The sequence below is a fragment of the Ziziphus jujuba genome, chromosome 7 (assembly GCF_031755915.1).
Source record: "Ziziphus jujuba cultivar Dongzao chromosome 7, ASM3175591v1".
Lineage (NCBI taxonomy): Eukaryota > Viridiplantae > Streptophyta > Magnoliopsida > Rosales > Rhamnaceae > Ziziphus > Ziziphus jujuba.
The window spans coordinates 15001-81160 of NC_083385.1; the positions used below are offsets into that span (position 1 = coordinate 15001).

General features: G+C 35.4%; 2 non-coding genes and 1 pseudogene across 2 annotated transcripts; 2 read left to right on the top strand and 1 right to left on the bottom strand.

Annotated features, from left to right (window-relative positions):
- Positions 1–12526: 12526 nt before the first annotated feature.
- Positions 12527–12598, bottom strand: TRNAN-GUU (transfer RNA asparagine (anticodon GUU)). Its single transcript has one exon. It is a non-coding gene; the product is annotated as a tRNA-Asn (tRNA).
- A 3158-nt stretch (positions 12599–15756) lies between these two features.
- TRNAT-UGU (transfer RNA threonine (anticodon UGU)) lies at positions 15757–15829 on the top strand. The gene has a single exon. It is a non-coding gene; the product is annotated as a tRNA-Thr (tRNA).
- Positions 15830–39841: 24012 nt separating this feature from the next.
- On the top strand, positions 39842–40781 carry LOC125423872 (cytochrome f-like; annotated as a pseudogene).
- Positions 40782–66160: the final 25379 nt, after the last annotated feature.

The following is a 66160-nucleotide window of genomic DNA, read 5'->3' on the forward strand; positions in this document are numbered from 1 at the left end:
AACCCTAAACCCTAAACCCTAAACCCTAAACCCTAAACCCTAAACCCTAAACCCTAAACCCTAAACCCTAAACCCTAAACCCTAAACCCTAAACCCTAAACCCTAAACCCTAAACCCTAAACCCTAAACCCTAAACCCTAAACCCTAAACCCTAAACCCTAAACCCTAAACCCTAAACCCTAAACCCTAAACCCTAAACCCTAAACCCTAAACCCTAAACCCTAAACCCTAAACCCTAAACCCTAAACCCTAAACCCTAAACCCTAAACCCTAAACCCTAAACCCTAAACCCTAAACCCTAAACCCTAAACCCTAAACCCTAAACCCTAAACCCTAAACCCTAAACCCTAAACCCTAAACCCTAAACCCTAAACCCTAAACCCTAAACCCTAAACCCTAAACCCTAAACCCTAAACCCTAAACCCTAAACCCTAAACCCTAAACCCTAAACCCTAAACCCTAAACCCTAAACCCTAAACCCTAAACCCTAAACCCTAAACCCTAAACCCTAAACCCTAAACCCTAAACCCTAAACCCTAAACCCTAAACCCTAAACCCTAAACCCTAAACCCTAAACCCTAAACCCTAAACCCTAAACCCTAAACCCTAAACCCTAAACCCTAAACCCTAAACCCTAAACCCTAAACCCTAAACCCTAAACCCTAAACCCTAAACCCTAAACCCTAAACCCTAAACCCTAAACCCTAAACCCTAAACCCTAAACCCTAAACCCTAAACCCTAAACCCTAAACCCTAAACCCTAAACCCTAAACCCTAAACCCTAAACCCTAAACCCTAAACCCTAAACCCTAAACCCTAAACCCTAAACCCTAAACCCTAAACCCTAAACCCTAAACCCTAAACCCTAAACCCTAAACCCTAAACCCTAAACCCTAAACCCTAAACCCTAAACCCTAAACCCTAAACCCTAAACCCTAAACCCTAAACCCTAAACCCTAAACCCTAAACCCTAAACCCTAAACCCTAAACCCTAAACCCTAAACCCTAAACCCTAAACCCTAAACCCTAAACCCTAAACCCTAAACCCTAAACCCTAAACCCTAAACCCTAAACCCTAAACCCTAAACCCTAAACCCTAAACCCTAAACCCTAAACCCTAAACCCTAAACCCTAAACCCTAAACCCTAAACCCTAAACCCTAAACCCTAAACCCTAAACCCTAAACCCTAAACCCTAAACCCTAAACCCTAAACCCTAAACCCTAAACCCTAAACCCTAAACCCTAAACCCTAAACCCTAAACCCTAAACCCTAAACCCTAAACCCTAAACCCTAAACCCTAAACCCTAAACCCTAAACCCTAAACCCTAAACCCTAAACCCTAAACCCTAAACCCTAAACCCTAAACCCTAAACCCTAAACCCTAAACCCTAAACCCTAAACCCTAAACCCTAAACCCTAAACCCTAAACCCTAAACCCTAAACCCTAAACCCTAAACCCTAAACCCTAAACCCTAAACCCTAAACCCTAAACCCTAAACCCTAAACCCTAAACCCTAAACCCTAAACCCTAAACCCTAAACCCTAAACCCTAAACCCTAAACCCTAAACCCTAAACCCTAAACCCTAAACCCTAAACCCTAAACCCTAAACCCTAAACCCTAAACCCTAAACCCTAAACCCTAAACCCTAAACCCTAAACCCTAAACCCTAAACCCTAAACCCTAAACCCTAAACCCTAAACCCTAAACCCTAAACCCTAAACCCTAAACCCTAAACCCTAAACCCTAAACCCTAAACCCTAAACCCTAAACCCTAAACCCTAAACCCTAAACCCTAAACCCTAAACCCTAAACCCTAAACCCTAAACCCTAAACCCTAAACCCTAAACCCTAAACCCTAAACCCTAAACCCTAAACCCTAAACCCTAAACCCTAAACCCTAAACCCTAAACCCTAAACCCTAAACCCTAAACCCTAAACCCTAAACCCTAAACCCTAAACCCTAAACCCTAAACCCTAAACCCTAAACCCTAAACCCTAAACCCTAAACCCTAAACCCTAAACCCTAAACCCTAAACCCTAAACCCTAAACCCTAAACCCTAAACCCTAAACCCTAAACCCTAAACCCTAAACCCTAAACCCTAAACCCTAAACCCTAAACCCTAAACCCTAAACCCTAAACCCTAAACCCTAAACCCTAAACCCTAAACCCTAAACCCTAAACCCTAAACCCTAAACCCTAAACCCTAAACCCTAAACCCTAAACCCTAAACCCTAAACCCTAAACCCTAAACCCTAAACCCTAAACCCTAAACCCTAAACCCTAAACCCTAAACCCTAAACCCTAAACCCTAAACCCTAAACCCTAAACCCTAAACCCTAAACCCTAAACCCTAAACCCTAAACCCTAAACCCTAAACCCTAAACCCTAAACCCTAAACCCTAAACCCTAAACCCTAAACCCTAAACCCTAAACCCTAAACCCTAAACCCTAAACCCTAAACCCTAAACCCTAAACCCTAAACCCTAAACCCTAAACCCTAAACCCTAAACCCTAAACCCTAAACCCTAAACCCTAAACCCTAAACCCTAAACCCTAAACCCTAAACCCTAAACCCTAAACCCTAAACCCTAAACCCTAAACCCTAAACCCTAAACCCTAAACCCTAAACCCTAAACCCTAAACCCTAAACCCTAAACCCTAAACCCTAAACCCTAAACCCTAAACCCTAAACCCTAAACCCTAAACCCTAAACCCTAAACCCTAAACCCTAAACCCTAAACCCTAAACCCTAAACCCTAAACCCTAAACCCTAAACCCTAAACCCTAAACCCTAAACCCTAAACCCTAAACCCTAAACCCTAAACCCTAAACCCTAAACCCTAAACCCTAAACCCTAAACCCTAAACCCTAAACCCTAAACCCTAAACCCTAAACCCTAAACCCTAAACCCTAAACCCTAAACCCTAAACCCTAAACCCTAAACCCTAAACCCTAAACCCTAAACCCTAAACCCTAAACCCTAAACCCTAAACCCTAAACCCTAAACCCTAAACCCTAAACCCTAAACCCTAAACCCTAAACCCTAAACCCTAAACCCTAAACCCTAAACCCTAAACCCTAAACCCTAAACCCTAAACCCTAAACCCTAAACCCTAAACCCTAAACCCTAAACCCTAAACCCTAAACCCTAAACCCTAAACCCTAAACCCTAAACCCTAAACCCTAAACCCTAAACCCTAAACCCTAAACCCTAAACCCTAAACCCTAAACCCTAAACCCTAAACCCTAAACCCTAAACCCTAAACCCTAAACCCTAAACCCTAAACCCTAAACCCTAAACCCTAAACCCTAAACCCTAAACCCTAAACCCTAAACCCTAAACCCTAAACCCTAAACCCTAAACCCTAAACCCTAAACCCTAAACCCTAAACCCTAAACCCTAAACCCTAAACCCTAAACCCTAAACCCTAAACCCTAAACCCTAAACCCTAAACCCTAAACCCTAAACCCTAAACCCTAAACCCTAAACCCTAAACCCTAAACCCTAAACCCTAAACCCTAAACCCTAAACCCTAAACCCTAAACCCTAAACCCTAAACCCTAAACCCTAAACCCTAAACCCTAAACCCTAAACCCTAAACCCTAAACCCTAAACCCTAAACCCTAAACCCTAAACCCTAAACCCTAAACCCTAAACCCTAAACCCTAAACCCTAAACCCTAAACCCTAAACCCTAAACCCTAAACCCTAAACCCTAAACCCTAAACCCTAAACCCTAAACCCTAAACCCTAAACCCTAAACCCTAAACCCTAAACCCTAAACCCTAAACCCTAAACCCTAAACCCTAAACCCTAAACCCTAAACCCTAAACCCTAAACCCTAAACCCTAAACCCTAAACCCTAAACCCTAAACCCTAAACCCTAAACCCTAAACCCTAAACCCTAAACCCTAAACCCTAAACCCTAAACCCTAAACCCTAAACCCTAAACCCTAAACCCTAAACCCTAAACCCTAAACCCTAAACCCTAAACCCTAAACCCTAAACCCTAAACCCTAAACCCTAAACCCTAAACCCTAAACCCTAAACCCTAAACCCTAAACCCTAAACCCTAAACCCTAAACCCTAAACCCTAAACCCTAAACCCTAAACCCTAAACCCTAAACCCTAAACCCTAAACCCTAAACCCTAAACCCTAAACCCTAAACCCTAAACCCTAAACCCTAAACCCTAAACCCTAAACCCTAAACCCTAAACCCTAAACCCTAAACCCTAAACCCTAAACCCTAAACCCTAAACCCTAAACCCTAAACCCTAAACCCTAAACCCTAAACCCTAAACCCTAAACCCTAAACCCGGTATAATCCATGGAATCATAGAAATTATCGAAATGGAAAAACTGACAATAATAAGTATACGAAAGATAAAGACCCCTGTTTTTGTAATTCCATGATGCAATTGGAGCTTATTGGCAGAAAATAATCCATTTAGATAGTCCTTTGTGGCTCCGGTGGCTACTAGATCAACACATTATTACTTCAAGAGAAGCTCCCCTCGAAGTTCACTATGAACCTTTTAGTACCTATCATGAGATTTATGGGCCCTATCTAATAGTGAGAAGCATAAAAAAATAAATTTTTTGTATATACGTTTGAGACACTGTTGGTCATATTTCTCTTTATTGAGAAATCGAAGAAGCTATACAAGGATTTTGTCTAGCCTGCTCATATGATACACAATAATATGGTATCCAAGCTAAGTAATTCTATGGCACCAGTGTGAATTTAGGTCTCTCTAGTTCAAGTAGGACCATAGTTCCTGAATTTCTATGCGAACCAAGATCGAGAAAAGGAAGTTTTCCAATCATTGACTCAAACCCATTGGCGAACCCCACTCAGCGGAATATGGAGGTACTTACGGCAGAATGGGCTAATCTGGCCTTTCACAATAAAGTGATAGATGGAACTGCCATTAAAAAGCTTACTAGTAGATTGATAGACCACTTTGGAATGGCATATACATCACACATTCTGGATCAAGTAAAGACTCTAGGGTTCTGACAAGCCACCGCTACATCCATTTCGTTAGGAATTGATGATCTTTTAACAATACCTTCTAAGGGATGGCTAGCATAAGATGATGAACAACAAGGTTTGATTTTGGAAAAACACCATCATTATGGGAATGTACACACGGTAGAAAAATTACAACAACTTATTGAGATATGGTATGCTAGCGACAATAAATGAATCCTAATTTTAGAATGATTGACCTTTTTAATCCAGTCCATATAATGTCCTTTTCAGGAGCTAGAGGAAATGCATCTCAAGTACACCAATTAATAGGTATGAGAGGGTTAATGTTGAATCCACAAGGACAAATAATTGATTTACCTATTCAAAGCAATTTACGTGAAGGACTGTCTTTAACATAATATATCATTTCTTGTTATGGAGCCTGCAAAGGAGTTGTGGATACTGCTGTACGAACATCGAATGCTGGATATCTTAGCAGACGATATATATATATATAGGCCCTCGATGTATTGCCATCTGAAATCAAGATATTGGGATTGGACTTGTCAATCGATTCATAACCTTTCAAACACAACCAATATCTATCCGAACTCCCTTTACTTGTAAGAGCACGTCTTGGATCTGCAGATTATGTTATGGTTGGAGCCCTACTCATGGCAACCTGGTCGAATTGGGAGAAGCTATAGGCATTATTGCGGGTCAATCTATTGGGGAACTAGGCACTCAACTGACATTAAGAACTTTTCATACTGGTGGGGTATTCACAGGGGGTACTGCAGAACATGTACGAGCCTCTTCTAATGGAAAAATAAAATTCAATGAGGATTTGGTTCATCCTACATGCACACATCATGGGCATCTCGATTTTAGTTCAAAATGATCAATATGTAGAATTTAAACAAGTTGTTGTTGAAATTTGCACGGGAACATACACTTTAAATTTTAAAGAAAATGTTCGAAAACATATTTATTCCGACTCAGAGGGAAAAATGTACTGGAGTACTGATGTATACCATGCACTAAAATTTACATATGGTAATATTCATCTCTTACCAAAAACAAGTCATTTATGGATATTGTCAGGAGGTTCGTGCCGATCCAATGCCGTCCCCCTTTCACTCCATAAATATCAAGATCAAACGAACGTTCATTTTATTTCTGCCGAAGGAAAAATGTTTTCTAGCCTTTCAGAAAATCCAATAAATAATGATCAAGTAAAACACAAATGCTTTAGTTTGGGTCTTTCTAGTAAAAAAGAAAGTATCATTTTGGATTATTCTGAATTTAATCGAATCATATATAAAGGTCATTATAATTTCATATTTCCTTCTATTCTACATGGGAATTCTGATTTATTTTTATTGGCAAAGAGACGATGAAATAGATTCATTTTCCCATAACAGTGGATTCAAAAAGAGAGAGAAATAACTAATGCCTCATCCCACTATTTCGATTGAAATATCGATAAATGGTATTTTTCGTAGAAATATTATTTTTCCTTAATTTGGTGATCCTTAATACAGAAAAAAAAGTTCAGGAATTACTAAATATGGGACGATAGGGTTGTATCTAATCCTACAAAAAAAGGATTTGCTTGAGTATTGAGAAGCTAAAGAATTTAAGCCAAAATACCAAATGAAAGTAGATCGATTTTTTTTCATTCCCGAGGATGTGCATATTTGACCCAAATCTTCTTCCATAATGGTATAGAACAATAGTACCATTTGAGTAGATACATAAATCACTTTAACTATAAGAAGTCAAGCAGGTGGATTGGTACGAGTGGAGAGAAAAAAAAAAAAAGAATTGAACTTAAGATATTTCAACACAGCGGCATCTTGATACAGCCGGGAACAGTAAAAAAAAATGTAAGGAATCAAAAAAATTGAAAAACTGGATCTATGTCCAATGGATGACACCTACCAAGAAAAAATATTTTGTTTTGGTTCCGCCCATAACCATATATGAAATAGTGAATGGTTTAAATTTAGGAACACTTTTCCTCGGGACCCATTGCAGGAAAGTGATAATCTAGAACTTAGAGTTGTAAATTATATTCTTTATGGAAACAGCAAACCAATCCGGGGAATTTCTGGCCGTAAATGATGGATACTAGGTGTTGTGCGTATTGACCCGTGCAGTGCTGTAGCTAACACATTAAGTATCCTACTTGGGGAGTACGTTCGCAAGAATGAAACTCAAAGGAATTGACAAGGGCCCGTACAAGTGGTGGAGCATGTGGTTTAATTCTATGTAAAGCAAATAACCTTACCAGGGCTTGACATGCCGTGAATCCTCTTGAAAGAGAAGGGTGCCTTTGGGAACACGGACATAAGTGGTGCATGGTTGTTGTCAGCTCGTGCCATTAAGGTGTTGGGTTAAGTCCTGCAACGAGCGTAACCCTCATGTTTAGTGGCCACCGTTGAGTTTGGAACCCTGAGCAGATTGCCGGTGATAAGCCAGAGGAAGGTGAGGATGACGTCAAGTCATCATGCCCCTTATTCCATGGGCGACACATGTGCTACAATGGCTGGGACAAAGGGTTGCGATCTCACAAGGGTGAGCTAACTCCAAAAACCCATCCTCAGCTCAGGTTGTAGGGTACAACTCGCCTACATGAAGCCAGAATCGCTAGTAATCGTCAGTCAGCCATATGGCGGTGAATTCGTTAAGGCCTTGTACACGCCGCCCGTCACACTATGGGAGCTGGCCATACCAGAAATCGTTACCTTAACCGTAAAGAGGGGGATACCGAAGGCAAGGCTAGTGGTTAGAGTGAAGTCGTAACAAGGTAGCCATACTAGAAGGTGCGGCTAGATCACCTTCTTTTCAGGGAGAGCTAATATTGGTTGGGTATTTTGGTTTTACATTACTGCACACCAAAAAAGAAGCGAGTAGCATCTGAGTGAAAGTTGGAGGTGGAAGCCTTCTTTCGTTTCTCGATAGTAAAGTAAGACTAAACTCATGAGCTTATTATCCTAGGTCAGAACAAGTTGATAGGATCCCCTTTTTAGGTACCCATGTCCATCCCGTATGGTGATGTGGGGGTGTAAAAAGGGAAAGAGACGGATCAAGTTTCTCTCGCTTTTGGCATAGCGGGCTCCCAACAAAAGGCCTGCATGACGAGCTATTAGCTCAGTGGTAGGGCACACCCCTGATAATTGCGTCATTGTTCTTGAGCTGTGAAGGCTCTCAGCCACATGGATAGTTCAATGTACTCATCAGCACCTGACCCTAAGATGTGGATCATCCAAGGCACACTAGCATGGCGTACTTCTCCTGTTTGAACTGGGGTTTGAAACCGAACTTCTCCTCAGAAGGATAGATGTGGCGATTTAGGTGAGATCCAATGTAGATCTAACTTTCTATTCACTCGCGAGATTCAAACGTCTAGGAGGGACAACCATGGCTCCTCTCTTCTCTGGAATCCATACATCCCTTATCAATATATGGACAGTTATCTCTCGAGCACAGGTTTAGGCTCGGCCACAATGGGAAAATAAAACGGAGCACCTAACAATGTATCTTCATAGACCAAGAACTACGAGATTGCCCCTTTCATTATGGGGTGACAAATGGATCCTACCATTCGAGCCTTTTTTTCATGCTTTTCCTGGTGGTCTAGACAAAGCTGCAATCAATAGGATTTTCCAAATCCTCCCTTCTCGAAAGGAAGAACATGAATTTTTTATCTCTTCAATGGGATGTGTCTATTTATTTATCTCTTGACTCAAAATGGGAGCAAGTTTGTATTTATTTATCTATTGACTCAAAATGTGAGCAAGTTTGAAAAAGGATCTTAGAGTGTCTAGGGTTGGGCAGGAGGGTCTCTTAACGCCTTCTTTTTTCTTCTCATAATAGTTATTTCAGAATGACTTGCCATGGTAAGGAAAAAGCAAGGAACAAGCATACTTGGATAGCGTAGTATAATAGAGAGTTGTATACTGCGTTCGAGAAGGATGAATCACTTCCCAAAAGGAATCTATTGATTCTATTCCAATTGGTTTAACCATAGGTGTGATGATTTACTTCATGGGTGAGGTCTCTGGTTCAAGTCCAGAGCTAGCTGGTTCTCCCCGAAATGCTTTGAGGCTCAGCAATGAACTGGACATCTAGGGGTAAAGCACTGTTTCGGTGCGGCCAAGAGCGATACCAAATCGGGGCAAACTTTGAATACTATATATGACCTCAAAATAATAGGAGTTAAGGTTGGCCAGTGAGATGATGGGGGATAAGCTTTATCATCGAGAAGGAAACAGCCTGAATCACCAGCTAAGGTCCGTAAATGACCGCTCAGTGATAAAGGAGGTAGGGGTGCAGAGACAGCCAGGAGGTTTGCCTAGAAACAGCCACCCTTGAAAGGGTGCATAATAGCTCACTGATCGAGTGCTCTTGCATAGAAGATGAATAGGGCTAAGCAATCTGCCAAGGCTGTGGGGTGTAAAAATGCATCGGTAGGGGAGTTTTCCACCTAGAGGGAAGCACCCGTGCAAGCAGTAGTAGACGAAGCAGAAGCAAGAATCTCAGTTTGAGTAACACAAACATTGGTGAGAATCCAATGCCCCAAAAACCTAAGGGTTCCTTCGCAAGGTTCTTCTACGGAGGGTGAGTTGGGGCCTAAGATTAGGCCAGAAGGCATATTCGATGGACAACAGGTGAATATTTCTGTACTACCCCTTGTTGGTCATAAGGGATACCTAGTCGAAAGATGGTTATCAGTTCAAGGACGTAAGGTGCCCCTACTTTTTTAGGGTAAAAAAGGGTAGAGAAAATGCCCCAAGTCAATGTTCGAGTACCAGGCACTACAGTGCTGAAGTAACCCATGCCATACTCCCAGGAAAAGCTCAAACGACCTTCAACAAAAGGGTACCTATACCTAAAACCGACACAGGGTGGGTAGGTAGAGACTACCTAGGGGCGCGAGACAATTTTCTCTAAGGAACTCAGCAAAATAACCCTGTAACTTTGGGAGAAAGGGTGCCTCCTTGCAAAGGAGATCACAATGACCAAGCCCAGACAACTGTTTACCAAAAACATAGGTCTTCGCAAAGTCGCAAGACAATGTATGGGGGCTGACGCCTGCCCAGTGCTTGAAGCTCAAGGAAGTTGGTGACCTGATAACAGGGGAGCCGACGACTAAAGCCCCGATGAAAAGTGGCAGTAACTATAACGGTCTTAAGGTAGTGAAATTCCTTGTCAGGTAAGTTCCGACCCACACGAAAGGCGTAATTATCTGGGCACTATCTTAGAAAGAGGCTTGGTGAAATAGACATGTCTGTGAAGTTGTGGACTACCTGTACCTAGACAAAAAGACCCCATGAAGCTTCACTATTCCCTGGGATTGGCTTTGGGCCTTTCCTGTGCAGTTTAGGTTGAGGGCGAAGAAGGCCTCCTTCTGGGGGGGCCCGAGCTATCAATGAGATACCACTCTGGAAGAGCTAGAATTCTAACCTTATGTCAAGACCTATGGGCCAAGGGACAGTCTCAGGTAGACAGTTTCTATGGGGCATAGGCTTCCCAAAAGGTAACGGAGGCATGCAAAGGTTTCCTTGGGCCACATGGAGATTGGCCCTCGAGTGCAAAGGCAGAAAGGAGCTTGACTACAAGACCTACCTGTCGAGCATGGATGAAAGTCAGCTTTAGTGATCCGACAGTGCGAGTGGAAGGGCCGTCGCTCAATGGATAAAAGTTACTCTAAGGATAACAAGCTGATATTCCCCAAAAGCTCACATCAATGGGAAAGTTTGGCTCCTCGATGTCGGCTCTTTGTCACATGGGGCTGTAGTATGTTCCAAGGGTTGGTCTATTATCCCATTAAAGCAATACGTGAGCTAGGTTCAGAACGTCATGAGACAGTTTGGTCCATATCTGGTGTGGGCGTTAGAGCATTAAAAGGACCTTCCCTTAGTACGAGAGGACCGAGAAGGATGCACCTCTAGTGTACCAGCTATCATGCCCACAGTAAACACTGGGTAGCCAAGTGCCGAGCAAATAACTGCTGAAAGCATCTAAGTAGTAAGCCCACCCCAAGATGAGTGCTTTCCTATTGTGACTTCCCAGAGCTCCCGGTAGCATAGCCAAGACAACAATGAGTTTTCTGCCCCGTGGGGGTGGAGCAACAGAAGTTTTGAGAATTTAAGAGAAGGCCATGGCGAGACGAGCCGTTTATCAATACGATAAGTGTCAAATGGAAGTGTAGTGATGTATGGAGCTGGGGCATCGTAACAAACCGGTAGACTTAAACCTTATTCCTACATGACCCGATCAATTTGATCAGGCACTACCATCTATTTTTATTGTTCAACTCTTTGACAACACGAAAAAACCATAGTTTAACTCTTTGACAACATGAAAAAACCAAAAGCTCTGCCCTCCCTCTCTATCTATCTAAGGGATGGAAGGGCAGAGGCCTTTGGTGTCCCTTCCAGTCAAGAATTGGGGCCTCACACTCACTAGCCAATATGCTTTTCTCTCACACCTTTCTTTGTTCATGGTTCGATTTTCTTGTGTCCTTGGCGTAGAGGAACCACACCAATCCATCCCAAACTTCGTGGTTAAACTCTACTATGGTGACGATACTATAGGGGAGGTTCTGCCGAAAAAAAGCTTGATGCCAAGATGATAAAAAGCTTAACACCTCTCATTTTTATTACTTTATTTTTTCAATATGAAAAAAAAAAGAAAAATGAAAAAGTCGTCTTATTCAAAACCCCAATTATGAAATCCCTTCTCTCCTACTTCGCACATCGGAACGTACCATTCTTATATAGAGATAGGTGCTTTCACATCTTCTTAACCCAAAACGATTAGGGATAGGAAAGGTTCTTTTTTTCCAGGGCACTCCAAGGAACAAATCCAGTGAAGATGGGGTGGGGCCTGTAGCTCAAAGGATTAGAGCACGTGGCTCGCCCACAACCGGCCAAAAAAGGAAGGACCTTTCCCTTTGAGGGTAGGAAAATCATGATCGGGATTGTGGACCTCAAGCTATGGAATTTGGGCATGGGTCTTTCGTCAAAATTGAACGGCCTTACCCTTTCTTTTTTCTTTCTTTTTATTTATCGTCAATGGTGGATAAATTAAATATAGTATGCTTGACCCGAAGCCTGAATTAGCATATTTTTTTGTTTTATGCCCTGTAGTTCTTTGTCGGCCAGTATGGGGCAGAATAGCGTAGCAAGTACAAGTATTAGTAGCATAGCAAAAATGTGTTCCTCATCATTAATATGCTTGCTTGTGGTAATTGTGGCCTATTAGGTGAATCAATGACTGCATCTTTGATGCACTTGCTAGTACATCTAAGAATTCTTAATTGGATAGTTGTAAATAACCCCAGACTATGGAACAAATGATTATCCTGGACCTACGCCGAGGTATTAACGGTGATTCTCAAATATCGCAAAACAGAATGTGATGCGATGAGATAGAATGCAATAGAAACAAAGACATAGGGAATGAGTTACCTAATCTTAATGATTAAAGCGAATCCTTTCATTCCAAATTCTTTAATTCAGAATGAATCAAATCTCCCCAAGTAGGGTTCGAACCTACGACCAGTCAGTTAACAGCCGACTGCTTTACCACTGAGCTACTGAGGAACAATAGGAGATTAGATTTCATAGAGTTCAATTCCCGTTCTCAACCAATGACCAATATGAGCTCGAAGTTTCCTTTGTAACTCCTGAAACTTCTTTGTAGTGGCTCTGTTCCATGCCTCATTTCATAGGGAACCCAAAAGTGGCTCTATTTCATTATATTCCATCCATATCCCAATTCCATTCATTTAATATCCCTTTGGCGTCATTAAGATAAGAGATGTCACTTCTAGTCTATTTTTTTTGTATTTCTATATATCTATGGAAAGTTTAAAAATCATTATATAATAATCCAGAAATTGCAATAGAAAAAAAAAGAAAAAAAAAAAGAAAAGAGGTTTGTGATGATTTTTAAATATTTTATACTAGGTAATCAAGATCCTTATGCATGAAGATAATCAATTCGGTCATTGGGTCAGACTCTATTATGGATTTTTGACCACATTCTCCATAAGGCCCCCTTATCTCTTCCTTCTCGAGTTCGTGTTATGGAAGAAAGGGAAAAAGGAACCGAGAAGAAAGTATCAGCAACAACCAGTTTTATTACAGGACAGCTCATGATGTTCATATCAATCTATTATGTGCCTCTGCATCTAGCATTGGATAGACCTCGTAAAATAACTGTCTTAGCTTTACCGTTTGTTTCATTTTTTATGGAACAATTGCAAACACTTTTTGATTATGGATCTACTAACAGAAATTCAATTCGTAATCTTAGCATCCAATGTGTATTCGTGAATAATCTCATTTTTCAATTATTCAACCATTTCATTTTACCAAGTTCAATGTTAGTCAGATTAGTTAACATTTGTATGTTTCGATGCAACATTAAGATGTTATTTGTAACAAGTAGTTTTGTTGGTTGGTTAATTGCTCACATTCTATTCATGAAATGGGTTTGATTGGTATTAGTCGGGATATAGAAAAATAATTCTATTAGATCCATTGTACTTATTAGATCTGATAAGTACCTTGTGTTAGAATTGAGAAATTCTATGGCTCGAATCTTTAGTATTCTCTTATTTATTACTTGTGTCTACTATTTAAGCAGAATGTCGTCACCCATTGTTACTAAGAAACTAAAAGAAACCTAAAAAACGGAAGAAAGTGGGGAAAGTGAGGAAGAAACAGATGTAGAAATCGAAACAACTTCAGAAACGAAGGGGACTAAATAGGAACAAAAGAGATCCACCGAATAAGATCCTTCTCCTTCCCTTTTTTTGGAAGAAAAGGAGGATCTGGAAAAAATCGATGAAATAGATGAGATACGAGTGAATGGAAAGGAAAAAAACAAAGGATGAATTCCACTTTAAAGAGACAAGCTACAAAAATAGACCCGTTTATAAAACTTATTATATGGATGTGGATGAATATTAAGAAAATTCAAAGTTAGAAATATTTACAAACAAAAAAGATCTACTCTGGGTTGGAAAACCTTTTGTTAATATTCTTTTTGACTAAAAGTTTAATTTTAATCTATAAGTTAAATAATTAATTGAGTTAACTTGAGTTAACTTAAGTTGAGTTATGTCTTTTTTTTATAAATTTTTTATAAATAAAAAGTAAATTAATAAAAAGATTAATACATAAGATGTATAGACAAAGAGATAGGAAGAAATTCGACTGCCCCCACATATTTGATACCTTCTCCTACGAAAAAACACACAATACCGACACCATTCGTAATTCCATCAATTATTCGTTTATCAAAAAAATTAGTTAGTTGAGCCAATCCTCTTATACCTTTAGTTAAGCATATTGCATAAAAACCATCTATGTAACCACGATTATATGACCAATCATATATCCCATTTAATAGTTTTTCCCCAAGAATTTTTCTTTTTTTAGGAATAATTTTAACAAATGAATTAAAGAAATTCAAATTTTGTAAAGAGGAATAAACCGGCACATATAAAAAAAAATGCTATAAGGATTCCAAAAAAAGCTATACTGAATGAAAAAGTTGCGTTTGAAATAAATTCATACAAATCCACAGAAGTATTTGGATTTGGATGTAAAAGGTTTATTGCTGGGTTTAACAATTTTGATAATATATCCTAATCCACAGCTTCTTGATTCAATTGATTGAAGAAAGAAATTCCTATGAATCCAATGAACAAAGTAAATAGTACTAATACAAGCACAGGAAATAGCATAGTATTGTCCGATTCCTATGAATATGAGAAAGTGTTCTTAGTTCCAAAATGGCTAATAGTAATAAAAGGGCACATCATGCTTCTCAGATTACTATCAATTTGATATGCCTTTTTAGAAAAAAAAAAGAAAAAGAAGCCCTTTCATTATTATTCATTGTTAATAAAGTTAATAAAGTAGCATTTTTTTTAATAACTTTTTGCCCTTCTTTACCCCATGGAGATATTAAATAGAACGAGCTATTTTTTTTTCCACTGTAAGTTTGAAATTGAAGGTTTAAATGTCCTTCAAAAGTAAGTAAATAGATCTGAGACATATAAAATGCAATTAAGCTAGCTGTGGAACAAGCGATTACTGCAATAATCGGTGAATATAACCAATTATCACTAAGCGTGTAATTTTGAATACTTAAACAGTCAATTCTTCTTCTTTTTTCATTTTAGCTTTCACCTTTCCAAATGAAAACACCAGAATGTTTCATTATGATCTGGATTGCATTTATAGAGATTGGATTGCACTTTTCTTTTCCATTTTTTTCTTCCTCTTCCCCTTTTCTTAGGGCAGACCTTCTATAACAATAACATAAATAACATAAAAAAAAAGAACTAAAAAGGAAATTTTTTATTATAATATTTTTATAACATTAATTCTTTATTATAATAATTAAAATATTTTTAATCTTTTTTATATTATAAACATTAATATTAAAATATTCAAAAATAATAACATAGTCATTTTTTAATTCACAAAAAAAAAATATAATCTTACCATCTAATCAAGATATTGATTATTGACAAACATATAGTTGATAAAAAAATTTGAAATTATATAGCGCTATATTAATTGTTATGTTAATTGCTATGTTTTATAATATTCAAATATCCAATATTTCTTTGAACTTCTGTTCTAGATTCTTCTCTCCAGTCATATGAATTATGGACAGTTAATGGCGCTAAGATCCTAGTAGTTTACTAAATTCCTATGCATGTACAAAATATGTTATGAGAGCCCGCTTAGCTCAGAGGTTAGAGCATCGCATTTGTAATGCAATGGTCATCGGTTCGATTCCAATAGCTGGCTTTTCTCCATCTGTTTAATTTTTTATTTTTATTTTACAAAATTGATAATAAAAGTATTGAGATAGTAAGAATATTGAAATGGCTCGATCCAAATTTTAATAGCTGGCTTTTCTCATCAGACTTAAACCGAACTAAAATAACAAGAAATGGGTTTATCCATATTTCTCGAGGCTATACAAAAATTTCAATATTGGAATCGAGAGTTTATACTCTAAAACCTATCTAATCTCATCAAGTGTTACGTTAGAATTTTTTTTTTTTTTTTCCGAATCAATCATGAATTTGGCTAGGACGTATTAAAGATCTCATCGAAAACTTACAGCAGGTTGCCAAACAAACGCTGAGAGAAAAAATAGCACAGGTATTACTGGCATAGCATCTACGATTGGATTCAAAGAAGCGTAGGCCTCTGGTAATTTGGGGACCAAAAAACTGTTTGAATAAAGGGCAGATTAAGACATATCTAGATCAAACTAAATATATTAAGCATAACAAATATTTTGTTATTTTGGTTATTGAAGATAATTGTATTATTGTGATTGAGTTATTAATAAGTTGAGTTATTGATAGAAGGCAAAATGAATAAAATTAAATAGGATAGACTCCAAAAACCCTCTTTGATTTGAACTCCCCCAATAAAAAATCCTTCAATTCTCAAATCGAAAGAGAATATAATAAATCATACTTTCATACAATATCTTAATTGAATTCTATGTAATGATCAATAAATTCAATTTAATTCTATATCAACACATATTAAAATTCTAGCAACAATCTATATATTTTATAGATATTTATACTAGAGTTGATGAATAACCAACACCTATATTAGTGTTTATTAGGGTCGAATAGACATGGGGTGTGTCTAAGTGGTAAGGCAATGGGTTTTGGTCCCGCTATTTGGAGGTTTGAAGCCTTCCATCCCATAACATGCCCAAACCATTATAGCATTATAATATATATAATGCTATATATCAGAAAAAAGATTGCCTTTTAAAATAAAACACCTTTCTGTTTAAGAGTATAATAATATGAGTATAATATTGGTTTGGAAACATTTTATTGGTATTCTTAATAATTCTTCTCTGAATCATATATTTTTCACAAATTGAATCGCGTTCAAATAACACACAGATATAATTGGATTCATTTGTGATCCCTAAATGTTAAAAATTTAACATATAATATCTATAATTTCTTTCAAAAACAATTTTTTACTATATAGGGGTCCCATATTATTGTTATTTCGATTCCAATTTTAGAAATCAGTATGAAAAAACAAAAACCTTACCTTACACCAATCTTTGTCTGCTAGTTCACTAAAAAAATAAATTGGATTTTTTAGCTATCTAGTTTTTTAATCATTGATGGTTTAATACAAATATGGATTTCTCTTAGGATGCTAAAATGTAGTCCTTACTTTAAAATGTTATTCAAATAATGATCTCGAGTTCGGAGATTTTTCAATCACTTAAATCTTTTTGATGATTTCTTATGAGTTCGTAGTACTCAAAGATGTGTGAAATTGGTAAATTTATCCTATCACTATCAAGTTACTTGAAGGTGCAGATTCAAAAAGAAATTTTTTATTTTCTTCTTGGTATTCGTGGTATTTATATTTTATTATATTAAATAAATAAAAAATGAAATAAAAAACATGTTAAAATAAATATATGTATTGGGTGTTGGGGATTAAATTGAATTCGTTCTGAGACTTCTTTAGAACCTAGCCATTCATATTTCATATAGAAAGAAAAAGTATAGATTACTATGTATCGACCGAACCAATGACTATTCATGATTCCACAATTGAATCATTACATATTGGTTCCAAACTAAAGGAATGTTATGGTAAAACTTCATTTAAAACAATGTGGTAGAAAGCAATGCGCGACTTGAAGGACACGATCCATTTTGGATTCTTCCATCTGCCATTTTTTATTATATAGGAATTATAGAGGAATGAAAATGCTCTTGACTCGACATTGTTTCTTTTGTTTCAATAGAAATCTCATTTTTTTTTTTTAGGGAGTGATGTAAATTGTACATGATGGAGCTCGAGTAAAAAGTATTTATTCATTTCTCAGAGGCAAGAATCTAGGGTTAGTAGTAATCAATAAATTGGGACAACTTTGGAAATATATTTGTAAATATATTTTCCATATATAAATTGAAAGGAACCAATTCAAGCAGGTTTCAAATTCAAAAGTCAAATTTTTTGGAATTCGTACAACTTTTTCGATCAAATTAGAAGTGTATTACACAAGAATCACTTAGTCATATGATTTTTTGATAGAAAGAAATCATAAAAAAAGGGTATGTTGCTGCCTTTTTGAAATGATTCAAAATCACTGAAGTAATGTCTAAACCCAATGATTCAAGGCAAAGATAAAGGATCCTGGAACAAAGAAATATCATTTTTGATTTTCTCAACAACTAGATCAGAGTGCAGAATCAAAAGAGATTCTAAAAGTGACAGGCAAAAGGGGGGTTAGAGACCACTCAATAAATGAAATGCTTAAAAGGTTTCCTTAAGTTATTTGAGAGTCATCCAACTTGAGTTATGGGGGTGTAAATTGTAAATACGAATAACTTTTTTGGTGGGGGAAAGAATAAGTATTTAAATCATAGTCTAGTTGATTTGATGATTTTAAGGATATATTTGACCTTATCATTCTATACATAGATATAATTTCCAATTTTCTTGAGCTGCACAAGGAGAAAACTTCTTATACGTTTCTAGGGGGGTATTGTTCATCTATCCCAATGAGCCATTTATCGAATCATTGCATTTGATGTTCGATCCATAAGTGAAGGAAGAGATCTTCAGAAAGTGGGTCTTTATGATCCGATAAAGAATCAAACCTGCTATTCTATATTTCCTTGAAGAAGGCACTCAGCCTACAAGAATTGTTCATGATATTTCAAAGAAAGTGGGGTTTTTTATGGAACTTACCCTTAATCACCAAACAATAGTCAATTAATGAAAAATTAATGAAATGTATCAAAATGAAATATATAAATAAAGGAGGTGAAGATCACTTGTCGAGAGCTCTGTATAGTCTCTTCTCTACTATTCTCTATTCATTTGTTATTCCTACTTTCGATTTTGGGTATTACCATTAATGGTAATGAGGGTTAGTTGGATTTCTACGAACAAATAAAAAGGGGGATTAAGCCTTTTTCTTTCACTTATATTGATTGATTGATTAAATTTAAACTTTTTTCTACTTCTTCTTTTTTTTTTTCTTTATTACTTTTTTTTTACGTCTACATCCCTTATTTGTCTATACGTCAATTAGCAAGGTAGAGCCAATCCAAAGCAAGTCCTTATTTTTTTATTTAAATTTACAATATTTTTTTTTCTAGTTCTCCATTGTATTCTTTTCTCAAATATAATTTGATCATGGATAAATGGATCTATTTTCTCCGTGCCATAGATTTGATTTCACACAAGGAACGGGTTCATTGGATTTTCTGTAATACAAGAAGTTTTTTTTTGCATGATACAATTTTTTTGGCCATTTCAAATTCAATGTTGTGATTATGCTGTGCAATTCAACCTCTTTATTTATTTTATTGGGATTCCGATCGTATCTACACATTATAATTCTTTTATTCAGGTTGCTAACTCAATGGTAGAGTACTCGGCTTTTAAGTGCAGCTAGCATCTTTAACACATTTGTATGAAGCAACGGATTCGTCTGTACCAATGGTAGAGTTTGTAAGACCACGACTGATCCTGCAAGGAATGAATGGAAAAAGTAGCATGTCGTATCAATGGAGAATTCTGAGAATATTTCATTCTTTTTGGACATGTCCAAAACCTTGTTTAAATTGTTTGAATTATGGGTGTGGCAGGAAAAAAGAAATTGGAAAATCAATTTCAAGTTGAGTCAGGTGAATAAATGGACGGAGCCCAACTGTGGCCCCAATTATAGGGAAACAAAGAGTAACGAGCTTTTGGTCTTCATTTTTGAATGATTATCCGAATGATTACCCAAACTAATTAGACATTAAAAATATATTAATGCTTGACATGGGAAAGGCTTTTCCATGAGGGATTATCCATTTGTTATGAGTCCTACCTATTAGGTTATTCTCCATTATGAGGTGGAGATAAATGTGTAGAAGAAGGCAGTATATTGATAAAGATTTTTTTTTTTTCACAATCAAAAGAGTGATTGGATTGCAAAAATAAAGGATTTCTAACCATCTTGTTATCTTAGACTGAACATAAACCACTTAGATGAAAAAAGAGTGGATAGAGAGTCTACCGATGGTGTTACCTTTTTTCGATGTATCTATTTTTTTCGTACTATAATACCTTGTTTTAACTGTATTGTACTATGTATCATTTGATAATCCAATAAACCCCTTATCTCTGGTTCAAATCGAATTTCAAATGGAAGAATTTCAAGGATATTTTGAACTAGATAGATCTCAGCAACATGATCTCCTATACCCATTTATCTTTCGGGAGTATATTTATGCATTTGCTCATGATCATGGTTTAAATGGATCAAGTTTGCTAGAAAATGTAGGCTATGACAACAAATCTAGTTTAATTGTAAAATGTTTAATTAATCGAATGTAATACCAGAATCATTTGATTACCCCTAATGATTCTGACCAATATAAATGTTTTGGGTACAACAAGAATTTGTATTCTTAAATGATATCCGAGGGATTTGCAGTCATTGTGCAAATTCCATTTTCCTTATGATTCCTACAATTAGTATCTTCGAAGCTAGAAATCATAAAATATTCTAATTTACAAGCAATTCATTCAATTTTTCCCTTTTTAAAGGATAAATTCCCACATTTATATTATGTATCAAATGTACGAATACTCTACCCCATTCATCTGGAAATCTTGATTCAAACCCTTTGCTATTGGGTGAAAGATGCCCCCTTTTTTGCATTTGTTACGACTTTTTCTTCACGATTATTATAATTGGAATAGTTTTATTACTCCAAAAAAATCTATTTCTTGTTTTTTTTTTTGAAAAGTAATTCAAGATTTTTCTTGTTCCTATATAATTCTCATGTTTATGAATACGAATCCATCTTACTTTTTCTCCATAACCGATCTTCTCAGTTACGATGTCAGGACCCGTCCAGAATTCCTCCCCGGAACCCTAGACAAGCCCTGATCCTAGGGAAATACCACCGAACCTTCCAACAGAAAATCCGGCAGCACCTCCACTAAGGGTAGGACTAACCAAAAATTACCTGCACTGAAAACACACTTCTATAAACATCCCCTTATTTCTCCCACAATACTACAAATTGATTCCACAAATTTCAGCACTTCAAATAATAACAGCAGCAACCCACTGCATAAATAATAACTACACGTCCAATAGAGTATACTGAGCATTATACAGATAATGTGGAATTTATGCAATGACAGATAAAGAAGTAATACAAGATGAAGAGGAAAAGGGAAGAAATACTTCTTGGACTTCGGCAACGAAATGAGACGTCGGGCTCGCCCCGGACGATCAACGTCTCTTAACCTGAACCTAGGGGAACGGAATTTAAAAACGTGAGATGCTAATCATCTCAGTGAGTGACCCTATCTACTGTACACCTTTGATATTAATAATATAAAAATAAAGGAATTTAATTAATCTATACGGAACAATTACATAAATAAATAAATAAACAATTGAGGTAACAATTTCTCTCAAAATCCTCACTATTCAATCCGTTGGAAATGTTCCCCTTTTAAAACATTTTCACAAAACCCGATATTCGTACTTCCCGAAAACCAAGGGACCAAATAATTTAATAAACAACAAATAAATAAATAAATACCCCAAATATAAATAAACTGTAATAAATTATAATAAATAATTTTGTACTCTTTGGGGTTTGAAATTTCTATCCGAAAAATTTATACTTGACGCACCACACCATATACCAGTGATGCCCTCCGATACCCAGCGTCCTGAGCACCGACTGGCGGGGAGATTAAAGAGAGAAACTTGCAAACGGCACTTCGGCGTCCCGACAGTACCGCTGCTGAAACCATCATCTCGGCCAAGGAGGGGGGCGGCTGTGGCCAATAACAAACTTGCCTGCCCACTGTCCAATGGCAACTCACGGGTGAAATAATAATACTTGCGCGCTGAACCACATATACATATACCAGAACACCAATACTGTGTGAATGCGTCTAAAATAATTATTAAACCAACCGTACCGTTTTCCAAAATTACTGTGGGAAATATACCAAATTTTCACACTTACCATCCCACATATTTTTATTTAACAAATCGATACGAAACATCGATAACAAATAAACCACAATTTTCTCGAAATACGAGGTTCAACAATAAAAATACCGCGGGCATAATTTATAAAATTTAAACAAATATTTTTATAAAATATTTAACCCAATTCTGCCTGAAAATAATACTTAAAACCACGTACGATTATTACCGAAATATACTTTGCTCATGCATAATAAATAAATTAAATCACAGTAAAACCATAACTAAATTGTACCACATGAGCATAATTTAAATACCAATTAAACATAATTAATTGCCCAAAATATTTTTTGAAGGTGGGTCACTCACCTGGAGCACGCAATTAAACCATGATCCACCATGGGATCAATTCCACGACTCACCGGTGCTCCTAGAACACAATTCACACACAGTCAAATAAATTAATATTTTAATCAGGTAAATAATACCCGGTACCCGGGGGGTCAAACACAAACGTTATCCAAAATAGTCGAATAATATACCAAATCGAAGCTTGAGCGACGAGGATTACAAATCCGGTCTCCATCGACCCCAATTCCGCCGGAGGTGGCTGGAAAGCTTCGGTCGGATTTCAATTCCTCGTATCTCGCAAACCGCTTCGCATTTTTGAGATTGGAGGCCATATTTGAACTCAGAAGACCCAAAATAAGGGGAGGGGAGGTTCAATTTGGACTGGGCTGGCCGGAAAACACAAGAAAAGAGGAGAGAGAAAATTTTCCAGCCGGCGGCTTCTCCGGCCCGATCGGGGCGCGTCCGGCTGCTGGTGACCGTGAAAATTGGCGGCCGAGCTCGCCTCCCCCCTCCGCTCATCATTGGCTGGCGCGTGTGGACTATGGGTGGCCGAAATTTGAAAAATACGGTGAGGCCGAGAGGGAGGAAGGAAGGGAAAGGAAGAAGAAAAGAAGAAGAAGAATAGAAACGGGGCTGGGTCCCCTTTTTTTCCATGTGGGGGAAAAAAAATGAAAAAGAAAAAGAAAGAAAAAAAATAAAAATAAAAATAAAAATAAAATAAAATAAAAATAATTAAATAATTAAATAATAATATTATTATTTAAAAAATAATATTAAAATAATACAGTGTTTAAAAAAAACTCTACAGGTCCATAACTTTCAAACCACATGTCCAAATTGGACGTGCCGCTAGTCTACGGACTCGTATCGACGAGCACTTCACAACCATGCATAAGTCAAAGCTCAACTTTACATGAATAAAAAGTCAACTCCGGCACCCCTTGGACAGTTTGGACCTCAACTTGTTTTGCTCATAACTTTCAAACCATAGCTCCGTTTTCAATGTGCTACTCGTCTACGAACTCATGCCAACGTGTACTTCGTAACGGTACCTCAGTCAACCTAGAATTCCAATCGGATCAAAAAGTCAACTTTTGACCCCTTCGATCAACGGTCAACAGTCAACCTCGGTCAACGTGCGAAAATTCCGACATGGTTCGGGACGGGGTGTTACATACGATTAACATCTTCTGGGGTTTTTGTTTGAGCGAATTTATTTCTATAGAAAAATAAAACATCCTGTACAAGAAGTCTTTTCTAATGATTTTTCGGCGGTCTTATGGTTCTTCGTGGAGCCTTTCATGCATTATGTTAGATATCAAGGAAAATCGATTTTGGTTTCAAAAGATATGCCTCTTCTAATGAATAAATGGAAATATTTTCTTGTTCTTTTGTGGTATTGTCTTTCTTATGTGTGGGTCAACCAGGAAGGATCTATATAAACCAATTAGCCAACCATTCTTTGGGCTTTTTCGGCTATGTTTTAAGTGTGCGGCTAAATCTTTCAGTGGTACAGAGTCAAATGCTAGAAAATTCATTTATAATGGAAAATGCTTTAAAGAAGCTTGATACATTCATTCCAATAAGCCGAATGATTGGATCATTGGCTAAAATGAAATTTTGTAATGCATTAGGACATCCTGTTACTAAGTCAACCTTGGAAAATTCATTAGATTTTGAGATTATCGACCGATTTGCCCGTATATGCACTTATCTTTCTCATTATTTCAGCGAATCCTCAAAAAAAAAAAAAAAAAAAAAGAGTTTGTATCGAATAAAATATATACTTCGACTTTCTTGTCTTAAAACTTTGGCTCGTAAACACAAAAGTATTGTACGGGTTTTTTGAAAAGATTAGGTTCGGAATTATTGGAAGAGTTCTTTATGCAGGAAAAAGGGGTTCTTTCTTTGATTTTTCCAAGAACTTATTCGACTTTTTGAAGGTTATATAGAGGGCGAATTTGGTATTTGGATGTTGTTTGCATCAATGATCTGGTCAATCATGAACGATTGGTTGTTCGACTATGGAAATGGAAATTATCCTTAAATGCTGAAGAGATAACAAAAAAATCATTTAGTCGTCTATTATGAATTGTTCATGCAGTAAGAGTAAGAGTTGATCAACTGAATATTTAACTTTCATAGAGGCTTGTCTAGGGAAGGAGCTGGATTTTAGATGTATACATAGGGAAAGCCATATGCAATGAAAAATGCAAGCACGGTTCGGGGAGAGATTTTTACCTATTTTTTATTTTCTAATTCTACAAAGTAAATTATCTACTCCATCTGACTAGTTCTGGGTTCGAGTCCTGGGCAACCCATTCTAATTATTCTATCAAAATCTAAATTATATCTGAATTTTAACCCAAATTTTGTAACTTAGTTATTTTTATTTTATTTTTATTCAATTTATTTATTCAGTTTATTTAAAAAAAAAAAGGATGAATCTAGATAGATAAAAACCTTGATATATCTATGGATGTTGAATATTGGTTGACATGGATGTATAAGTCATGTTATACTGTTGAATAACAAGCCTGAATTATCTATTTATAGAAAATTTCATGTGCTTGGGAGTCCCTGATGATTAATAATTAAGTAAACCAAGATTTTACCATGAAATTTTAGAGAGACACAAAAGCGAAAGCCTATGGGGTCGCTTTTGTAACTGGATAACCAGCACTGAAAATAAGTATCTATATTCACTTTTTGTAGTTGTTAAAAAATTATTAATGATAAGATCTATTATCACTTTTTGCATGTCCGTGGAAACTTAGAGTATGTGAAAATTCTCCGAATTTATGTCCTACCATACGATCTATTATATAAATTGGCAAATGATCCTTTCCATTATGGATAGCAATAGTATGCCCAATCATTGTCGGTATAATGGTTGATGCTCAGGACCAAGTGACTATTATTTCTTTTTTCGCTTTTGTGTTAAGCGTATTTGTTTTTCTTAATAAATGATTCGCTACAAAAGGAATTTTTTTTTTTTAGTGAACATGTCACAATTAATTACTCCTATGTTTTTTTTTTTTTTTTGGTTTGTAAAGATGAAGAAACAAATTCCATTTACTACGGTGATGAAGAATCAAATTATCACTATATTTATTCCTTTTTCTACTTCTTCTTTCAAGTGCAGGATAACCCCAAGGGGTTGCGGGTTTTTTTCTACCAATTGGGGCCCTCCCTTCACCACCCCCATGGGGATGGTCTACAGGGTTCATAACTACTCCTCTTACTACAGGACGCTTACCTTGCCAACATTTCGATCCAGCTCTACCCAAACTTTTATGGTTCACCCTAACATTCCCCACTTGTCCGACTGTTGCTGAGTAGTTTTTGGGTATCAAACGGACCTCCCCAGAAGATAATTTTAATGTGGCTGATTCCCCCTCTTTTGCAATCAGTGGCTGATTTCCCCTCTTTTGCAATCAGTTTCACTACCACACCTGCTGCTTTGTATGGCCGTGCCTAAGGGCATATTGGTTGAAGTAGATTTTTCTTTTTGATCAATCAAAATTGCTTCCTAAATTGTACAAGCTTTTTCCAAAGCATATGGATTTCTAGATGTAGATGATGATATCTATACAGATGGATCTTATATATATCGTATAATTCTTCTATATATCATATAATGAAGTACCACATTGTGGATATATAGGAATCAAAATCTACCGAATCACTCATGTTATGATTGTTTACATCCTAGGTCTTCTCATTCCTTCATCTAGCTTATATTCTTCATGTAGCATTCAGACTGAATGACTCTATGTACTTACATCGATACTTCCACATATTATGGGTAACGTAGGAGACATCTCTATTTTTCTCCCTGGAAATCCTTAAAATTAACACTGCTTAGCTTTCAATTTGCCTCTGATCATCAAATGAAATGTTAATGACCTATCCTCCTCTCTATGAGAGAGGTGGTGGAGGAACTGGATCGGAAAAAAGAGGGATTCTAGTTGTAAGATATCTAATGAAATCGTCACTAGAATTGAGATCTCATTCAAAGAGAAAGATATCAAATATTTAGAGTTTCTGTTTGTATATTATATGGATGACCTAATCCGCAAGGACCATGATTGGGAATTGTTTGATCGTCTTTCTCCGAGGAAGAGGCAAAACATAATCAACTTGAATTCAGGACAGCTATCAAAATCTTCGTGAAAGACTGGATTTGTTATCTGATGTTTGGTTTTTATGAAAAAATACTAATTAAAGCAGAGGGTTTCTTCAAACAACAAGGAGTTGGGTCAACTATTCAATCAAATGATATTGAGCATGTTTCCCGTCTCTTCTCAAGAAACAAGTGGGCTATTTCTTTGCAAAATTATGCTCAATTTCATATGTGGCAATTCTACCAAGATCTCTTCTTTAGTTGGGGGAAGAATCCACATGAATCAGATTTTTTGAGGAACATATCGAGAGAGAATTGGATTTGGTTAAAAAATGAGTGGTTGGTAAACAAGGATCGATTTTTTAGCAAGGTACGAAATGTATAGTCAAATATTCAATATGATTCCACAAGATCTAGTTTTGTTCAAGTAACAAATTCTAGCCAATTGAAAGAATCTTCTAATCGATCTAGAGATCATTTCAATTCCATTAATAACGAGAATTCAGAATATCACACATTGATCAATCAAAGAGAGATTCAACAACTTGATTCTTTGGGATCCTTCCTTTCTTCAAACGAAACAAACAGAGATAGAATCAGACCGATTCCCTAAATGCCTTTCTGGATATTCCTCAATGTCCCAGATATTCACGGAACATGAGAAGCAGATGAATAATCATCTGCTTCCAGAAGAAATTGAAGAATTTTTTTGGGAATCCTATAAGATCCATTCATTCTTTTTTCTTTGACAGATGGTCAGAACTTCATTTGGGTTCGAATCCTACTGAGAGGTCCACTAGAGATCTGAAATTGTTGAAGAAAGAACAAGATGTTTCTTTTGTCCTTTCCAGGCAATCGGAAAATAAAGAAATAGTTAATATATTCAAGATAATTACGATTGACAAAATACCATCTTAAGTCATCCTATTTCATCAGATTTGGGATGTGATATGGTTTCAAAGGATGAACTAGATAGTTCTAATGAGATTTCATTCTTGAACAAAAAACCATTTTTTGATTTATTTCATCTATTCCATGATAGGAACAGGGGGGATACATGTTACACCACGATTTTGAATCCGAAGTTCAACAAATGGTAGATCTATTCACTTTATCAATAACCAAGCCGGATATGGTGTATCATAACGGATTTGCCTTTCCTCTTGATTCCTACAGATTGGATCAAAAACAATTCTTGAATGAGATATTCAACTCCAGGGATGAATTGAAAAAGAAATCTTTATTGGTTCTACCTCCTATTTTTTATGAAGAAAATGAATCTTTTTTATCGAAGGATCAGAAAAAAATGGGTCCGGGCCTCCTGCGGGAATGATTTGGAAGATACAAAACCAAAAATAGTGGCATTAGCTAGCATCAACATAATGGAGGCAATCAATCAATATAGATTGATCCGAAATCTGATTCAAATCCAATATAGCTCCTATGGGTACATAAGAAATGTACTGAGAAATGTATTGAATTGATTCTTTTTAATGAATAGATCCAATCATAACTTCAAATATGGAATTCAAAGGGATCAAATGGAAAATGATACTCTGAATTCTTGAAGTATAATGAAATATACGATCAACCAACATTTATCAAATTTGAAAAAGAGTTAGAAGAAATGGTTTGATCCTATTATTTTTATTTTTCAAACCGAGAGATCCATGAATCGGGATCCTAATGCATATAGATACAAATGGTCCAATGGGACCAACAATTTATTGGAACATTTAGAACATTTCATTTCTAAGCAGAAGAGCCATTTTCATTTTCAAGTAGTGTTCGATCGATTACGTATTAATCAATATTCGATCGATTACGTATTAATGATTAGTCTGAGGTTATCGGCAAAAAAGATTTGTCTACCTTTCTTTTTGTCCAAGTTCCTTCTCTTTTTGTCTAACTCACTTCCTTTTTTCTTTATGAGTTTCGGGAGTATCCCCATTCATAGGTCCGAGATCCACATCTATGAATTGAAAGGTCCAAATGATCAACTCTGCAATCAGTTATTAGAATCAATAGGTCTTCAAATCGTTCACTTGAAAAAATGGAAACCTTTCTTATTGGATGATCATGATACTTCCCAAAAAGCAAAATTCTTGATCAATGGAGGAACAATATCACATTTTTGTTCAATAAGATACCAAAGTAGATGATTAACTCATTCCATACTAGAAATAATCACAGGAAATCTTTTGACAACATGGATTCCTATTTCTCAATGATATCCCACGATCAAGACAATTGTCTAAATCCCATGAAACTATTTCATAGAAATTCATTCATTTCTTCTTTTTATAAAGCAAATCGACTTCGATTCTTGAATAATCCACATCGCTTATGCTTTTATTGTAACAAAGGATTCCCTTTTTATGTGGAAAAGGCCCATATCAATAATTATGATTTTACGCATGGAAAATTCCTCTATATCTTATTCATTCGCAACAAAATTTTTTCTTTGCACGACGGTAAAAAAAAAAAAAGAAAATATGTTTTTTTGGAGAGAGATACTATTTCACCAATCGAGTTATAGGTGTCTAACATATTCATACCTAATGATTTTCCATAAAATGGTGACAAAAAGTATAACTTGTACAAATCTTTCCATTTTCCAATTTGATCCAATCCATTCGTTCGTAGAGCTATTTACTCAATCACAAACATTTTTTGGACACTTACTCAATCACAATTTTGAAAGAATTTATTGTCAACCTCTTTCATATATGAATTTATCTGATTCAAAAGGGAAGAACTTGCATCTATATCTCAATTTCAATTCAAACATGGGTTTGATTCACACTCCATGTTCTGAGAAATATTTACCATCCGAAAAGAGGAAAAAAGGGGTCTTTGTCTAAAGAAATGCCTTGAGGAAGGGCGATTGTATAGAACCTTTCAAAGAGATAGTGCTTTTTCAACTCTTTCAAAAAGGAATATATTCCAAACATATATGCCATGGTTCCTTACTTCGACAGTATACAAATATCTAAATTTGATAGTTTTAGGTACTTTTTCATACCATTATTGCTGAGATAATGGTCTACTTCTTCACATCCTCCTTACAATGCATGCAGTTATTCATAAACAGAAAAATCATGGATGCACTTTCGTGTACTAGCTAAAGCGTTACGTCTGTCTAGTGGAGATCATATTCACACTGGTACTGTAGTATGTAAACTTGAAGGGGAAAGACATATCGCTTTAGGCTTTGTTGATTTACTACATGATGATTTTATTGAAAAAGATCAAAGCCACGGTATTTATTTCACGCAAGATTTCGTCTCTCTACTAGGTGTTATCCCTGTGGCTTCAGGGGGTATTCATGTTTGGCATATGCCCACTCTGACTGAGATCTTTGGAGCTGGTTCCGTACTACAGTTCGGCGGAGGAACTTTAGGACACCCTTGGGGAAACGCTCGGTGCCATAGCTAATCCAGTAGCTCTAGAAGCATGTGTACAAGCTCGTAATAAGGGACATGATCTTGCTCGTGAGGGTAATGAAATTATCCGTGAGGCTAGTAAATGGAGTCTTGAACTAGCTGCTGCTTATGAAGTATGGAAGGATGTCAAATTTGAATTCGAAGCAATGGATACTTTGTAATCCAGGAATTACTTACTATTCATTCTAATAATTATTATTGAAATTAAACTCGACCCAATCTTTTAGTAAAAGGATTGAACCGAATACAAAGATTTTATCAATTTTTGATAGATACAGACCTATCTAGATATACAAGATCTTAAATACAAAATATATGGTGAAACAACTTAAACGTTTCTATTGTTATGTTGGATCCACAATTAATCCTGTGGATCTTTAGGATTGGTGTATTTTTTTATTTTTTATATTATATATTTTAATTATCATTGTTATAATTTTATTTTTATTTTATATATTATTATATCTTGTTTATATATTATTATATCTTGCCGTTTCGGATCATGGATCGAGTTGAGTATCACAATTTCTTCCACTCATCCTATATATTTTCCTTTTCATTATGTGTTGGAATCGAAACTAATTAGTAGGCGAGATTTTACGAAAAAAGGTTCTTCATATTCATACGAGAAGACAACTTTTTCTTTTTTCGATGTGAACCTGACACAACAGGGAGGAACCCGTTATTTGCTCTTTATAAATGAAAAAAAAAACCTTTTTCAATTATTTTGAATTGGAAAAAGATTTCATCCTATTTGTGGTGAAAGTGATAAGAGTATAAAAGCAAAAGTTCCAATATACGAACTAGTACCGATGATAGTGCAAAAACTCTAAGAAAAAGAAAAAGGGATTTAGAGAGACCTCTAACTCAACTAAAGAAAACTAATTAAAATTAAATAAAAATTTTAAAAGAAAACAAATTAAAGAAAGCTCTAGCTTAAATAAGAGAAAGAAAAAATGATTTCGCGTTTACTCTAAATGAAATACAAAAAAGAGACAGAAAAAGTGATTTAGAGATAACTAAAAAATACAAATATTTGTGGGTGTAATGCGAAAATTGTTATGGATTAAATTATAAGAATTTTTTTTAATTTCAAATGAATATTTGTGAACATTGTGGATGTCATTTGAAAATGACTCATTCAAATAGAATTCAAAGTTTGGTTGATCCAGGTACTTGGGAACCTCCTGATGAAGACATGGTCTCTAGGGATCCCATAAAATTTCATTCGTGGGAGGAACCTTATAAAGATCGTATTGATTTTAATCAAAGAATGATAGTATTAATTGATACTGTTCAAACAGGCATAGGTCGACTAAATGGTATTCTTAGAGCAATCGGGGTTATGGATTTTTAGTTTATAGGGGGTAGTATGGGATTCGTAGTGGGCGAGAAAATCACACGTTTGATCGAACATGCCACCAATAAATTTATACCTCTTATTCTAGTGTGTGCTTCTGGAGGAGCATGTATGCAAGAAGGAAGTTTGAACCTTATGCAAATGGCTAAAATATCTTTTGCTTTATATTATTATCAATCAAATAATAAGCTATTCTATGTATCAATCCTTTCATCTCCTCCTACGAGTGGGGTGACAGCTAGTTTTGGTATGTTAGGAGATATCATTATTGCCAAGACAAATGCCTACATTGCTTTTGTGGGTAAAAGAGTAATTGAACAAACATTGAATAAGATAGTACCCGACGGTGCACAAGCAGCTGAATATTTATTCCATAAGGGCTTATTCGATCCAATCGTGCCACATAATCGTTTAAAAGGCATTCTGAATGAGTTATTTCAGCTCCATGCTTTCTTTCCTTTGAATCGAAAAATGAAATCAAAAATAAAATTAAGGAGAGCCATACAACCTTATCCTTAATTTAATCCTTAAGTTAATATTTAATGAATTATTAAATTTAATAAATTCAAAAATTTATTACTTGTTTTGTGGTAACCAAATAGTTATTTAGTTTATAGGAAGCAAAGTCAAAATTCCAAGAAGGGATTTGATACGAACCTAGGACGACCTGCTCCTAAACTCGTATTATATTAGCCCGGATCTTAATTAAGTTCAAGTTCTAATGGAATTGACCTCAACCCCTAACCAACCTGTGGTTAGAAACCTTGGTATAATGTAGACGCCACAATAGGGGATGGAAAACCTATTGATAAGTCAAGCTAAAACAACCAATTCTCTAACGGTGTTTTAGGTGTTCTCAAAGAACAAAGAGATAATTAATCTCACAAGTATTTTCTTAATCAAATCAAAGTTGTATTCATCTTGAAAAATAAGCCTTTAAATAGGCTACAAAGCCACGAAATAAAACCCTAGAACATAAAGAAAACCAGCCACCACACATAAAGAAACCTAGTTGGCTGAAACTATACTTCCTTTCCTAATCTAAGTTTGATTAATTAATTCCTTTATATTAAATTAGGAATTAATTAATTTACAATGGAAAGAATAAAATAAAAACCTTCCTAAAGTTATTTGTCCAGAAAATAAATAAATAAAAGCCAAAAAGTAATGGTAGTTTCCTAAAACAAAAAGTAAAAACAAATTAGGAAACTAAAAATGCTAGCCTTTTTGATCAAGTTGACTTTGATCAATCTTTGACCTCTTTGAGCTTCAAATCAGCTTCTAGATGATTTTTGGGATGCCAAATAAGCTGAATATGAAGTCCCACACGTTGCCCATGCTTGGAAAAATAAGAAAAGGCTAATACAGTAAAATACAGTAAAGCCAGCAAGCAATACAGCAAATTCGGCCAAATTGTTGAGGCTGTCCGTACAAGCCCTTTTTGATTGCATTTGAGGCTGCTTTAACTTGATTCCATGACCTCTTAGGCATATGTATTGAACCCATAAAGCATTGGAACCATTTCATGCTTCCCGGACTCCAAAAATGTACCAAAACCGTCACCCGGGTCCGTATCGGCTTCCACCACTTGGATGCTTAGAATAGGCTTTGTATCTTCAAGTATGGACAAGCTCTGTTGAGATTGATTACCCCCTATATAAATACTCCCACGTTGTCCTTAAATCTCTTAATTTGAGCTCTTGTGATTGGCCTAGTCTTCATCCGTGTCGAGTCAGCACCCCAGCGGGTTATCGGTTGAGCGGGCTCGGGCGGAATCACATCATTCCCCTCCTCTTGAAAAGGATTTGTCCTCAAATCAAGATCATCACCTGCAGCAAAAGGAGATAAATCAGCAACATTAAATGCAGCACTCATGTTATACTCACCCGGTAAATCAAGCTTGTAGGCATTCTTGTTATTCGACTCCAAAACTTGAAAAAGTCCATCCATAGGTGGCATGAGCTTTGACTTTCTTTGTTTAGGAAACCTTTCCTTTCGTAAGTGTAACCAAACTAATTTTCCTGGGTCAAACACTATTACAACAAAATCTAGAAATACATGCTCATTATGGTAAAAATTACACTTTTTTAAAGTTAGCAAACAATATTTTCCAAATTATCAAATTGCCACTAAGTAAAGCTCTCAACAATGCAGATAAAGTTCTATGCAATAAAGATATCTTTAAATAAGTATCTTTAAAATTCATGGTCAGCAATGATTTCTTATTCATAATTACTTTATTAACATCACCAAAGCTAAGATAAAAATTTATATTTTTCCTTTCTTGTCTTCCTTTTCCTTTCTCACTCACGGCCATCTCACCTTCCTCACTTTCGGCTTTTGCACCAAATTTCTCACTCTTGGTTTTATTAAAATTTTTCCACACAACCTGAGTATTAGAAGACTTACCTTGGACAGCAAGCTTACCTTTTCCCTCTTGATTGGATGGTAGTCCACTTGGAATTTCATTTGGGAAGGAATCTCCAAATTCCTTCAAAATAGAAATCATTGAACTTGGCAATTCAAGTTCTTCAAAGTTAGTTTGATCATTAAAATAATTTTCCTTATAAATCATGACCAGCAAAGGTTTCTTACACTCAATAACCTTATTAATATCCCCTAAACTCAAATAAAAGTTGCTACTTGACCTTTCTTTTCTTTCTTTTTCTTTTTCCCCTTTGGATTGGCGCAAACCTTCAGATTTCCCTTCCTTCTCCAAGCTCTCGGGTTTGCCACTTTCTTTCCCCTTTCTTTCGGTTTTTCCTTGATCTTTCCACTCAATATGAGTCTTAAAAACCTTACCTTGATCAACAACCTCATTCTTACCTCCTTGAAAGGATGGTGAAGCCGTTGGTGCCATACTTGCTTTTTCCTTGAGCTTTTCGGCTTCTCTCCTTTGTTGCATTTGTAATTGGTCTTTGTAAACCTCTTTAGGAGATAATGGTTCCAACTTGATCTTCTTCCCTTTAAACCTGAAAACAATACTATTTTATCGGCCAAAATGAGTAGTATCTTTATCAAATTGCCGTGGTCTACCTAATAGTATATGTCCAGCAATCATGGGTACAATATCACATAAAACTACATCCTCATATCTACCTATATTAAATTTTACTTTGGCTTGTTTATTCACTTTTATTTCACCACTATCATTAAGCCATTGTAATCTATAAGGTTCTGAATGTTTAATAGTTATTAAGCCTAATTTATCAACTACAATGTTACTAATTACATTTGTACAACTTTCACTATCAATAATCATACTACAAATCTTACCTTGAATTTCACATCGGGTGTGGAAGATGTTCTCTCTTTGAATTTCATCCTTATCTTTGTATGCAGCAAGTACTCTCCTAGAAAGCAAGTTTAATTCAGCATTGGATGCTTGCAAGGTTTCGGGTTCATCCTCCAAGTCCTCCTCCTCTTGCTTGGCTTCATCCTCACTTTCTTCACTTTTCGATTCTAGCTCGTCATTGCCCTTTAACACCATGATTCTTCTATTCGGGCATTGGCTAGCAATTTGTCCTCCTCCCTGGCACTTAAAACACACAACATCATGAGTTCTAAAAGGTTTAGGATCTAATTTTACCTCATTCTTTGGTGCTTGGACAGATTCGGTTCTAGTCTCCTTCCTTGGCCAGTTTGAACTTTCTTCTTTGACTTTCGGCTTTAGCTTGCTTTCATAGATGGGATTGTTCCTCCAGCCACTTGAATTGGACCTTCCACTGTTGGAAACACCTCCAAACCATGATCTTACACCCCTCCTCTTGAATTGATGCTCTAATTTAATAGCCACATGCAACATCTCTTCCAATTCCACATATTGTTGTAATTCTAGTTGATTGGCTATTTCACAATTCAAACCACCAAGAAACCTTGCCATGGTTGCTTCCCTATCTTCATTCAAGTTCAATCTCATCATAAGCATCTCCATCTCCTTGTAATAATCCTCCACGGATCCATGTCCTTGAGATAAAGATTGAAGTCTTTGATGCAGCAACCTATGATAGTGTGATAATACGAATCGCTTCCGCATGGCTCCTTTCATTTGTCGCCATGTAGTAATCAAGTCATCACCAACTCTCCTTCGGGTGTTTTGCTCATTGGTCCACCATTGGAGTGCATAATGGCCAAACTCCATTGCTGCCAATTTCACCTTCTTAGCCTCCGAATAATTATGGCGGTCAAATATCATCTCCATCTTTTCTTCCCACTCCAAATATGCTTCGGGGTCACTTTTTCCCATGAATGGTGGGATGTTGATCTTGATATTGCTAAGATTGTTATCTGTTTCTTCCCTCCTATATCTTCCATGGCCAGCTCTATCCTGGACAGCAAAAGTTTCATCCATACCTTCCTCAAAGTCTCCACCGAATGGCTCCTCATCAAATTCCTCTCTCGATCTTTCGCGACCTCCTCGTCCTCGGCCTCGTCCTCCATGGAATTCTTGCCTATTTCTTGTGTTCGGAATTCCTTGGGAAACTTCTAGCCTTCCCATCCTTTGATTCACATGCTCAACTTGAGCACTAACCCGCTGTATTGACTCCAAAACAGCTCTCATGTCCACTTGGTCTCCACTCCCGGTAGCTCGGGCATCGCCATGGAATGCTACGGATTCCTCCTCATTGATCCTCAAAGGTGGATCTCCTCTCCTCATTCTTGATTCTATCATGTTAGTATAATAATGCAATAGAAATAAAATAGGCCTTACCAATTTCACTCCCTTACGTGTTTCACTCAAATGAAGACTCGACACTCGTGTTTGCACACTTGTTTCGGCTTTTGACCCTCTTTTAAGCTCACACACTCTTGCCTTTTTCCACTCAATGAATTATCTCAAAGTTCTAATTAAAACACCCACAAAACAGCAATTAGATCACTAATATGTTTTAATTAAACTTATCAACAAAACAGTAGCAAAAAGTAGGCAATACCCAAAGAATCCAACAAATCCTAATTTTTCGGCTTTCCAGACAAGAAAACACAAAATAATGGGAAAACGTTGGAATTTTTGAAAACTGCACCAGATGGTAGTAGATTATGAGTTCAAGAATAAAATTCCAGAAAAAGAAATTCAAATACGAACAAGAATCAAAGAGAACAAAAATGTAGAAAAGTGTTGGTTGTTGTTCTTGTAATTCAAGTTTTGTATCAATTCCTTTAACTAATTTTAATCCAAAAAATTTAAACACCCAAAATCCAAATATCCAGCAGCAAAAATAATTTCCCAGAAACTCAAATATTGGATAAATAATCAAAAAACCCAGCAGCTCCAACAAATTTCCAGCAAAAAAATCAAACTCCAACAAACCGAAATATTTTTTTTTTTATTCGGCTTTACCTCTTCCTTTTTTTTTTGTTTTTTTTTTTTTTCACTCACAGAACATAAACAACTGCAGTAGCAAGAATAATTACCAAAATTGCAATTCCAATTCCAAAACAAACACCAAACCCATGACCTCCAAATAAACACAAATGTGCAGGTTTTTTTTTTTTTTTTTTTTCAAATGTTGCCGCAAACTCTTTTTTTTTTCTTTTTTTTTTTGAATATATGAATGAAAATATCTAAGACTAAAACAGCAAAGAAAAATCAACAAAAACCAAATTAACAAGAACAATGATAAAAGACAACCAACAAACTAGGAAACAAAAATACAATAAAACTAGGAAATCCTAATTCAACTAGGAATGAATTTATTTATTTATTTATTTTTTAAGATGCTGAATGTGTATAGGATGGATGCAACCTTAACCTAATGCTAAAATTGCAGAATAACACAAAAACAAATAAAGCAAATAAAGATAGATCAAACCTGAACAAAATTTAGCTCTGATACCAAATGATACGAACCTAGGACGACCTGCTCCTAAACCCGTATTATATTAGCCCGGATCTTAATTAAGTTCAAGTTCTAATGGAATTGACCTCAACCCCTAACCAACCTGTGGTTAGAAACCTTGGTATAATGTAGACGCCACAATAGGGGATGGAAAACCTATTGATAAGTCAAGCTAAAACAACCAATTCTCTAATGGTGTTTTAGGTGTTCTCAAAGAACAAAGAGATCATTAATCTCACAAGTATTTTCTTAATCAAATCAAAGTTGTATTCATCTTGAAAAATAAGCCTTTAAATAGGCTACAAAGCCACGAAATAAAACCCTAGAACATAAAGAAAACCAGCCACCACACATAAAGAAACCTAGTTGGCTGAAACTATACTTCCTTTCCTAATCTAAGTTTGATTAATTAATTCCTTTATATTAAATTAGGAATTAATTAATTTACAATGGAAAGAATAAAATAAAAACCTTCCTAAAGTTATTTGTCCAGAAAATAAATAAATAAAAGACAAAAAGTAATGGTAGTTTCCTAAAACAAAAAGTAAAAACAAATTAGGAAACTAAAAATGCTAGCCTTTTTGATCAAGTTGACTTTGATCAATCTTTGACCTCTTTGAGCTTCAAATCAGCTTCTAGATGATTTTTGGGATGCCAAATAAGCTGAATATGAAGTCCCACACGTTGCCCATGCGTGGAAAAATAAGAAAAGGCTAATACAGTAAAATACAGTAAAGTCAGCAAGCAATACAGCAAATTCGGCCAAATTGTTGAGGCTGTCCGTACAAGCCCTTTTTGATTGCATTTAAGGCTGCTTTAACTTGATTCCATGACCTCTTAGGCATATGTATTGAACCCATAAAGCATTGGAACCATTTCATGCTTCCCGGACTCCAAAAATGTACCAAAACTGTCACCCGGGTCCGTATCGGCTTCCACCACTTGGATGCTTAGAATAGGCTTTGTATCTTCAAGTATGGACAAGCTCTGTTGAGATTGATTACCCCCTATATAAATACTCCCAGGTTTTCCTTAAATCTCTTAATTTGAGCTCTTGTGATTGGCCTAGTCTTCATCCGTGTCGAGTCAGCACCCCAGCGGGTTATCGGTTGAGCGGGCTCGGGCGGAATCACATCAGGATTTTTCTTTGGTAACATATGTATGTGGATATCTATAAGATATCATATGAAAGAGATGTTCATATTTTAGTTTAGACCTAGGCAATTCGATGAATTACTACTAAAAGTTCACATCATAACAGTGCTAGTTGATGAGAATTACTTCAGACACAAAAAAATGAAAGTAAATTTTTTTTTGTTGTTCCCTAATTCCAATAAAATGTAACTAGATCTAGTATAGTATGATTTGGTGATCAGATCATATATGGATAGAACTTATAGCGGGGTCTCGAAAAATGAGTAATTTCTGCTGGGCCTTTATCCTTTTTTTAGGTTCATTAGGATTTTTATTGGTTGAAACTTCCAATTATTTTGGTAGGAATTTTATATCTTTAGTTCCCTCTTAGCAAATAATTTTATTTTCCACAAGGGATTGTGATGTCTTTCTACTGAATCCCAGGTCTTTTTATTAGTTCCTATTTATGGTGCACAATTTTGTGGAGTGTAGGCAGTGGTTATGATCTATTCGATATAAAAGAAGGAGCAGTGTGTATTTTTTGTTGGGGACTTCCTAGAAAAAATTGTCACTTCTTCCTCCGATTCGTTATGAAAGACATTCAGTCCATCAGAATAGAAGTTAAAGAGGGTATTTATGGTCGTCGTGCCCTTTATATGGAAATTAAAGGGCAGGGGTCCATTCCCTTTACTCGTACTCATGAGAATTTGACTTTACGAGAAATGGAGCAAAAAGCTGCCGAATTGGCCTATTTCTTGTGTGTACCAATTGAAGTATTTTGAAACAGGAACTAAAGAATGATAGCTTTGTTAGCAAGAGGGAAAAAATGAAAACTCAAGAATCCTCTTTTTCATGTAGCATAACTTAACTGAAGTTTCTTCAGAACGCTCATTCGAGCTAAACGCGAACGAACAAGGAACAATCATAAAACAATCATGAAAATCGTATGATTAAGTTTTTTCATTTCTCGACAAATATAATCTCTTTCCTTATTCTAAATGGTTATTCTATTATAGGTAATGACGAACTTGTTATTCTTAACTCTTGGGTTCAAGAATTCCTATATAACTTAAGCAACAAAATAAAAGTGTTTTCTATTCTTTTATTAACTGATTTATGTATAGGATTCCATTAGCCACACAATTGGGAACTAATGATTGGCTCTGTCTACAAAGATTTTGGATTTGCTCATAATGATCAAATTATATAAGGTATTGTTTCTACTTTTCCAGTCATTTTAGATACCATTTTTAAATATCTGATCTTTTGTTATTTAAATCGCGTATCTCTGTCATTTGTAGTCATTTATCATTCAATGAATGATTGAAAAATGATAAATCAATTCAATTATAATGCTTGTTACTTTGTACATAAACAATCCATTCAAAATTGTACTTATTCTTTCTGCCCATATGGGGGCTTCCTTTAATATTCCAATAAAATTATTTCAGTAAATAGCATAATCATAGATAGGGAAATATACTAGCAACTTATATGATTTTATCGTAGAAATTTTCAGGATCAATGATTGGACCATGCAAACTAGAAATACCTTTTCTTGGATAAAGGAAGAGATTACTTGATCTATTTCTGTCTTTGGGCACCCATTTTAAATGCATATCCCATTTTTGCACAACAGGTTTATGAAAAACCACGAGAAATGACAGGGCGTATTGTATGTGCCAATAGCCATTTAGCCAATAAGCCTGTGGATATGAAGGTTCCACAAGTGGTACTTCCTGATACTGTATTTAAAGCAGTCGTTCAAATTCCTTATGATCTGCAACTGAAACAAGTTCTTGCTAATGGTAAAAAAGGAGCTTTGAAAGTAGGGGCTATTCTTATTTTACCTGAGGGGTTTGAATTAGCCCCTCCTGATCGTATTTTGCCCAAGATTAAAGAAAAGATAGGCAATCTATCTTTTCAAAGCTATCATCCCACTAAAAAAAATATTCTTATGATAGGTCCTGTTCCTGGTAAGAAATATAGTGAAATCACCTTTCCTATTCTTTCTCCGGACCCTACTACTAAGAAAGATGTGCACTTCTTAAAATATCCCATTTACGTAGGCGACAACTGGGGATGAGGTCAGATTTATCCCAACGGAAGCAAGAGTAACAATAACATTTATAATGCTACAGTGTCGGGTATAGTAAGCAAAATCATACAAAAATAAAAAAGGGGTATGAAATAACCATGGTGGATGCATCGGATGGATGTCAAGTGGTTGATATTATCCCTCTAAGACCATAACTTCTTGTTTCTGAGGGAGATTCCATCAAACTTAATCAACCAATAACGAGCAATCCTAATGTGGGTGGATTTTGTCAAGGGGATGGGGAAATAGAACTTCAAGATCCATTACGTGTCTAAGGACTTTTGCTCTTCTTGGCATCTATTATTTTGGCACAAATACTTTTTGTTCTAAAAAAGAAACAGTTTGAGAAGGTTCAATTGTCTGAAGTGAATTTCTAGATCTGTAGGTCTATCCACACCAAGCTCTAAAAAGAATCCAACTTTTGTCGCCAATTATGTTACGTAATTATGGATGATCAAAAAAGTTATGAAAAGCTTCTTGTTTTTTTATATTTTTTCTACCCTAGTTCGGGAATTGGATTACTTGGACCGCACTCTTAGTATGTATACTGTAAAGAAGACTATTTGAGTTTACTCTCCTCTTCTTTATTTCTTTGTTTTTTCAATTCAAATTGAAGCGGTATGATTATGTCAATATTATCAGATTTCAATGTTATAGAATGAACCAATAGTTTTCTATTCGATTGGATACTAAAAATTAAGCGATAAATAAGCGTAGAATATTAACCAACGTATTGAAGAAATGAGAGGAACATAAGTAGTGATAGTAAACAAACAAAAAATATAGGAAACTTTACTGAGCAAATAGAACTTTTTCAATGAACTTAGAAAACTTATTAAAAAAAAAGATATAATTGTGGTTGTGTCATCCAAAAACAGGAAATAGCATGATTCCTTTGTGATTTTTGAAAGTATCGCCGGATACTATCGAGGAATAGATGTTCTGAATCAAGTAATAAAGTGAGTTTTCCAAAAACATCATAAAAAAATTGAAATGGAGTTTTTTGAAATATCGGAAAAAGTGATCCATTTTTTTTACCATTTAGACAAATAAACTATTATGATTATTCAAAACTCAATGGGCCCACCCCCTCTTTCTTTGTCTGATTCGAGGCGCCACCGTCGACTTCTTATGCTTTCATGTCATGTCTACAACTCGGGTCATCTGATTACTAAAGGGATGAACCTAATCTAGAATATGAACCATAAAAGAAAATACCGATTAACCCGATCACAAGAATACCAGTTATAGTACCTATTTGCCAAAGAGGAATCCTTCCAGTAGTATCAGCCATTTTTCCTACTTTCCTCCACATTTCATCGGGGGGTCATGCTAGAGACATAAACAGCCATAGATAATTGGGTTTGATTGTGTTGTACAAAAATGAGTAATAACCCCCAATAGAGACTGGTACGATTCAATTCAACATTTTGTTCGTTTGGGTTTGATTGTGTTGTAGCTCTATGATTCGGATTATATTTACGGTTGGATGAACTACATTGCTGATATTAACCCCAAAAAGGAAACAGTAGGTACCGCTAGTCCGTGAACAGCTAACCATCGCACTGTAAAAATTGGATGGGTTCTATCTATAATCATTGAAGCCTCCTAAAAAGATTTACTAAATTCATCAAGTTGTTCCAAATGATCAAAATGGCAAGTTATTAATGGAATTCCTTGTCGACTCTCTGTAAAATACTCGTTTAGGCGGCGGCTTCCAAATACATCGTAAGCTTAACTGGTGTTGAAGAATAGCCAATCTGCAATTAACAGGGAAGGTATAGTAATGCTATGAATGACCTAGTATCGAATACTAGTAATAATATCAGCAAAAGAACATTCTCCTATGTTTCCAGACATGTTAAGCTCCACATATTCTTGTACGGTCAAAGGCGGATCGATTCCCTAAAAGTTGAAATCAGTAAATTTCCATTTACTAAAATCGAATCTTTTCTTTGTGATACTAAAAATTAACATATTTTGCATGGCAACAATAATAATAAAATTAATCAAAATTATGCAAATGAAGAAAAATATCAAGTTAAAAAACTAAACAAAAATATCCCTATTTCAATCATAAAAATATATAAACTATAAAATTAATCATATTTGATAAAAGGTAATAGTTAAACACTACAATTATACATTTTTATGTAAATAAAAATACTCACAAATTTTTTCCCACTAAAATCTCCGTTTCTTCATTTTCATATTTTCCATATTTTCTCATTCGTGTCCATGCCCATAGATCCTTACGTTCTATGTATTCTTAGGTGCCTCTTTCAATTTGCTTCAAAAGTTACATGTAAATATTAATAATACAATGTGATTAAAATAAAAAATTTATATAGAGTTAAATGGAAGTAAAAATAGAAAACATACCATAGTTTTTTCCAATCTTGCATATCCCAACACACCCATTCTATGGGATATTCGACTTTCTTCTTTCAGATTGTTGCTCACTTAGTTTTTGCAAAATTATAAACACATATACATATTAGAAAATTAAATAATTAAGTATATTTTTGAGTAATTAATGACAAAATAATTATATAAGTACTTAACTTTTGTGTATTTGATAAATACTTATAAATATATATTGAACTCTTCTGTCAATCTCTGTTTTAAAAATTCATTCAACATCTCTGGGACTATGAATTAATACATTTTGGGTGGATGCTTAAATACTTCAGGTGTCTCAAAATATGGTCGACCTCATTACTTGATGATAATCTATCATCATCATTATATGGGAGGGCTTGTTGATCAAAAGGGTCCATAAATCTACATCAAAAGAATAAGAACAAAAAATAAATTAAAACAATAATAAAAAAAAATTCATAAATTAAATAAGCACAACTAAATTTTGCACAAATTAATTGACAACCATAACAAAAAAAATTAATTAAGCAAATTACGCATTTGTGAATGTACACATAATTAACAAAAAAATATAATAACAATGGAAAACATATAATGACAATGGAACAAAAAATCAAATAAAACAATAATAACAAATATAATTATTTAAACATACGTTAATGAATCTAATTACGAATTTGTTTAGTAGATGGTATGTTTTTTTATCTATATCCCCCTGCAATCATTACAAACATAACCATTATCACATTCTTCCTCATTATCACTTTCAACCACACTTGTCAACCGAAAGACAAATGGTTGTGAACCATCGTAGAATCTCTAAGACCATCTTCTGCAACTAATTCATCGTCAACAAAAGTACCATGTTGTAGTGGATCTAAAATCAAGTTGATTCTCAACATAAACTACTTGTTGAACTTGTGAAGCCATAATGAATAGGTCAGATTTATATCCAATTTTATTTAAGTTAATACATATAAAGCCCATCTCATCAACTTTCACACCACTACTGTCAACCAAATCACACTTGCATACGAGAATTCGAAACACAATGTAATTGACATCCCAGAATTCTATTATTGCCTCATAATATGTCATCTCAGCTAAAATAAGATTATTGTTCTTAGCATTAGCAAAATGCTCACTTTTAGCAACTACCCTTACCCCACAATTCTAAGTGACCCGTTACCAACCATTGCGAACCACGTACATTCTATCTTAATGTTTCGGAAACTATATGATTTCGTTGACTTTGCATTTGTTCAATCTAGTAAATGGAAATACAATTATACATTATTTACTCACTAAACCTAAAGTTAAAACCTTTATATTAACAGTTTATTTTGAACTTAACTTATCATGTAACAAATACATAAATGTACGTTTGTGTTCATCTTGAAACCATTTTGCTTTTTTTCCTCTATTTTTTTTTTCTTAACATCAAGGCTTCTAAATGAATTCTAAAACAAAGAAAAGTTTTCTTATTTAATAAATATATTCAAAATAGTTACTTATTTATACTTTAAAATGGATATATGTATCTCATGTACGGTTTCACCTCCTAGACATTCGATAGTATGCATATATGGACTTGCTCTTAAGGTTGTTGATTAATTGATTGGGTTTTTCCACCCTTAACAAAGGCACCAACATCATCCTCATCATTTAGTTTTTGATACCTACCAATGATGTTTCCAATTACATCTAATCATCTTTGGTATTCACTACAAAACTTAATCACTTCCTCACAAATATAGCTCTTAGCAATATAACTTTCTGGGCGATTTTTGTTATGCACATAACCTTTCAGTACTTTAATATACTTCTCAAATGGGTACATTCACCTGAAATGTATTGGTCCACACAATCTAATCTCTCATACTAAATGCAAGTTAGACGAACCATTACATCGAAAAATGATGGTGGGAAGAATTTCTCTAGCCAGCACAAAGTTGTACCAATATCATTTTGGATTATGTCCAATTCAACAAGAATGATGGACTTCTTGCAAATGGCATTAAAGCAAAAACAAAGTCTTGCAATTGTATGTCTCACATTTTTAGGAAGGATTGAGCAAATTGCAAGAGGCAAGAGTTGTTGCATCAGTGTATGACAATCATGAGATTTCAATCCTACCAATTTTATCTCCTCCATGGAAACCATTATAACTCAAATTTCCCGCGCATATTACAACAACTATACTTTAATTTAAAATTATAAACATATAATAAAAATATACAAAATGAATATTTTTATCCAATTCAGACTCATATATAATTCAATTTCATATTGATACGAACCTAGGACGACCTGCTCCTAAACCCGTATTATATTAGCCTGGATCTTTAATTAAGTTCAAGTTCTAATGGAATGGACCTCAACCCCTAACCAACCTGTGGTTAGAAACCTTGGTATAATGTAGACGCCACAATAGGGGATGGAAAACCTATTGATAAGTCAAGCTAAAACAACCAATTCTCTAATGGTGTTTTAGGTGTTCTCAAAGAACAAAGAGATAATTAATCTCACAAGTATTTTCTTAATCAAATCAAAGTTTAAAGTTATATTATTAATGAAAAATAAGCCTTTAAATAGGCTTTGAAAGAAACAAAATAAACCCTAAAAACCCTAGGAAAAATCGGCCACTCAATGAAGAATTCTACCTTGGCCGAAACTTTCCTTTTCCTAATCTAATTTGGATTAATTAATTCCTTTATTTTGAATTAGGAATTAATTAATTTACAAAGAAAATAATAAAATAATAACTTTCCTAATCTTATTTGTCCAGAAAATAAATAAATAGAAACTAAAAATAATGGTAGTTTCCTAAAACAAAAAGTAGAATAAAATTAGGAAACTAAAATACTAGCTTTTTGACTACATTGACTTTGACCAATTCTTTGACTCAAGTGAGCTCCAAATCAGCTTCAATATGCTTTGTAGGATGCCAAATAAGCTTATTGTGAAGTTCCTCACGTTGCCCTTGCTTGGAAGTAAGAGAAAAGGCTAATACAGTAAAATACAGTAAAGCCCGCGAAGAATACAGCAAATCCGGCCTTTCCTTCTCCTTGTGCGCAAACCTCCTTGTTGGTCGGCTTTGAAGCTGCTTTGGCTGGTTTCTATGACTCATCCTCCATATAAATTAAACCCATAAAGATGGGGTTCCAATTCATACAACCCGGCCTCTTTATTGTTACCAAAAACGTCACCCGACCCCGTTTTGGCTTCTATTGCTTGTATGAGTAAAACAGGCCTCTGTTCTTTAGATATGGCCAACCCCTCTTGACTATGACTTATTCCTTGTATGAAGACAGCAAGATTGTCCTTGAACGTCTTAGCTTGGGCCCTAGTGATCGGCCCCACCTTCACTTGTAATGGGTCAGCACCCCAGCGGGTTATTGGTCGAGCTGTCTCGGGTGGATTCGCATCATTCCCCTCCTCTTGAAAAGGATTTGTCCTCAAATCGAAATCATCACCTGCAGCAAAAGGAGATAAATCAGTAACATTAAAGGAAGCACTAACATTATACTCACCCGGTAGATCAAGCTTGTAAGCATTGTCGTTTATCCTCTCCAAAACTTGAAAAGGTCCATCACCCCTCGGCATGAGTTTTGATTTCCTTTGTTCGGGGAATCTTTCTTTCCTTAAATGCAGCCACACCCAATCTCCAGGTTCAAACACCATTGATTTTCAGCCTTGATTAGCCACCCTTGCATATTGCTCGGTCCTCCTCTCAATGTTTGCTCGGGTTTTCTCATGAATCTGCTTTACAAAATTAGCTTTTTGTTTTCCATCTAGATTAGCACGCTCACTTAAAGGCAAAGGTGTTAAATCTAATGGAGTCAAAGGATTAAAACCATAAACAATTTCAAATGGAGTAAATTTAGTTGCTGAATGTAAAGACCTATTATATGCAAATTCAACATGTGGCAAACATTCTTCCCAAGTCCTTAAATTTCTACTAATTAATGCTCTCAACAATGCAGACAAGGTTCTATTTACTACTTCGGTTTGTCCATCAGTTTGTGGATGACAAGTAGTTGAAAATAAAAGCTTAGTACCTAATTTAGCCCACAATGTTTTCCAAAAATAGCTTAAGAACTTAGCATCCCTATCCGACACAATAATTTTTGGCATTCCATGCAATCTCACAATTTCCTTGAAAAATAAATTAGCAATGTTGGATGCATCATCAGTTTTATTACATGCAATAAAATGTGCCATCTTAGAAAACCTATCTACTACAACAAATATTGAATCCTTACCTGTCCTTGACCTAGGCAACCCAAGAATAAAATCCATAGACAAATCTATCCAAGGATAGGTAGGAATCGGCAAAGGCTTATACAATCCATGCGGTTTCAATGTTGATTTTGTTTTTCGGCACTTCACACATCTTTCACAAATTCTCTCAACATCTCTCCTCATGTTAGGCCAATAAAAATGTTCTTGCAGCAAGGATAAAGTCTTTAAAATACCAAAATTACCCATTAAACCACCCCCATGTCCTTCCCGAACCAATAATTCCCTTATACTACAATTAGGCACACAAAGTTTATTTTCCTTAAACAAATATCCCTCAAATATGTAAAATTTATTAAATCCATGTTTCAAACAGGTTCTAAAAATTTCTCCAAAGTCACTATCATGCTCATAAAGTTCTTTCAATTGTTCAAATCCAAGCAATCTAGCATTTAAAGTAGAAAAGAGCACATACCTTCGGGATAATGCATCGGCAACCACATTTTCCTTACCTTTTTTGTAGCGGATCACATATGGAAATGTTTCAATAAACTCAATCCACTTAGCATGCCTTTGGTTGAGCTTTCCTTGACCCTTGATATGCTTCAAAGACTCATGATCCGTATGAATCACAAACTCCTTTGGCATAAGATAATGCTGCCACGTCTCCAAAGCATACATCTCCTTGTCATAAGTCGGGTAGTTTAGGGCAGCTCCATTCAATTTTTCACTAAAGTAGGCTATGGGCCTTCCTTCTTGCATTAAAACAGCTCCAATACCTACACCCGAAGCATCACACTCAATTTCAAAAGTCTTAGAAAAATTTGGCAAAACTAACAAAGGTGCATTACACAATTTTTCTTTCAACAAATTAAAAGATTTTTCTTGTACTTCCCCCCATTTGAAGCCAACATTCTTCTTGACAACTTCATTCAATGGTACTGCTATGGTACTAAAATCCTTGACAAATCTTCGGTAAAAGCTTGCCAAGCCATGAAAGCTCCTCACTTGGGTAATGGAAGTAGGAACCGGCCACTCTTGGGTTGCCTTCACCTTAGCTTGATCAACTTTGATTCCTGCAGCACTTACTACAAAACCTAGAAACACAAGCTCTTCTTTGCAAAAGTCACATTTTTTAATGTTAGCAAATAATCTTTCCTTTCTAAGAACTTGCAAAACTCGCCTAAGTTGATCCACATGGTCATCTAAATTTCGGCTATATATTAAAATGTCATCAAAATAAACAACCACAAATTTACCAATAAATGGATGCATTACATGATTCATAAGCCTCATGAAAGTACTAGGTGCATTGGATAATCCAAAAGGCATAACTAACCATTCATACAGTCCATATTTAGTTTTGAATGCGGTTTTCCATTCATCACCTTCTTTCATCCTAATTTGGTGATAACCACTCCTAAGATCAATTTTTGTAAACATGCAAGCACCATGCAATTCATCAAGCATATCATCTAATCTAGGAATGGGATGTCTATATTTGATGGTAATATTATTTATAGCTCTACAATCAACACACATTCTCCAAGAACCATCCTTTTTAGGTACCAACAAAACAGGAACAGCACATGGACTTAAACTCTCACGAATATATCCTTTATCAAGCAAATCACTTACCTGTTTTTGCAGCTCCTTTGTTTCTTCGGGATTGCTCCTATAAGCTGGTCTATTTGGTATGGCAGCCCCTGGAACAAAGTCAATTTGATGTTCTATCCCTCGAATAGGTGGTAGTCCACTTGGAATTTCACTTGGGAAGACATCTCCAAATTCCTTCAAAAGAGAAATCATTGAACTTGGCAATTCAAGTTCTTCAAAATTAGTTTGATCATTAAAATAATTTTCTTTGTAAAGCATGACCAGCAAAGGTTTCTTACACTCAATAACCTTATTAATATCCCCTAAACTCAAATAAAAATTCTGGTTTTTCCTCTCTTTTCTTTCTTTTCTTTTTCCTTCCTCGGTTTGGCTCTCATTGGCGGAAATTTCTAGTTTTTTTATGCTCTCGGGTTTGCTATCTATTCTCACCTCTCTCTCGGCTTTTTCTTGGTCTTTCCACTCAATATGAACCTTAGAACCCTTACCTTGGTCAGCAACCTCAATCTTACCTTCTTGAATGGATGGTGAAGCCGTTGGTGCCATGCTTGCTTTTTCCTTGAGCTTTTCGGCTTTTCTCCTTTGTTACATTTGTAATTGGTCCTTGTAAACCTCTTTAGGAGATAATGGTTCCAGCTTGATCTTCTTCCCTTTAAACCTGAAAACAATACTATTTTCTCGACCAAAATGAGTAGCATCTTTATCAAATTGCCATGGTCTACCTAATAGTATATGTCCAGCAATCATAGGTACAATATCACATAAAACTACATCCTCATATCTACCTATATTAAATTTTACTTTGGCTTGTTTGTTTACTTTCATCTCACCACTATCATTAAGCCATTGTAATCTATAAGGTTCTGGATGTCTAATTGTTTTCAAACCTAATTTATCAACTACAAGATTACTTATCACATTAGTACAACTCCCACTATCTATAATCATGCTACAAATTTTACCTTGTATTTCGCAGCGAGTGTGGAAGATGTTTTCTCTTTGTATCTGCTCTTCATCTTTGTAGACAGCAAGTACTCTCCTTGAAACCAAGCTCAACTCGGCCTTAGATGTATCTACAGGTTCGGTTTCATCTTCATTACATTCCTCCTCTTGCTCGGTTTCAGCACTTTCTTCACTTGCGGATTCCAGCTCACCATCACCCTTTAATACCATGATTCTTCTATTTGGGCATTGGTTGGATATGTGTCCTCTTCCTTGGCACTTAAAACAAATTATTTCTCTAGATTTTTGAGGTTTAGGTTCAGATTTTATCTCACCTCTAAGTGCTTGGACAGATTCGGTCTTGACCTCCCTTCTTGGCCGGTTGGTTGATTCTTCTCCTAATTTCGGCCTCAACTTGTTTTCATAAGTGGAATTGTTTTTCCAGCCACTTGAACTTGTCCTTCCACTGCTAGAAACTCCTCCAAACCGTGTACTAACACCCCTCCTCTTGAATTGGTTCTCAAGTTTAATGGCTACATGCAACATCTCCTCCAATTCCAAGTATTGTTGTAATTCAAGTTGGTTGGCAATGTCACGGTTTAACCCTCCAAGAAATCTTTCCATTGTTGCCTCTCTATCCTCCCTCATGTTTAACCTCATCATTAACATCTCCATCTCTTTGTAATAATCCTCCATGGACCTACTTCCTTGAGACAAAGATTGAAGCCTTTGATGCAGCAACCTTTGGTAATGGGATGGCACAAACCGCTTCCTCATGACTCCTTTCATTTGTCGCCATGTTGTAATTAAGTCTTCACCAACCCTCCTTCGGGTGCTTTGCTCATTTATCCACCATTGGAGTGCATAATGGCCAAACTCCGTTGCTGCCATCTTCACCTTCTTACCTTCCGAATAGTTGTGGCAGTCAAAAATCATCTCCATTTTCTCTTCCCACTCCAAATAAGCTTCAGGATCACTTTTACCCATAAAAGGTGGGATATTAACCTTGATATTTCCCAAATCTTCATCTGTATCCTCCCTCCTATATCTCCCACGGCCAGCTCTATCTTGGACAGCAAAGGTTTCGTCCATACCTTCCTCAAAGTCACCGTCCAATGGCTCCTCATCAAATTCCTCTCTCGGCCTCTCGCGACCTCCTCGTCCTCGGCCTTGTCCTCCATGGAATTCTTGCCTATTTCTTGTATTCGGCCTTCCTTGTGAGGCTTCTAATCTTCCCACTCTTTGGTTTACATGCTCAAATTGAGCACTCATCCGCTGTATTGATTCCAAAATAGTTCTCAAGTCCACTTGGTCTCCACTTCCGGTAGCTCGGTCATCGCCATGAAATGCTACGGACTCTTCCTCATTGATCCTCAAGGGTGGATCCCCTCTTCTTATTCTAGAATCTGCCATGTTAGTAAAATACTGCAAAAAAAATAAAATAAATCCTCACAATATTCACTCCCTCACGTGTTTCACTCAAACAAGGTCTCGACACTCGTGTTTGTACACTAGTTTCGGCTTTTACCCTCTTTTGAGCTCTCACACTCTTGCCTTTTTCCACTCAATGAATTATCTCAAAGTTCTAATTAAAACACCCACAAAACAGCAATTAGATCACTAGTATGTTTTAATTAAACTTATCAACAAAGTAGTAGCAAAAAAGTAGGCAATACCGAAAGAATCCAACAAATCCTAATTTTTCGGCTTTCTAGACAAGAAAACACAAAATAATGGGAAAACGTTGGAATTTTTGAAAACTGCACCAGATGGTAGTAGATTATGAGTTCAAGAATAAAATTCCAGAAAAAGAAATTCAAATATGAACAAGAATCAAAGAGAACAAAATTATAGAAAAGTGTTGGTTGTTGTTCTTGTAATTCAAGTTTTGTATCAATTCCTTTATCTAATTTTAATCCAAATAATTTAAGCACCCAAAATCCAAATATCCAACAGCAAAAATAATTCTCCAGCAACTCAAATATTGAATAAATAATAAAAAAATCAGCAGCTCTAACAAATTTCCAGCAAACAAATCAAACTCCAACAAACCGAAATATTTTTTTTTTCTTTTTTTTTTTTTATTCGGCTTTACCTTCCCTTTTTTTTTTTTCACTCACAGAACATAAACAACTGCAGTAGCAAGAATAATTACCAAAATTGCAATTCCAACTCCAAAACAAACACCAAACCCGTGACCTCCAAATAAACAAAATGTGCAGTTTTTTTTTTTTTTTTTTAAATGTTGCCGCAAACTTCTTCTTTGTTTTCCTTTTTTTTTTTTGAATATATGAATGCAAATTTCTAAGACTAAAACAGCAAAGAAAAATCAACAAAAACCAAATTAACAAGAACAATGATAAAAGACAACCAACAAACTAGGAAACAAAAATACGATAAAACTAGGAAATCCTAATTCAACTAGGAATGAATTTTTTTTTTTTTTTAAGATGCTGAACGTGTATAAGATGGATGCAACCTTAACCTAATGCTAAAATTGCAGAATAACACAAAAACAAATAAAACAAAAAAAGATAGATCAAACCTGAACAAAACTTAGCTCTGATACCAAATGATACAAACCTAGGACGACCTGCTCCTAAACCCGTATTATATTAGCCCGGATCTTTAATTAAGTTCAAGTTCTAATGGAATGGACCTCAACCCCTAACCAACCTGTGGTTAGAAACCTTGGTATAATGTAGACGCCACAATAGGGGATGGAAAACCTATTGATAAGTCAAGCTAAAACAACCAATTCTCTAATGGTGTTTTAGGTGTTCTCAAAGAACAAAGAGATAATTAATCTCACAAGTATTTTCTTAATCAAATCAAAGTTTAAAGTTATATTATTAATGAAAAATAAGCCTTTAAATAGGCTTTGAAAGAAACAAAATAAACCCTAAAAACCCTAGGAAAAACCGGCCACTCAATGAAGAATTCTACCTTGGCCGAAACTTTCCTTTATTTGGATTAATTAATTCCTTTATTTTGAATTAGGAATTAATTAATTTACAAAGAAAATAATAAAATAATAACTTTCCTAATCTTATTTGTCCAGAAAATAAATAAATAGAAACTAAAAATAATGGTAGTTTCCTAAAACAAAAAGTAGAATAAAATTAGGAAACTAAAATACTAGCTTTTTGACTACATTGACTTTGACCAATTATTTGACTCAAGTGAGCTCCAAATCAGCTTCAATATGCTTTGTAGGATGCCAAATAAGCTTATTGTGAAGTTCCTCACGTTGCCCTTGCTTGGAAGTAAGAGAAAAGGCTAATACAGTAAAATACAGTAAAGCCCGTGAAGAATACAGCAAATCCGACCTTTCCTTCTCCTTGTGCGCAAACCTCCTTGTTGGTCGGCTTTGAAGCTGATTTGGCTGGTTTCTATGACACATCCTCCATATAAATTAAACCCATAAAGATGGGGTTCCAATTCATACAACCCGGCCTCTTTATTGTTACCAAAAACGTCACCCGACCCCGTTTTGGCTTCTATTGCTTGTATGAGTAAAACAGGCCTTTGTTCTTTAGATATGGCCAACCCCTCTTGACTATGACTTATTCCTTGTATGAAGATAGCAAGATTTTCCTTGAACTTCTTGGCTTGGGCCCTAGTGATCGGCCCCACCTTCACTTGTAATGGGTCAGCACCCCAGCGGGTTGTTGGTCGAGCTGTCTCGGGTGGATTCGCATCACATATTATCAACCAACAAAATAAAATTAAGGGTACATTTTTCAATGAGTCCAAATCAACCACAATCCCAGTAACCAAACCCAAACATAACTTGAGGCCAAGTTGATCACCCAATGGAGCAAACTTCGGTTGCTGTGCTAAACCAAACCACTGCATAAAGAATGACCAAAATCAAAATGAAAACCCAAGCCCAATGTAAAATCAAGAACAAAACTCTAATTCTAAGCAAAATCATGACAAAAACCCCAATCCCAAGCAAAATCACAAACAAAATATCAACCCTAAAAATATTTAGAAAAACGTCCGGTTAAATTTGAAAAAAAACCCATGACCTAAGTTTTTTCCACCTACAATCCGTGCAACATAACAATACAGCAAGTAGTAACCTAGCAATCTAGCAAAACAGCAACCCCATAAACCAACAACAAACACACCAAGAAACCCAGCAGTGACAGTAACCCAACCAAAAAAAAAAAACAAAAAAACAAAAAAACAAACCAAAAACAAAAAGACAAAAAATGGCTAAAAAATATAACTCACCAATTGATATGAACCTAGGTGGACTTGCTCTTAAACCCATATTATATTACCCCGGATCAAAATTAAGTTCATATTCTAATGGCCACCTTGACTCCTAATCAATCTGTGATTAAAAATCTTGGTATATGTCGAAGATGCCACAATAGGTTCTGGATTGTCCTCTTGATAAGTCAAACTAAAACACTCACTCTTTATGCCATGTTCTAGGTGTTCTAAAGAGAGCAAAGAGAAATCTTTTTCACAGTAATTTTTCTGAATGAATAATGTAGTGTTATTTATTGAGAAATAAGCATTTAAATAAGCTAAAGTGACAAAAGCAAAAAGCTAAAACAATAGGTAAAAACCGGCCAATAAAACTTAACAAAAGGTGTGGCTAAATTTTACATATCTTTTCTAATCTAATTTGTATTAATTAATTTCTTAACTTTTAAAGAGGAATTAATTAATTTACAATCACAAATATTAAAATTCAGCCTTCCTAAATTAATTTGTCTAGCAAATAAAAGACTATTTCCTAAAACAAATGTCAAATTTCATATTTGGAAAATAAATGATTAATTTTCAAATAAGCTGTACTTGTCCAATCTCCTGCTAATTTAGGCTCCAAATTTGATTTGACTAGTTTTCCAAATAAGCTGTACTTGTCAAATCTCCAACTAATTTAGGCTCCAAATCTGATTCAACATGCCATGTAGGATGCCTAGTACGATTAGAACTGGTCCCCACACGTTGCCATTGATTGAAATTATCAAAGCTTGCTTGGAATGCAAGTGAGCTCCTTCCCAATGCCAAACTAGCTAAATTTAGCCAATGTGGAAGCTTGGAAACTAATGACATACTTGGGCACCCTTGCTCTGCTCTGATATGATTTCATGGTCTCTTAGTGAGCTCAAACACATTCATGGGCTAACAAACTCGCCCTTTACTGCTTAGAGTCCTCAAATGCACCAAAACAGTTTCCTGGGTCCATAGCTACCTTCACAAGTTGGATGCTCTGCACGGGCTTACAATCTTCTGATACTAATATGCCCTCTTGAGATTTAATTACAGTTTTTATGAAGCTAACAAGATTGTCCTTAAACCTCTTAGCTTGAGCCTTAGTAATTGGTCTGGTCTTCAGTTGCATAGGATCAGCACCCCAGCAAGTAGTTGATTGTAGGGTACAAGCGGGTTCTCACCATTCCCCTCCGCCTGAGAATGATTTGCCTTCAAATCAAAATCATCGTCTGTAGAAAGAAAAGATAAATTAGAAACATTAAAAGTAGCACTCACGTTATACTCACCTAGCAAATCATGCTTATAGGCGTTTTCATTGGCCCTCCCCAAAACTTGAAAAGGTCTATCTCCTTGAGGCATAAGCCTTTACTTACGTTGTTCAAGAAACCTCTCGTTTCTCAAGTACAACCAAACCCAATCTCCTGGTTCGAACACTACCTTAATCCGACCTTGATTAGTAGCCTTAGCATGCTGTTTAGTCCTCCTATCAATGTTTACTCTAGTCTTTTCATGAATTTGCTTAACAAACTCAGTTTTCTATTTACCATCTAGATTAGCATGTTCACGTAAAGGCAAAGAGGTTAAATCTAATGGAGTTAAAGGATTAAAACCATAAATAATTTTGAATGGTGAATATTTAGTAGCAGAATGTATGGTTCTATTATAAGCAAACTCAACATGCGGCAAACATTCTTCCCAAGTTCTCAAATTTCTAGTAATTAATGCTCTCAAGAATGTAGACAAAGTTCTATTCACTACTTCATTGTATCCATCAGTCCGTGGATGATAAGTAGTGAAAAATAAAAATTTTAGTACCTAACTTAGCCCATAATATTTTCCAAAAATAACTTAAGAACTTAGCCCATAATATTTTCCAAAAATAACTTAAGAACTTAGCATCCTTATCTGAAACAATAGTCTTAGGCATGCCATGAAGTCTCACTACTTCCTTAAAGAGCAAATTAGCTACATGAGATGCATCATCAATCCTATTACATGCTATGAAATGTGCCATCTTAGAAAATCATCAACAACCACAAAAATAGAGTCCTTACCCATCCTTAAACTAGGTAACCCCAATACAAAATCCATAGATAAATCTACCCAAGGATAAGAAGAAATAGGTAATGGCATATACAAACCATGTGGTTTTAGCTTAGATTTTGACTTTCTACACGTGATATACCTCTCACAAATTCTCTCTACATCTCTCCTCATGTTCGGCCAATAAAAGTATTATTGTAATATGGAAAAAGTTTTTACAACACCAAAGTGTTCCCTTCAACCCCCACTGTGACCTTCCTTAACAAGTAGTTCCCTAATGCTACAACAAGGCACACACAAAGTTGACTTTCCTGAAATAAGTACCCATCAAATATATAGAATTTACTATAACCATGTTTAGTACAATTTCTATATATTTCACCAAAGTCAATATCATACTCATAAATTTCCTTACTTGTTCAAAACCAAACAATTTAGCATCTAAGATTGAAAATAAAACATACCTTCGGGATAAAGCATCGACTACCACATTTTGTTTAACTTTCTTGTAGCGTGTGACATAAGGAAAAGTCTCAATGAATTCAATCCACCTTCCATGCCATCGGTTAAGCTTCTTTTGGCCTTTAATATGCTTCAAAGATTCATGATCTATGTTAATCCCAAATTTCTTTGGCATCAAGTACTATTGTCATGTCTCCAAAGCTCAAACTAAAGCATACATCTCTTTGTCCTAGGTTGGATAATTCAATGCTACCCTGTTCATCTTCTCACTAAAGTATGTTATAGGTCTTCCTTCCTGCATCAACACTGCTCCAATACCTACACCTGAAGCATGCATTCAATCTCAAAAGTCTTAGAAAAATTAGGTAAAACCAATAGAGGAGCATTAGTTATTTTTTCTTTCAACAAGTTAAAAAGACATTTATTGTGCCTCTCCCTATTGGAATCCCACACTATTCTTGATTATTTTGTTCAATGGTGCTACAATAGTACTAAAGTCCTTGACAAATCTCTTGTAAAAACTAGCCAAATCATGAAAACTTCTTACTGGATAATAGTAATAGGTTTCGGCAAATCTTGGATTACTTTGACCTTGGATTGGTCAACCTTAATTCCTGTAGCACTCACAACAAATCTTAGAAACACAAGCTCATCTTGACAAAAATCACACTTTTTGAGATTAGCAAACTATCATTCTTTCCTAAGTACTTCTAAAACTAATCTAAGGTGTTCTACATGTTATCTAAATTCCTACCATATACAAGAATATCGTCAAAAATAAACAACCATAAATTTTCCAATGAATTGGCGCATAACATGGTTCATTAATCTCATGAAAGTACTAGGTGCATTAGTTAATCCAAAAGGCATTATTAACCACTCATACAAACCATGTTTTATCTTAAATGCAACCTTCCATTCATCTCCCTTGTTCATTCTTATTTGATGATACCCATTCCTAAGGTCAATATTCGAAAACATGCATGCACCATATAATTCATCAAGCATATCATCTAATCTAGGAATAAGATGCCTATACTTGACAGTTATGTTGTTAATGGCCCTACAATCTACACACATTCTCAAAGATCAATCTTTCTTAAGCATTAACAATCAAGGTATAGCACATTGACTCATGCTTTCTCTAATGTAACCTTTGTTTAGCAATTCACTTACCTGGCATTGAAGCTCCTTTGTCTCCTTGGGATTACTTTTGTGTGCAGGCCTATTAGGAATTATGGCTTCGGGGATGAAATCTATTTGGTGTTCAATTCCTTGAATATGTAGTAAACCACTAGGAATCTCCTGCAAAAAAATGTCATCAAACTTCTGCAAAAGAGAAGTAGTGGAGTTTGGCAATTATCTTTTTCTTCTCTTCTTTTTGCTTCTCACTCTTGGGTTTAGAAAGCTTGCCTAAGTGATACGGCTGGGCCTTGCCCTCTTATTTGCTTATTGAAGTTGTGGGTGGCATGATGGTCTTCTGCCTTTGCTATTCGGCCTTCCTTCTTTTTTGCATTTGCACTTGATTTCTAAACACCTCCCTCGGTGTCAACGGCTTAAGCTTAAATTTCTTACTTTTAAATAAGAACACAATGGAATTTTCTAGATTATAGTATATGGTATTCTTGTCAAATTTCCATGGTCTTTCCAATAAAATATGTCCTACATGCATAGGTACAACATCACATAAAACCACATCCACATAGTTATCAATACTAAACTTTATCTTGGCTTGTTTATTTATCATCTCTCCGCTATCATTAAGCCATTGAAGTCTATATAGTTCTGGATGTTTGATTGTTGTTAACCCTAATTTCTCCACCATAACAGTGTGTAGAAAATATTTTCACTTTGCACTTGGTCCTCATCCTTATACATGGTCAAGACTCTACGTGCCAAAAAACTTAACTCAACCCTTGAAGCCTTCTGAGTCATGGGTTCATCATGCTCTTCTTCTTCAGATTCTTCTTCATCATGCTCAATCTCAGCTTCTGACTCTTCACTATTTGATGTCAGCTCTCCATTATCCTTTAACACCATAATTCTGCTATCGGGACATTGGTTGGCAATATGTCCACGGCCCTGACATTTAAAACACACAATATCATGAGCTCTAGATGGTTTAGGATGATCTTTACCCTTTAGTTTTGGTGCTTGTACAGGTTCAGCCTGGTTGTGTCTCCTTGGCCAAATGACACTTCTTTCCTCTTGCTTCGACTTTGGTCTTGGCTTGAATGTGGGATTGCTTCTTCAACTACTTGAACCGGTCCTCCAGCTACTTGAAGCTCCTCGATGCCGTGTGTTCCTACCCCTCCTCTTGAGTTGGTGCTTAATTTTGATCGCTACGTGCAGCATCTTTTCCAATGCCACATATTGTTGTAGATTCACTTAGTTTGCAATCTCTCGATTAAGCCCTCCAAGAAACCCAGCCATTGTTGCCTCTCGGTCTTTATTCAAACCCAACCTCATCATGAGCATTTCCATCTCCTTGTAATAATCCTTTATCGACCTACTTCGTTGAGATAAAGATTGTAATCTCTAATGTAACATCCTATTATAATGGCTTGGTACGAATCTTTTCCTCATTGCTGCTTTTAATTGTCTCTAAGTTGTTACTAACTCGTCACTACCTCTCTTTTGGGATATTTTGCTCATTGTTCCACCACTGTAAAGCATAATGTCGCAATTCTAAGGCTGTCCACCTAACCTTTTTTGCCTCTGAATAGTTATGGCAATAAAAAATCATCTCCATGCATTCTTCCCATTCCAAGTGAGCCTCCGGATCACTCTTTCCCAAAAATGGTAGTATACTGGCCTTGATATTACCTAAATCATCATCTTCCTCCCCGTTGTGCCTACCACACATTTGCCTTCCTTGGAGTGCAAATATGTCTTTGTTTTACATGTATTAACTTAAATAAAATTGGATATAAATCTGACCCATTTATTGTGGCTTCACAAGTTCAACAAGTAGTTTATGTTGAGAATCAACTTGATTCTAGATGGTCTGTAGTTTTAACTCCACTACAACATGGTACTTTTGGTTGACGATGAATTAGTTGCAGAAGATGTTCTTAGAGATTCTACGATGGTTCACAACCATTTGTCTTTCAGTTGGCAAGTGTGGCTAAAAGTGATAATGGTTATGTGCGTAATGATTGCGAGGGGATATGGATAAAATTACTAAATTTTTAAAATACTTATGCTAAAATTCTTCTCTTCAATTTATCAAAAAGAAAAAAAAAAGTTATATATAATAACTTTGATTGTCTCAAAGACAACTGCTAAAGTTAGCTTATTAACATTGAATATATAACTATTTTTTCTTAAAAAAAAGGATAATTATGAGTTTGATCGCATTAGTTTTTATTCATTAATTGGAATTTTTTTATAATTATTATCTTTAAGAATAAGTAAAAACATTTCATTAAATATAGGGTAAATAAGTCAAAATTCTAACATTAAGAAATTAAAAAAAAAAAAGGAGTTATATTGAAACGAAAGAGGTACATGACATGAGGGGCCGTATATATATATATATATATATATATATATATATATATATATATATATATATATATATATATTTATAATATAAATATAATATTGAAAAAATAGTAAAATAGGGAGGACTATAAAGATATTTACCTTACATTAATACATACCTAAGATAATATATAGTAATTAATGCCCAACTGCTAGCGCTTCCTGGTAGGACCTATAACTATATACCTTGCACTAGCTAGCTAGCACAAATTTTCTCAATCCATATATTGTACATAGTTTGATAGACAATGAAAAAATTGCACGCGTGCAAATTTTCTTGATGCTTAAGAATTTAGGTGTTGTTTGGTTGTAAGAATGGATGGGAGAATAAAATAGGCAGAGAAGTGGAATGGAATGCAATGGAACTGAGGATAGAATGATATAGAGGATGAAATATATTCTTTTGTTTGGTAAGATTTTGGTATGAATACTTTAATGGACAAGTTGAACCAAGCCATTTAACAAAAATACCCCTAATATCGTATTATATATATAATTAAATTAATTATGGAGTGAGAAAGTGGGGAGTGAATATGTTTTAGACAAAAATCGCGAGGTTGTTAGATTTTACAGATCTAAATATACATAATAAATTCCATTAAAGCATAAATTACTAACCTCCAAACACAGTCATGGGTAAATTAAATCTTTAAGCCTGCAAAATAGAAAACAATGTAAAGTAGTGCCTATGGACACACTACTATTAAACACTCTCAGATCTCTGAAAACCTTAATATCAAAAAATACCATATGGCATATGTCTGTTTGCTTGTCCTAAACTTTCTATAATCTTTGCAAGTCAGACTTACCCATTAATTTTAATACACACAAAATAATAATAATTTAATAATATAATAATAGGAAAAATATGGGTAAGTCAATGGGCTTATAAAGAGAGTTGGTCCTCCAGTCCAATGGACCAACTGGAGTCTTATAGAGAGTGTGTGACCAAGGGCTCTACTACAAATAATAAAATAAGTCAGTCCTATTAATGGCATAAATAGGCCCTGTAAATGAGTGATTATGCTAAGTCCATAATTATTTATTTAACAGAGGTAAGATGTAGGCCATCGAAATGCAATTGTTTCATTTTGTATATTTGTGTGATATTGATATGCAGGTATACACTGCTTTATTTCCTACAAAAAGAAAAAAAATAAAAAATAAAACCACGTCAATTTGAGCAGTATACAAAATGACCTGAAGAATCCTCCAAATAGTGAGAAAAGCACTAGCAACTATGGTGTATACTTGGCACATGTGTCAATTAATGATGGCAATTTCCCTGTAATTCAGGCAGTACTCACGCAAGCAAATGCCAATAACTAGCTGGTTGCCACCTGCCACTACTCATGTATATATATATATCATTAATATGTATGCATGCATGCATCTATGGTGTGGGGAAAAATGCCATGATATACATATATATGGTAACCTTTTTATGCTAATTTAATGGTATACTTTGTACAAATGTAAGGGGTTGAAATTCTATCATCCCTAGCTATTATTCATGGGAAGTAATTGATAAGCTAGATGTGCATGTCTTACCATATAGCCATGTCATCATCTAACCAAGAACAGCAAGAGTTTGTTTTAGATAAGATAAAAGGTATCTTCAAGTTATTAAAAATGGTGAGGGATAAACATTATCAGGTGATAAAGCTTTGAGAAAGGTTGTTCTAGTCATCAGTCATCAGTAATCCTTTTTGTATCTTCTTGTAACTCACATGTATGTATAATGCCCTACAATGCTATATAAATAATGCTATGAGAGTCACCTTTGTAACAAGCTAAAAATACAGTTTTTATCAATATGATAAAGCTTATTTCATTTGTTTTCATCATGCTATCAGAGCTTGGAAGGACTTCAAAGCTGAACTTGAATGTAGCTTCAAAAGTTGAACCAAGACTGACTTCCAATCCTTTAACCAATGTTCCAGTTTAATATCTAGAAAACTGGATTCTTTGAATTATTTTATGTGAAGATTATAGATGCCTCCCTTAATTCAAAGTTTAGGAATTCTGCATCATATAATTGATGATGAACATCAATTAGAAGAACTTCAAATAGAAACTAGCAGAAGCATTGCAAGCAGCGGAGTTCATAATCCAAATTATCAATTGTGGATTAGTAATGATGATCTTTTTACAACATGGTTGCTTGGAACAATGACAGCTGACATACTCAACTTCAATGTCAGCCTGCATACAGCTTATAGTCTTTGGCATACCACTGAAAAGCATTTATTGCTAGCTACGAAGGAGAAGGAAATTTATCTGACTGATCGTCTCATGGGATTGAAGAAAGGATCGGAAACCTTAGATGAGTATCTCAAAACCTTCAATTCTATTTGTGATAATCTCTCTGCAATTGCAAAGCCAGTAAATGACTTGGATAAATGCTTTCATCTGTCTAGAGGATTAGGCCATAAATATCAAGATTTCATGGTTGCTATGCTATCAAAACCTCCATATCCAATGCTTACAGAGTGTGTTCTCTGTTTAAAAAGTTATGAACAAGTCCTAAGAAATTTTTCAAAAGCAAAACAGGATTTAAATTAAGAACATGCATTTGTTGGCCAAATAGGTCATTAGGCAGGAAGAGGAATTGGTGGCAAGTTCAATTTATGTGGACGTGGTTTCAATCCTGTAAGCTATTCCATGCAAAGTTATGGAGGCTTTAATTACTCAACACAAGGCTTTGGAGGCTCCCTCTCATTCAACATAGCAACTATACCATCTTCAAACATCACTGAGAACCTGAAAACCCTTCAAAATGAAGTAGTTGTATGTCAAATATGTGTCAGAGCTTGTCATACTGCTCCTAACTATTGGAATAGTTATGACCCAATAAATGAAGCCGATGGAATCAATGAAGCTAATGCGACCTGTAAAATTCAAGAAGAACCCACATTCTTTGCAGATTTTGGAGCCACATCCCACATGATTAATGATACAGGTACCTTATCAAACTCTAACCCATATAAGAGCATCCGAGCATCCCCAAGGGACTCTTTATATCTTTATTTTGAAGAGCCAATATGTAAAAGCAGCCTCCAACCCACTCTTTATTTTAACTTTTTAAAATACAGAGTGGGTTTGGCTTTCCATATTTGGGGAGCCAAAAACGCTCTTCATTATTTAATGATTACCAAATTTCAAGACTACTATGTTAATATATTTAATGATTTGGTTGGACCTATGAAGGTAAATGGAGGGAAATAACAAAATAATTAAGAGGGAATTCTAACAAAAAACCAAAAAAATGAGGAAAAAAAACATAATAATAAATGTTTATTGAAAAAAATAAAAATAAAGAACGTGATATAAAGAGTGTTGTTGGAGGAGATTTTAAAGTGTAGCTTTTTAAACATAAAGATGTTTTTTATTATACAAAAGATAATCTTTATTCTTAAAGAATCCCTTAGGGATACTCTAAGGGAACAAATGTTATATATGTTGGTAATGGAAAAGCTTTGCCAATTTCCCATACTGGAAATACTACTTAAAATTGGACAAAAAAACATCTCTTTAAAAAATGTTTTGGTATTTCCAAGATTGGCAAAGAATCTTCTTTCAGTTATTAAATTGACTGATGACAATGCCTATAATGTGGAACTCACCTCTTCTTGTTTTTTGATTAAGGATCTTAACAACCAAGTAATAGCCAAGAGGCATTAACAAGGTGGACTATATGCTCTGGATGATGATGATGGCTACAATTAGGCATTGGTAACAACAACGGATGGGGGTATTTCATCTAAAATATAGCATCAAAGATTGGGTCATCCAAACTTTCATTTTTTTTGCAGATTTTAGATAAAAATAAAAACATTTATGTTTCAAGTTGGATAAAAAATTCTTCTATGCATGAAAGGTGTCAATTAGGCAAGCAATGTAAACTTCCTTTTGGTGATTCCAAAAATTTTTCTTCTGCTCCATTAAAGAAGATACATTGGAATCTTTGGGGACCTGCTCCCATCTTATCTAATCAAGGTTTTCAATATTATGTTATTTTCATTGATGATTATAGTAGATTCACTGGCCAGATCCTTTGAAAAGGAAATTGGGTTTCTTCCTAAAATTTCATAAAGTGGTTGTAAATCAGTTTGACAAAAAAATTAAAATTTTTCAAAGTGATGGTGGTGGTTAATTCCAATCAAAGATGTTTATGTCTCATCTAGAACATTGTGGTATTCTTCATCAAATTTCTTGTCTAGGAACACCACAACAGAATGGCATTGCTGAAAGAAAGCATCGTGATTTTGCTGAAACCAGTTTAACTATGATGTTTCACGCAGAGATATCACAAAAGTATTGGGTGGATTTTTTTAACTATTATATATTTAATAAATAGATGACCCTCTTCATATTTAAAAATGGACATCCTATATTAAAAATTATATGGAACAATACCACATTATATGGGTCTCAAAGTTTAGGTTGCAGATGTTATCCATATCTTAGAAAACCAGGAAACAATAAGTTTATGAAGAAAACTTATCCATGTATTTTCATTGGATATAGTCCATCTTACAAAGGGTTATAGATGCTTGGATCCAAAGACAAACCGTGAATTTGTTTCAAGGCATATTGTATTTGATGAAACTTTATTTCCTTTCAAAACTAGCTCTTCTTCTATTTCACAAGAACCTCTACAGCTTACCACTTTTTTTAATGCTGATGAATGGTATGACACACCCAAAATAAACAGCTCATCCGATACTCAAGAAAAAGAATTGTCCAAAAACTCATCACCTACCAACTATTGTGAAGAGACAACATCTGTGTTTCCACCTCAAGCTTCATAAGAGAATTCCTTCTCTAACGCAACCACTCAATCATAACCGGTTTAGCATTAGGTACAAATTTCTTCTTCCATATCAAATATGATCCTATCTCCTTGTGGCACATCATAAACGCAAGCTTCTAGTTCCACAATAGAATCCTTTCTATAGCAACACACTACATAACCATAGTCTCTTACAGCCATAACAATTACTTCCAATACCACTCAAGACATATTATCTTAGTTATTTGTAAAATTAGATTTCCCACCGTTACAATCTCCTTTTTCTCAACCATCCAAACAACCTCACTATCTAATGCTTACATGGCATCAACTCAAACAAAACCCACACCGTATAACCGATCTTCATCTACACAATCATATAAACACTGCTCTTCTCACTGAAACAAATATTGTTACCATCCCAAAATTTTTAAAAATCGTACAAATACTTGAATGGAAAAATGCCATGCTTGAAGAATTATTAGCACTCTAGCATAATTGCACTTGGGTGTTAGTACCATAACCAGTAAATATTAATGTGGTAGGTTCTAAGTGGGTATCCTGTGTGAAATACAAAGAACATGTCTTTTTAGATCATTATAAAGCATGCTTGGTAGCCAACAGTTATACACAGATTGAAGGATTGGACTATGATGAGACTTTTAGTCCAGTAGTAAAACCAAGCTCCATTCAGTTAATTACATCCATTGTCATTTCATCTGGTTGGATAGTTAAGCTGCTTGATGTCAAAAATACTTTCTTGAATGGACATTTTAAAGAAAAAGTTTTCATGGAGCAACCTCCAAATTTCGTTGATAACAAACACCTAGATTATGTGCGCCTTCTAAAGAAATCTCTTTATGCTCTAAAACAAGCTCCTAGAGCTTGGTTTGATCGTTTATCTCAAAATCTAATCAGTTTGGGTTTCAAGTGCAGTAGAGTTTATTCATCTTTGTTTATTTTCAAGAATAATATTGACATCACTCTTCTCCTCATATATGTAGATGACGTACTATTGACAAGTTCTAATGCTTCTCTAATAGTTGGTTTAGTCAACCGGATAAACAAGGATTTTGCTCTAAAGGGTTTCGGTTGTCTCCATTATTTTTTGGGTATTGAGGTTCGACCCTTTCATGGTGGACTATTCTTATTGCAGACATAGTATGCTCATGACCTCCTAAAAAGAGCAAACTTGTTAGTAGCTGCACATATGGCAACACCAATCCCTGTTAAACAAGATGTCTATAGCAATGATCATTTTCTTGTTAATGCTATAGAATATAGAAGCCTAGTGGGAGCACTTCAATATCTCACGTTCACAACGCTAGACATTCAGCATGCTATGAATCAAGTTTGTCAGCATTTTCAAAATCCCACATAGTAGCATCTTTGAGAAATTAAACGTATACCAAGGTATGTTTGTGGCACAATGGACTGTGGTTTATGTTTCTTAAAGCAAAGCTCAAATTCACTTCAAGGATGCTCTGATGC